Source organism: Benincasa hispida, chromosome 12, assembly GCF_027475165.1.
Source record: "Benincasa hispida cultivar pf3 chromosome 12, pf3_genome.v1.1, whole genome shotgun sequence".
Lineage (NCBI taxonomy): Eukaryota > Viridiplantae > Streptophyta > Magnoliopsida > Cucurbitales > Cucurbitaceae > Benincasa > Benincasa hispida.
The window spans coordinates 74,241,818-74,313,906 of record NC_143489.1 but is presented as its reverse complement, the minus strand read 5'-3'; the positions used below and the strand labels follow the sequence as shown (position 1 = coordinate 74,313,906).

At 35.8% G+C, this 72,089-nt stretch overlaps 3 protein-coding genes and 1 long non-coding RNA gene across 5 annotated transcripts; 2 read left to right on the top strand and 2 right to left on the bottom strand.

The window, feature by feature from the left end:
- Nucleotides 1–27,509: 27,509 nt before the first annotated feature.
- On the bottom strand, nucleotides 27,510–29,645 carry LOC120068553 (uncharacterized). Its single transcript, XM_090308674.1, has 3 exons — nucleotides 29,514–29,645; nucleotides 29,367–29,425; nucleotides 27,510–28,672 (listed from the first exon to the last, which is right to left on the bottom strand). The coding sequence occupies exons 1-3, from the start codon at nucleotides 29,643–29,645 to the stop codon at nucleotides 28,513–28,515; spliced, it is 351 nt and encodes a 116-aa protein (XP_090164800.1). The 3' UTR covers nucleotides 27,510–28,512.
- Nucleotides 29,646–30,333: 688 nt separating this feature from the next.
- Nucleotides 30,334–33,802, top strand: LOC120092466 (protein IQ-DOMAIN 18-like). Of its 2 annotated transcripts, none has more exons than XM_039050559.2 (5): nucleotides 30,334–30,609; nucleotides 30,697–30,966; nucleotides 31,412–31,657; nucleotides 31,782–31,925; nucleotides 32,798–33,802. In XM_039050559.2, exons 1-5 carry the CDS (start codon nucleotides 30,529–30,531, stop codon nucleotides 33,581–33,583), a joined length of 1,527 nt encoding a protein of 508 aa, XP_038906487.2. In that variant the 5' UTR covers nucleotides 30,334–30,528; the 3' UTR covers nucleotides 33,584–33,802. The 2 variants fall into 2 exon arrangements, with proteins under 2 accessions (XP_038906487.2, XP_038906486.2); XM_039050558.2 differs by having other exon boundaries at nucleotides 30,353–30,609; nucleotides 31,779–31,925.
- A 3,323-nt stretch (nucleotides 33,803–37,125) lies between these two features.
- Nucleotides 37,126–38,059, bottom strand: LOC120092795 (death domain associated protein). The gene has a single exon (XM_039051000.2). The coding sequence runs from the start codon at nucleotides 37,897–37,899 to the stop codon at nucleotides 37,405–37,407; it is 495 nt and encodes a 164-aa protein (XP_038906928.1). The 5' UTR covers nucleotides 37,900–38,059; the 3' UTR covers nucleotides 37,126–37,404.
- A 23,513-nt stretch (nucleotides 38,060–61,572) lies between these two features.
- On the top strand, nucleotides 61,573–63,328 carry LOC150032187 (uncharacterized). The gene is made up of 3 exons (XR_016525490.1): nucleotides 61,573–61,676; nucleotides 61,778–61,969; nucleotides 63,073–63,328. It is a non-coding gene; the product is annotated as an uncharacterized LOC150032187 (long non-coding RNA).
- The last annotated feature ends 8,761 nt before the right edge of the window (nucleotides 63,329–72,089 follow it).

Sequence of the window (72,089 nt, the reverse complement as noted above, 5' to 3'; positions counted from 1 at the left end):
CTTGAATAAACTCGGATCTTAGTTTATTGGATTAAGTTAATATAATCTAAATGTCAAATAAAATTACTTCTTATTTTATTAAATAAATAATTTGTATTTATAAATTACAAACTACAAGATCTACGAGATTTATGACACTAAATCCAACAGCTTATATATAAGCTCTCATCAACACTATTTCCATTTGCATCTTTAGTAAGCTTAGAGTGCGTGGGACCAGGAGTTCGTTTGACTTTGGTCTTTTTAAGCCCAAAATTCTTCACAATGCTTGTAACATACTTACTTTGTGAAATAAATATGCTCCCTTTTAGTTGTATGATTTGGAACCCCAAGAAGTAAGTCAGTTCACCTACCATACTCATTTCAAACTCTTTCTTCATTTGTTCCACAAAAAATCAACCATCTTCTGAAGCATCCCACCAAAAACTATATCATCAACAAAGATCTAAACAACAACAAAATCTTTGTTAGATTTTTTACAAAGAGAGTTTTATCAACTCCTCTGATAACTTGTAGAAATATAAGTTATTTATGTTGTTTTATTTAGATATTGCGGCCAAAAGAAAGGAAAGTTGCGTCAATTGTATAGAAATTACCTAAGAAATGCAAGAATTATAATTTATCGCCAATACACCCACTGACACCATTGCGATGGTAGAAAAGGATATTTTCATTCTGTTTTGCAGGAAATCAAGTCACCGCATGCGTTCATGGCTCAAGATAAAGAAAACAACGCATCTACATCGCATTGCGTCCATCATTCAGGAATGAATAGACGATCAATGTAATGACGGCGCATGCGACAATCGATCAAGAGCTTTGCAATCAACGCAACTTCAATCGCATGCAGTAATCAAAAACAACATCACATGCAGACAAACGATCGAAGATGAAAAAAGGGCAACGCAATTGCGGAGAATCCAGACACGTGTACAGCTGACCATTGTGCATTTCTGACAGGATTGATCGCGTAACAAAAAGAATATTCACTCCACCATTTTTGGAACTGCCTTAACAATACAGTGGGGTCCACAAGTCAGAAAGTCAAAGTTGAACCTACAAATAGCCTCTGAAATTCCATTGCAAAATATACTTGATACGGGCATATTTTGATATTTGTATATTGAGAGAGAGACTGTTCTGAAGAGTCTGATTGGAGAAGATCCGGGAATATTTAAGAGACAAGGCCGAGAGGTGAGTCTTAGAGAAAATCCTTTCTATCCCTGCCGTTGAAGCTCTGTACCAAGGTCACTTCTACCAGACGAGCAAGCCTGAGAGGGAAGCTCGTCTCTTCATCCATTCCATATGCCGGCAAGAAAGGCCACCGTCCAGATCTGTGTCAAGATGTTGGCACTCTTCTATATTTGTTTCTATCTCTTTATCATCAATTGTATTCATCTTCTTAATCTCTATCATTCACACCATGTATCAAACGCTAAATATTAGTATTGAATGTCATGATCATTTTCATCTCCATCTTTATGTTTATTTCCGTTCCTCCATGAATCGCTTTCTCCATGATGTTTTCTTAATCCCTTGGTAATTAGCATGAATCTAACAAGTAAATTAATCTATGTTAAAGAAATAAATATGTTTAGCTAAAGCATGCTAGACGGCATCTTCATCTGTGAGAGCAGAAGTGAAGATGCCCTTTACCTGTGAGAGCAGAAGTGAAGATGTCATTCCTCCTGTCGAGAAAAGGTTGGAAGAATGTGTTAACTAAAGCGAGAAGTACTTCCAGAGATGGAAGCAACCTTGCGCTCATTACGTTCATCTCTGTTTCACCACAGAGAAGTGGGAACACGGCTGATCACTGAGAGGTGTATGTCAAGGGAAAGCGGAACCGTAGTTATATCTTTAACGCAATTAATAACTTGCAATGTTTATACTAGTTATCTTTTCTCTTTCTGATTCATACATAAAGACTTGCCACCACATAACATGACCCTTTGTATAATCTTCACAGTTAGTCTCAAACTCAATATCATGTATCAGTATCCTATATCTTGTATCATAATAGCTTAGGTTTATTTTTATCGCACTTTATTTTATTATTGCAACTTTACTTTACCACACAATTTTACTTTACCGCAACTTTAAATACCTGTATAAACACAACTTTTATTAATTGAAAAACCCCCGGTCACATATATCACGAACGTAACGCATTAACTAAACAATCCCTGTGTTCGACCTCAGACCACTCTGAGAAACTTGCGGTGGAATTATACTTGGTTTCAACACAAGGAAACTTGTGACAACTCATAACATACTACAAGCATTTCATTAATAATGCATACATCTAGAAGTAGTATCGCATAAAGTCTGAATAAGCATAACACGGCATCCACATTCCATTTCCATCTTTCAAGTCATCAAGTTTATGGCAGCATGAGATTGTATGGTCCATCATTCATCACTCTCCATATGCTTATTTAGAATCATCGCAATTTTATGTCTGTCAAGTTTATGGCACTGTTGCTAGGGATTGGTAACGGTTATTGTTGAGTACGTTTGTGATATTTTGCAGGACAGATCTTTTTGTACTGGTTGTTTATCGCGGAGAGAAATTTGACGGTTTATGAGTACTGGAGTGATCCAGAAATTCTAAACTAACCCAGAGATCAAGTGTATTTTTTGTGCAGGAGCACATCAGAACCAGATTAAGCGCTGGAATTTCAAGACCTACGGTTGCGAAGAATGCAAGGTTTGAGAAATGTGGAACGCATTCTCCATACCTAGTGTGAATCCCGAAGGAAGTAGATCATATCTCTCCCCGTATACATTACGGGATGAGACCAGGAGGAGAACAATGTCCTTGATGGCATTGTGCAGGCAAGCTTGACCGCCTGCAGGGGATGTTATTGCGGTAATTCTGAAAAACTTCTTTCAATTAGCATCCCCATATCTATGTTTAATTGCTTTCTTTACAACTTTCATTTACTGGTTTCTAAATTGCGTTATTTACTGCTTATTAGAATTAGCCTTTAATGTTTTATGTATTTCCATGTCATTTTTTATTTCGTTAATTTGTATGCATTAGTAGTGTTGTTCTTAAAATTTTTTGTGAATGATTGAATAAAACAATGAATACCGCAAAGTCTTTTCGACTTGCGTTAGTGTTGAATTAAAAAAAAAAGGAAAAATAAAATTTGGTATGCAACGCGATGATGGGTGCATTTTGTGATAGCAAGATACACTTTGCGTCCATTCTACCCAAATGCATTGCATTGAGGGGTGTGTTGCGCTCGTATGTATTGTTAGCCTGTCCTTAGCGAAAATGCACTATGTTGAGGTAGTGTTGCGCTGGTAGCAATACCGTGCGCCCAGTCCTCTAAAAATGTGTTGAGTTAAGGGGTGTGTTGCAGGAATACATGCGTTGTTGCCCATCCTCAGCAAAAAAATGTATTTGCGTTAATGGAAGCGCGGTGTAATTTTTAATCGTGCACCTCTGAATCAAATTCAAAAGATAGCTGCAATTTATTATTTTTCTATGTTTAGCTAAATTCTTTGATTCTTTGTACAGGTAAAAGAAATTTTGTATTGCGATATTTGTAATTACTTGTATACTTAGTTAATTTTCAATACAACTGAGTAACAATTCTCTCTATATGCCTGTGCTTCTTCTTTATCATCCTTTGTCAACTTTGCGATATTCTTGATCTTTCCTTTTGCGTTATTCATTGCGCTGCCATGATGTATAATATGCATACCCTTAGGAGCATTTCCCACACCTTGTATTTTCTGACTAACACTTAGCTAATTCGTAGCAATAGCACTACTTTACCTTTTATCCTTCAAAATTCTGCCCAAGCCTTCTTTTTGAAATTTTGTCTAAGTATTTGTCTATTTTGTCCAAACAACACAATGAGGATCTTGCGCATCTTTAAATTTGGGGGTGGGGAAGGTCTGAGCAGATGAGATCAAGTGATGCGGTCATTAAGAAAAATGCGCTCATTATTTCCAAAAAAAAAATCATATAAACTCCAATGTCAGCGCAAGGGAAAACCTAAAAAACAATCCCAACCTGATAAAAGTTAGTTGTAAAAGAAGTCTACTCGTAGTTGAATGTTCGCATGACACCTGTGGGAGCAAGCCAAAACGAAGGTGGGTTTCCAAGAACAACGCAATATGAAAAGAGAAAGAAAAATGAGAAAGAAAAATAAAAGAAACAAGAGACAACTCCTCTGAAATTCATGATTTAAAATTGAGATTGGCACACAACCGTAGTTGGATGTTCGCATGATACCCGTGGGAACAAGCCAAAATGAAGGGTGTAACCATGATCAACAGTCTCTAATAAATGACGCACAGTTTGACCACAGCATCTAGACGCATCAAGTTGTTTTGACAAGAAGAGGTAAACATTCTTTTTAAACTAGAGAAGTATTTTTTAGCAGAAATTTGTGGTATAGAAGAATAAAGTAGGGTTTTGTTATAAATTTTCAAGGATAGAAAGAAATTGCGATGTTAAGTAATGTGTCTAGGTGGAGCATTCAGAGCAACCAATTGATGCAAAATTTAGGATAGGAATTGAGCGATATTTCCTTAGTAGAAGATATGCTTGAGGACAAGCATATATCTAAATTTGGGGGTGTGATAACTTGTAGAAATACAAGTTATTTATGCTGCTTTATTTAGATATTGCGGCCAAAAGAAAGGAAAGTTGAATCAATTATGTAGAAATTAGCTAAGAAATGCAAGAATTATAATTTATGGCCAATACACCCACTGACACCATTGTGATGGTAGAAAAGCATGTTTCCATTATGTTTTGCAAGAAATCAAGTCACCACATGCGTTCATGGCTCAAGATAAAGAGAACAACGCATCTACGTCGCATTGCGCCCATCATTTAGGAATGAATAGACGATCAACGCAATGACAACGCATGCGACAATCGATCAAGAGCTTTGTGATCAACACAACTTCAATCGCATGCAGTAATAAAAAACAACACCGCAGGTGGACAAACGATCGAAGATGCAAAAAAGCAACGCAATTGCGGAGGATCCAGACACGTGTACAGCTGACTGTTGTGTATTTCTGATGGGATTGATCGCATAACAGAAGAAATATTTACTCCACCATTTCCGGAACTGCCTTAACAATACAGTGGGGTCCATAAGTTAGAGAGTCAAAGCTGAGCTTATAAATAGCCTCTGAAATTCCATTGCAAAATATACTTGATACGGGCATATTTTGATATTTGTATATTAAGAGAGAGACTGGTCTGAAGAGCCTGATTGGAGAAGATCCGGGAAGATTTAAGAGACAAGGCAGAAAGGTGAGTCTCAGGGCAAATCCTTTCTATCCCCGCCGTTGAAGCTCTGTACCAAGGTCACTTCTATCGAACGAGCAAGCCTGAGAGGGAAGCTCTTCTCTTCATCCATTCCATATGCCGGCAAGCAAAACCACCATCCAGATCTGTGTCAAAACATTGGCACTCTTCTGTATTTGTTTCTATCTCTTTATCATCAATTCTATTCATCGTCTTAATCTCTATCATTCACACTATGTATCAGATGCTAAATATTAGTATTGAATGTCATGATCATTTTCATCTCCATTCTTTCTGTTTATTTTCGTTCCTCCATGAATCACTTTCTCCATGATGTTTTCTTAATCCCTTGGTAATTAGCATGAATCTAACAAGTAAATTAATATGTGCTAAAGAAATAAATATGTTTAGCTAAAGCATGCTGGACGGCATCTTCACCTGTGAAAGCAGAAGTGAAGATGCCATTCTTCCTATCGAGAGAAGGTTGGAAGAATGTGTTAACTAAAGCGAGAAGTACTTCCAGAGATGGAAGCAACCTTGCGTTCATTACGTTCATCTCTGTTTCACCATAGAGATGTGGGAACACGACCGATCACCGAGAGGTATATGCCAAGGGAAAGCGGAACCGTAGTTATATCTTTAACGCAATTAATAACTTGCGATGTTTATACTAGTTATCTTTTCTCTTTCTGATTCATACATAAAGAATTGCCACCGCATAACACGACCCTTTGTATAATCTTCACAGTCAGTGTCAAACTAAGTATCATGTATCAGTATCCTGTATTTTGTATCATAATAGCTTAGGTTTATTTTTATCGCACTTTATTTTATTATTGCAACTTTACTTTGCCGCACAATTTTACTTTACCACAACTTTAAATACTTGTATAAACACAACTTTTATTAATTGAAAAACCCCCGATCGCATATACCACGAACGTAAGGCATTAATTAAGCAATCCCTATGTTCGACCTCGGATCACTCCGAGAAACTTGCGGTGGAATTATACTTGGTTTCAACGTTTGTGACAATGCATAGCATACTACAAGCATTTCATTAATAACGCATACATCTAGAAGTAGTATCGCATAAAGTCTGAATAAGCATAACACAACATTCACATTCCATTTCCATCTTTCAAGTCATCAAGTTTATGGCAACATGAGCTTGTATGGTCCATCATTCATCATTGTCCATATGCTTATTTAGAATCATCGCAATTTTATGCCTGTCACTCCTCTACAATAACCATTCTCAACAAGAAACTGGGTCAACCATTTGTACCAGATTCTAGGGGCCTGCTTAAGGTTATAAAGAGCCTTTTTGAGCTTCTACACATGATTAAGATGAGAAGGATCAATAAAACCTTTAGGTTGGTCAACATACACTTCTTCAGTCAAGTATCCATTTAAGAAGGCACTTTTCACATCCATCTGAAACAATTTAAATTTCATGAAAAACAAGATACCCAAAAGTAATCTTATAGCTTCGAGTCAAGCTAGAGGAGCAAAAGTTTCATCAAAGTCTATTCCTTCAATCTGAGTATACCTTGAGCCACTAAGCGAGCTTTATTTCTGGTCACATTTCCACTTTCATCATATTTGTTTTTAAGGATCCATTTTTGTCCTTATAACATTCACATTATTTGGATGAGGAACAAGAGTCCAAACATCATTCGTCAAAAACTAATCGAGCTCCTTGTATAGCATTTACCCAACATTCATCAACAAGGGTTTTCTTAACATTTTCTTTGGTTCAATAGAGGGGATAAAGAAGATGTTACTTATAATCTCAAGGTAATTAACTTTGTCTTTTCTTCTGGTGGAGACACTTTCTTCTAAGCTTCTAATTATGTTAGAGACAAGATGATTTTTATGAACCCTGCTCGAGGGTTGCTTCTAACTAATTTCAAGCTCTTTAGTTACATCCTCATTATCCTCATTCTAGCTTTTAGTGCACTTGTCAGATAATTTATCCTGGACATTTGAGCTAACAACAGGCAACATAATTTTTTTTTTTTCTTCCTTAGAGACAGTATCAGAATTCTTCACAACATCATCAATTACAACATTTGTAGATTCCATTACACCGCGTATACATTTGTTGTAAACACGATAGGCCCTACTGTTTGTGGAACATCCCAAAAAAATGTTTTCTTCGAATTTAGAGTCTCATTTTCTCTAGATGTCTCTGTCCACTAAGATATAACACTTACTGTCGAATATATGAAAATATTTGACATTAGGTTTCTTTCCTCTCCATATTTCATAATCGTACTGAAGGAACCTGGACGCAGAGCAACATGGTTATGGATGTGACATGCAGTATTCAAAGCTTCAGCCCAATAGTGGAAAGGCAAATTTTTGGCATAGAGCATGACTCTGGCCATCTCTTGGAGAGTTCGATTCTTTCGTTTGATGACCCATTTTGCTGAGGTGTAATAGGGGCAGAATACTCATGATGAATACCAATAGAGGTGCAAAAGTCATGAAACTGAGAATTGTCAAATTCACAACGGATATCACTTATAATACGAATGACATTCAGGTCCTTTTCTCTTTGAACTTGAATACATAAAGCTTGAAAAGCAGTAAACGTTTCTAGTTTATCATGAAGGAAATGCACCCAAGTGTATCTTGAATCGTCATCAACACATATAAGAACATACCTTTTTCCTCCAAGACTTTCTGTTTGCATGGGGCCCATAAGGTCTAGATGAAGTAATTCCATAATGCAGTTAGAAATAGTATGAGGTACCTATTTATAAGACAAATGAATCTGTTAACCAGATTGATAGATACCACAAATTATTCCATTTGTGACTTGCAAAGAGGGAAGACCAACGATGGAATTTTTTTTCACAACTTTTTTTATTATAATTCATACTCATGTGACAGAAGCATCTACGCCACAAACTTGCCTCTTCTTGACAAGATAGGTTACAAACCTGAGAAGAAATATTGTGAGACAATAAGTAACAATTATCGAAGGAATGTGTACCTATCATGACAAGTGCTTTAACATCATCTATAGCAATGCATCTATCTTTAGTAAAACTAACATTCAGCCCTTTATCACACAATTGACTGATACTGATAAGATTAATAATAAGCCCTTCAACCAACATTACATCATTGAGAGAAGGAAGACTGGGAAAGATCAATTTATCCTTTCCAACAATTTTTCTAATAGCTCAATCCCCAAAGGTAACACGTCCAAAGCTCACAGGCTTTAAGTCAGAAATAAAGCTCTTTTCTCCTGTCATGTGTCAAGAGTTGCCACTGTCGAAGAACCAGTCTTCCTTTGCTGAAGACTTGAGGGAAGTTAAGATAACATTACATTTATATTGGACATCTTTTATTCTTCATACTTTTTTCATTTGAGAAGACCTATTTCTGGTAGGAGGAGATATGTGGGGCATGTTTAAAGACCTATACAGCGTTCCATACAGCTAAGAACATAAAGGTCTTTTATGACCCTTTTTTCCATAGTAGTGGCATATCCATGTTTGCTTGAACTGATGATGGTGTCATCTGTTTATGTCTCTTGAAGATTTCTCAGGTAAGCCATATGATACAGAGAGTTGAGCTCTTACAAACTCAATTTTCTGTTTCCTTTGAGTTTGGATCCCTGATTATTCTTGATTCCCTCTATCGAGAACCTTATCCCTCCATTGACACTAGTAGCTTTTCCTTTTGACAAAATTTTGTCTAAAGTGTCAAACCCTGAATTTAGCATTCTCACTGACTTGTACATGGAGTCTTTCTCTACCTTAAGAAGATTTAGTTCACGTTTTAAATCTGTAATTGTAGATATAAGTCTATGATTGTCTGCCATTAAAGATCCAATCCTCTCTTTTTGAACATCATGAACCTTCAAGTTATCTTGCCGCTTGTTGAACAATGTCTGAAAAGAAGGATCTGAAAACATAGGGTTATTCTTACTGATTTCACTTCCCGTGAACACATCGAATTCAGGATTCTCATAGGACGAAGTGTCGGGTGAGATGTTACAAACAAGCACCTTGACATCAAAATTAGAGTCGCTACTACTACGAGATTCTTCATCAGACCAGGTCATGATATAACTTCTATTATGCTTTTTAAGAAAATTTGGACATTCAGCTTGAAAATTACCATACTCTTCATATTATCTGCACTTGAAGGTCTTCTCCCTGTTTTGATAGCTGGTGAAACTAACTTTGTCAGCTTTCTTTCGAAAATTTTGAGGTTTAAACTGTTTAAGAGTGGAATTTCTTCCAGATCTAGAACTACGACCACTTTGATTTCCTATTTTCTTCTTTAATCGTTTGAGAACACAATTTAATTGTTTGGACATAAAAGATATAAACTCAACAAGAGACTCATCAGTCTCCTTATTAGAATCGTCATGCTCTTCTTCTACTGAAGATTGCAAAGCAATCTCCTTATTTTGCTTTTCTTGTTTTGCATCCAAAGATATCTTAAAAGTTAACAGAGAGCCAAATAATTCATCAACTTTCATAGTGGAGATGTCATGAGCTTTAATTGCTATAACTTTCATATCAAATTTCTTAGGTAAGGCTCGAAGTACTTTCTTGACCTACTTTTCTTCATAAATTTTGTCTCCCAACGCAAATGATTTATTGGCTATGTCAAGCAATCAAACATTGAATTTTGTGATTGATTCATCTTCCTGCATTTTAAGATTTTCAAATTTTGATGTCAACAGTTGCAATCTAGACAACTTGACTTTTGATGTTCCCTCATGAGCAACTGACAAGATTTCCCAAACTTCTTTAGCTGAGGTGCATATATTAATTAAATGGAATATATTGCGATCAACACCATTAAATACAACATTTAACGCAGGTGAGTTTCACAGAGAAGCTTCATCTTCAGCTTCAAACCACTGAATCTTTGGTTTCAAGTTTTCTTTGTCATCAGCACTCTTCATAGTTGGATGAGACCATCCTATGACTATTACCTTCCAAGTTTCACAGTCGATTGATTTTAAAAAGCTATCATCTTGTCTTTCCAGTAGGAGTAATTTGTTCCATCAAGAATAGAAGGATGCCACCTTCCTTAATGCCATCCAAGATCGAAGCACCTGAGATAAAGGTAACCCGCTCTGATACCAAATGATATTTTGGAAATTGGTCACTTACACTCAATACGCTTATCTCACAAGATGACTTGGCAATTTTAGAAACATCAATAAAACAACAAAGAATGAATCAAAATAAACACATCTAAATTGGTAATTCAGTTCGGTGATAAACCACCTACATCTGGGGGCAGTGTGTCCGGGAAAGATATTCCACTAATATATAAAATTCAAGTAATTACAACGTTGTACTTATCTATAAATAACAACAATTACAATGACATTTATACAACCCGACTTAGCTGATCACCTAGGTTCCCCTAGATGTGAGACTCCCTCTCTCTCGAATTTAGGCTCCCCTTAAGTATATGAATATTACTGTTAAAACACTTAGGTTCCCCCTAAGTGTGTGAGACTTCCTCTCACTCGATGATATTTTTCCTTTAACTTGTGAATTCCCTTCATATGAGAACTTTAGGCTTCTTTAAGTCTCGAGAACTCCCTTCTCAATGAATAACACCTTATGCTCCCCCTAAGACTTGAGATATCCTTCTCGATTAACAAAGTCTTAGGCTCCCCCTAAGATCAATCAACCTTCGTGAATTGAAACGAGAATAAGTGAAGGACACGCCGCCACAAATAATTCAAATAGCTCAAAGAACTTCTTCTTGAAAATAATGTAGTGTTGTAAGAATACTATAAAGGTTTGATGAAAGTCTAAAAATAATTGATGCGGAAACCCTAGCATAAGGACTTCTTGAGCTTAAATAGCACGGCAGAATGATAGAAAATATTCCCACAAAAAGCCGTCAACACATTAGAAAGGAAAATGTTCGAAATAAAATATTCTACAGAATACGAGTAATAAGGAAAGAAATATTCTGCAGATTTGGCAACTGAACGAGCAACTTCTGAGACAAGATCCATCAGAAACAAAAGAAGAGACAACTTCAGAAAGTCCAAGAAAAAAGTTTCAGAAAACTGAAACAAATATATTTAGCCAATATCATTAATACAACAATATTAAGAGATATAGTGGATGGACTATAAGAAGCTTTGGCTAATGGGACAAACAACTCATCAAGGAGCAAAGATAGAGGGTGTTATACACAATATTCAAACAAATTGAATAAGGAAAAAAATACATTGCTCTCTATTCTCTGCTCGATCTATCTTTTATGTTCTTTTTGTTCCTATTTTTATTGTAGTTGTTAGCAAAACTTAGATAAGGAAACTCACATGACCTTCATGTGTCATTGATGGTTAATTTGTATTTTGGAGAATAGGTCACTTGCAAAACAATTAGAATAGCATACCAATGTGGTGCTTACCACAAACATTCCAATGCTTAGGTTAGTTTCAGCATAACGATCATAACAAACAATTTAGGAAGAAGATAAACTTAACCTAATATGGAATTGTCATGATTTATGTGTAGTGGGATTAAACTTGGGGTTTTCTTCATCCTTTTAGAAAAAAAGATTTAGATTTCCTTTATTCTTTAAGGAATAGGACTCTCGAAGGTTGGATAAGATCACACGGAAATGCCAGATAGGTGTCTACTGAGAATAGGCTCCAAAGAACGAGGCAAGTTGGTCTTGATCTCAGTCTCTAAGATAGAGGTGGGGCAATTGAGCCCAATGGCTCAATTGCTTTTGCTCCTCTCTTCTTTGGTATCTATCTAAGGAAAAGGCACGAGTTGGTGTCGACCTCAACCTCTAAGGTGGATGCCAACCAATTGGGCCATTTGCTTCACCGGCATCTCTCTTGGTTTATTTTTGTTGCCATCGATGAAAAATGAGATGGAATGCTACGATGCCTCACTTCTGTGTGACCAGCCAAAAAATTTAAAATGTAGATATCTTAAATCTAAGATAATAGATATACTTTAAATAGAAATATTTAAAAGATTTTGTTTATCCTTGGGTTATAACATGAAATATTAGAGATTTTATACGGTAGTATTATTTTTTGAAATAAAATTTTGTCACATCCCTTATTTGGGGAGCTTGTAGATATTTTTAAGTCATACAAAACTAGAAAATTATGCAAAATTAAAAACAAGAGAAATCAAAATTCAACAAAATTATTGCATAATCTACCCAATTAAAATAAACATATTACTAACCGGTAAAGATGGAGAGAAGTTAAAAAAACTATATTAATCCAAAAGATATCAATTGAGTAATCGACTGTAAATATTAATTTCACAAACCTCCCATACAACTCTAACTGATGTATATATTATTCACACCCAAACGTAATCTCCTCCTTTTAATTTTTTTTTTAAAAAAATTATGTTGTATGGTTTGACGGTAAATAAGCAGATATACTAGAGGTATAAATGGACAAAAATATCTTCCCTTTCCTCCCTTGAAATCTTTTGGGCAATTTGCAACAACACTCTCAAATTGGAAATTTTTCATTATGGGATATTTTCTATAGGTACTCTTCATAATTTTCCTAAACTAAGTCTAAGGACCAAGGGGAAGGAGTGGGCTTAAGCCCTTTTAAAACAAAAGCCCAAGCATCCAAGTCAAAGTTTACCAAGTCTAAGTCAAACATTAGAGAAAGTCAACAAAGTTGAATTCACAACTATACAAAGAGAAAAATTACAAGATTTCTTTCCAAATAAAGCTTAATTTTTAAAAAAATGACGAATGGTGAGTGGCAAAAGACAATGGGGTGCGGCTTTGTGACATTAACTTGGTTTTGCTTGTTCTCTAAACGGTTCATATCACTTTAGATAACTAATTTAGAAGGATATCACCCTCGTCCCTTTGCAATTTGACGTTTCTTTGAGTCAATTGCATGTCAAAAACAGTAAAGTAGAATATAAATATCGAGTTATCATGTGTTAAGTGATCAACTCTTGTGGTCAAGAAGTTTATTCTCTGGTCCTAATTGATTTGAATTGAGTCAAAGATACCACTTTATTTGTGTTTAGGGAGGTCTATTTCTGCTCGAAAAGTTGTCAAAATTAATTCATTAGTGGTTGAGTTTGGAATTTTATTGTCTTTCCTATATATATGTGTTGAATGAGATTTAAATAATAGTTTAAATTATTTTTATTCACAATATTATATTATCCATCATATTACATGAAAATGAAAGGTTATTTACTGTACTCTGTGTTGAGTAATATGAAGTCCAAAACAAAGCCCAATATCATTAATGGCCCAATTTTCCATTCTAGAAGTGTAGTAAATCACAATACCGGCCGAAATATTTGCAAAAATAGAAATTATAATTGTAAAAATATCGCAGACACGACAACTTTATATTTAAATTTTTCTTAATTTCAACTTTACTCTTATATTCACATGTGATATCAGTCTATCAGATATTAAAGTTTATTAATAATAGATTATAATATTTATATCGTCATTTTACATAGAAATATCATTTTATCATTTATAGACTTCAATTAAGTTTCTAGTTGATTTGTCATGTAGATGTATAGAGATGTCCAACGAATAGGGTGGGTCTGGGATGACTTTTCCAGCCCCATCCCTATTCCTTATTTCATATTCCATTTCCAAGAAATTCTCCATTTAATTTAGTGGGATCAAGATAGGGATTTTCCTTGAAAAAAAGAATTCTATTTTTTTTTTCTTTTAAAAATTTTAATTAATGAATTTAAAAAAAGAGGTAAACGGATGAGAGCAGGTGTAAAGGCAGAGATAGAAAATGGATGCCCCATTCCTATCCATATTTAGTTTATGGATAATTTTTTCCACGATCCCTCTCCCATTATCTGCTTAAACTGGAAATCTACCCCTATAAGATGGGTTCTGTGGAAAAAATGAACATCTCTAAAATGTGTCACCAGTAAAAGTTTATCACTAAAAAGAATTTTATTATAAACTTCAATTTCTGATACTTGGTGATGACTTGCCAAGTAAATGCATCGATGATAAATTTCTATCTATGCTTTTAGTTGACTTACCCATGTCAGTGATAGGATGATATTTCCTTCAAATATCATAGATGAATATCATTCTATCAATGGTAGAATATAATATATGAACAAAATCTATCATTAATAGTTTAATATCACAAATTAACATCCGTTTATCACTGATATATTACGCTATGATACTTAGGACTACGAGTGATTATAGTTTGTTACCGATATAATTAACCTACATTATTTTTTCTATTTTGGTTTTTTTTTCAAGTAATTTGAAATCATGTTTAGATTTTCCATCATTATTTTTCATTGTGTACAATGGAATCGCAATAATTGTTATGAAAAAAATTGTTGCATTGTTGCACTACTGAACATCATTATTGTGTCTATTTTTTTTCTTATATTTAAGGTAATCTCTTGGGTGAATAACTATAATTTGAAGAAACTATGTACTTAAAAGGTTATAAGTCAGTAAGAACGAAAATATATCTTGTTTTGGACTAATTTGTAATAACATAAGATTTTTAGGGATAAAAATTTTATTCTTAGTAAGAACTGCCATATTTTGTCTTGCGCAAGAAAATTGGATTTTTGCTTCAATGTGGTTGCATTACTCAATAGGCAAAATCCAATGCGGTCGCCTTACCCTAGACTAGGTCAAACGAGATTTTTGCAACAATTAGAATGAACTTGCTTATCTCTAATGTCTAAGTTGCTAGTTCACTCTCAAACTACTTAGTAATTCAAGATTAGAGCATCAACTTCGACAATTACCCACTCGTTAGAAACCCATACATATTCCCTAATCCACCCATTAAAGGCATCCAAGTCTTGAGTCGACTTTCATACTCCCAATAAGTTATAATTGGAACCATAAAAATATAGGAACAATTACTTATACTTCTAAGAACTCTTGAAATCAAGGTGGAATAGAAGATTAACTTCCTTTGTAACACATGAAGTGTAGTGATAGCTAAAGTGAATATGCAAATGCACGTGTCAAGTGTAATGTAGTAAAATTGTCTTGAGAGATCGAGCATTGTCCTCTGGAGATCAAATGCCCAGATTAGGTTTATCTTTTCTAGAATCAAGTTTATTTTATTTAAGGATTGGAATCTAGATTATGTGATTTTTAGAACAAACAAAACAAAGGTAAACTAAAGACTAAAATCCAAGAGACAAAAGTGTTCAATAATGTTAATTTTCTTAATTACTTCATTAAGTCATGGAAAGGTTCTATAGAATATTGTGTCAATGATATGTTTAAGTCTAGAAACTATTTTTTAGATTATAATCTTCCAATAATAATCTTTTTTCATACAAACTTAATTTATTACTAAGTTCTTGAAACCAGATCCACAACATCCATAGAAAAATGGCAAACATGAACTTAAATCCATAAAAAAAGTTCACCTCGCTCATCATTATCAACAACATATTCTCATATCTATCAACAAACATACACAGTAAAGAAAGTGAAAAGAACAAGGAAGAATTACTGTTGAAGTGATTCCTCATCATTGAAGACCATCAATCAAGCCTTGATTCACACCTCAGGATTAAGACGACCTTGAATCAATATCCCCCACTCTCTCGACTATTTTGCAGCACAACTCATTTTAAAGCTCTTAGTTTTTCGTGTTTTGGAAGGTTGGAGATCCCTAGATTTTATAGAGAAAACTTTTTAAAAATATAAAATGAAAGCTTTTAAAAAATACATTGTTTCTAAAAATGAAAGCTTTTCATAAATACATTTTTCTAAAAATGAAAGCTTTTCAAAAATACATTCTTTTCTTAGAAGGAAAGCTTTCCAATAATACATTTTTTCTAATAAGGAAAGCTTCTAAAACAAAATTTGTTTTTCCTAAAAGGAAAGTTGACACCCTTTTTAGGCGATTTGATCTTGTTTCCTTCCATATACTTTGAAGATTTAGCATCTTCTCAACTTTATTAGGTAGCATTGGTCCATTTTTACTCTCTTTTAACTCCAAATCTTGTTTTCTTGCTAAATCTATAAAATCGCTAGCAAATGATATAAAATCTAATAATATAAAGTAAAAATAACTCCAGATAAGTGGCAAAAAAAATCACTTTTCAATAGCTCCCAAAGTGTGTTATCTCGTTCAGCTTAACTCAAGTTCGTTATGTGGTTTAATGTGTTTAATCAATGATTTTGTAGGTTTTAAGCACTAAAGAGATAGATTTGAACGTTGGGATGAAAACCAATGTAAAACAAAGTATTTAGAGCTCAAACGAAGCGTTTAGGTCAAAGAGGGATTGAAAATGACGAAATTACCCCTAGAGGCCTAGCGTCGCAACACTGTTCAAAGTAGTTGAGGAAAGGCATCAACATTGCAACCCTGTCCTGTGGTGCATTTTCATTTTTGACCAAGCACGATCCTGCGATAGGATTATAAAGAGAAGTTTTCTTCCATTAGGTCAAACTATCCATTCAATCCACACAATCTGACCTCTGAGCCTCATCCTCCTCCTTTGCTTTCTCTATTATTTACTATTTTGAATCTATTTTTATGTGTGGGGACTAATTTTGGCCATGAGGATCTCAATCTCAATGTTTAATGACTAAGGTAAGTAGTCTTTCTAGCTTAGGTTGAGAAAGAAACTCATTGAAGTTATGTTGTGAGCACTTTTATCTCAAGAATGCTAATGATTCTTGAATGTATTTGAATTTCTATAGGTCTTGGATTATATTTGGATTGATCTTCCTTGCATATTTTTATTGTTTTGCTAGTAATTGAATCACATTCCGTAACATCTAGTTGTGTGTTAATCTTTAGTAGCACAAATAAAAGCATGCTTATGTGTAAATTGATTTTCTATTTATGATGGCCCTTTTACAATATTGCATGATTGGTTAGTTCAAGAATAAAATCGATTAGACTACTTAAGCAATACTTAGTAACTAATCGTCTTAGCTTGTCCCTTCATCGTAATGCGAGTGTGAGATGTTTATGGAGCGCGTTCGTACTCAATTCATTGAGCACTTATTTAATCAAACATATTGATTAATGTCCTAGGGCACTTGTCACGGTACTATTGGACAAGTTGGCTAAGCACTTGCATGATTTTGATGATTACTTTTAACATCCAATGAACAATTAAACACATGAATTGATCCAAGTTAGACTTTTCTCTTTTCAATTCTTGCCTTTATTTTTTTTCATGCTATTTACAATTCATCTTGCAAACAAACAATCATAAACCCCCTACCTTTTTTACCTTAACAACTTTAGTAATTCATTAGAGAAAATTAAATATAGTGCATCTTGTGGATCAATCCAACCTACTAATACTATAGATTCGGTTAGGTTTAGAGTTTATAAATTTATTTGGTCATTGGAAATTATTCGATTTTCAAAATTAAAGGCTAGAGTTTAGTTTTTCAGATTAGCCCATTAGAATTAGATACCAGTTCACTTAGGTCTCATTTGGTAACCATTTGGTTTTTTGTTATTGTTTTTGAAAATTAAGTCTATTTCATCCACATTTCTACAATCATTTGCATTTTTTTTAAGTACAATGATTGAATTCTTAACCAAATTCCGAAAACAAGATCAACTTTTTGAAAACTATTTTTTTTAGTTCTCAGAATTTTGCTTGGTTTTTTAAACCGTTGATAAAGAATAGATAACAAACGAAGAAATTTAGAGATAGAAGTAGTGTTCATAGACTTAATTTTAAAAAATAAAACAAAAACAAAATAGTTACCAAACTAGGCCTTAGTAACTTGAGTCCAAATCGAAAATTTGTCTCCTATATCAAAACAACCTTTGGAAACTTTTTCCCAACAAATAAAAATATTCCTCCTGAACAAGCTCTAGTCCCTGAACGTTCTAACTCTATGTCAAACATTTACCACTGAACTAATAAACAAACCACCTCTCTACATCCTATGCAAACATAATCTAAAAGTGGAATTTTCATGCGGAAAACCTATAAATACCTCTCTTATCATGTTAATAATCTTGAAGTTCATGAGCCTAGATCAATAGACGAAGTTCTACAATCAGTTGAATGGAGAAAAGCTATGCAATCTGAAACGACGACACTTGAACACAATAAACTTGGAGTCTATTTCATGCACAGCCGGCACTAACCTTGTTGGATGTAGATGGGTCGTCAAAATCAAGACGAATACAAAGCAATGTTAGTGGCAAAAGAGTTTTACCAGAATCCGAATTATGTTAACTTATGCTGCAAACTATGATTGGAAAGTGAGACGATTAGATGTTAATAATGTCTTTCTAAATAGAAAAATAGAAGATTTTCTGTACACGTCACAATCCAAAGGTTTTGTCAGTAAAGAAAACCTCATTTTTTTGTGTAAACTGAATCGTGCCTTGTATGGATTAAAAGAAGCTCTAGAACTTGATTTGAAAGGTTGCAAAAGTACGGGTTAATTGGGAATTCAAGAACTCAAGGATGGATAGTTCACTGTTTTACTTCATTAAAGGAGAAATTTCACGTTTATATATAATAATGTATGTTGATGATATGATAGTCACGGGATATATGAACCAAAGGTAATTGTTGTCGTTAATCTGAAGGTTGAACTTTCTCTTAAAGATCTTGGTGGATTATCCTATTTTCTTGGCATTGAAGTTATATAACTTATTATTAGTGTATATCTTCACATTAAGAACTATAATTTTTTTTTTTTGGTTAATATTTTATGGATATTTATAAAAGATATCATAGATGTCAAGTACTAATCCTTAATTTTGATGTTGAATTCTCTGATTGAAAGATATATCAATAGATCAATGAATATATGTAAATATTTGAGCACAGCAGAAGTGACCTTCTCCTAGGGAAAAATCTAGTCCTGCGGTTATGGAAGGGGTCCATACCTCTCATGTGTGACATGTGTCACCATCATATTTTTTTTATATTAATTTTTTACAGAGATACTTTAAAACAACCATCGCTCTTTTTTCTTCCACTAACAACGTTCTTGTTTTTATATATGTCTAATTTTAATTTATTCCATTTTATCTGTCTCGTATTTGATTTCTAACTCTTTACAATCTCTTTTATTGTTTTCTTTTTCTTTTCTCACTCTAACTATTTTACTTCATTCATTCTTCCTGTTGAGGAGAGAATTTTGGCCTATCGGAATAAAACTAAATATTTTCTAAAAAAAAAATACGATAAGGTAAGATTTAATCTAGCTTGTTTGGGATTAGGAAAAGTCATATCGTAATCTTAGGAGGGTTAAATTTCATATCTTATTCCAATTAAGATAAACCATAAATCAAATCCCCTATAAATAGATCATTATGGCTCCATATTTGGGAACTTAAAACTTCTGACTAATTCTCTCTTCTTCAATCTCTTAATGACTTAGAATCAGAACTCTTTTTCTTTGTTTTGCAAGTCATCTCTTCCCAAATTACAAATCTAACTGATGATGGCACATGAGGATTAGGTGCATTCCCCCTGTCCCAAATTTTCCATCAACACAGTTTTATTTATTTCTCGAATGCATAAATATATTGGCTCACTTATCTCTACCAAACAAGTACAAATAACTCTTTAAGTATGTTATGTTTTGAAGTTTTTATTTTATTTTCTTATATACTTTTTAGATTTTTCATTTTGAGTGACATTATTGTTAAATTATAGGTTATACTTTTTGTTGGCAATCAATGGCTAGTTCAGAACTACATGTAATGAGTTTTTTCCTTCTAATTGAACATATAGATATAAATTACACGTTTTAGACAATGCAATTGAAGTAGAGGAAGAAGTATAGATAGAGAAAACAATTTTTGTACCTTTTAGGTTAGATGAGGAACATATACCAAAGATGGGAATGGTGTTTGCAAGTGAAGATGAATCATTCAAGTTTTATAATGAATATGCAAAAACAATTGGTTTTAGTGTTCGAAAAAATCAATATCGACGATTAGCATATAGAACTTTAAGGAATAGATCATTTGTTTGTTCGAAAAAAGGTCACAAAAAGTTGAATGATCCTTCCTACATTAAAAAAGTCAATCAATTAGAGACAAGGACAAGATGTTTGGCGAAAATAGAATTTACAATTGAAAGGGGAGAATGGATTATTTCTCAATTTTCTTTTGATCATAATCATGATCACCAAGATATGCTTAGATCCCGTTGACACAAAGATGAGATGCAAACAAATATAATTGAAACCATGGAAAATATTGGAATTAGACCTAGTAATATATTTTCTTATATGGTTGAGCGAGCTAGTGCTGCCCATAATGTAGGATTTTTTAGTTTCATCGTGACAAGTTTTTATGGGATAAAAGAAAAACTACATTTCAAGCTAGAGATACACAAAGTGTAATAAATCACTTCAAGAGAATGCAAACAAAGGATACATCTTTCTTTTAATACAATGCAAGTTGATTCTGAAAACCATCTAACAAACTTCTTTTGTGCAGTTGGTAGGTTAAGATGGACTATAGTTATTTTGGAGATTTTATTTTTGACACCACATACCGAACAAATAAGTGCAACATGATATGTGCACCTTTTACTAGAGTGAAACTATCATGGACAAAATATCCTGTTTGGTTGTGCATTTTTATTTGATGATACTATAAAATCATTTATTTGGTTATTTAAAGCGTTTCTACGGCAATGGAATGCCACCAATCTCAAACAATATTTAATGATAAATGTCAAGCAATGACTAGTGAAATTGAAAAGTTATTTCTTGAGAATCAACGTCGACTTTGTTTATGGCATATCGGTCAAAATGCTCCTAAGCACCTTGCTCATTATTCAAGAATACGTGATTTTAAAATATTATTCAATAGATGTCTTTACAATTGTGATAATAAGAAAGAGTTTAAAGACGTGTGGAATCAACTGCTAACCATTATTGATTTGTCTCAAAGTTCATGACTTAGAATTTTTTTTTGAGTTACGAAGGAAATGATGTCCAGCTTTCAGCAAGCAATATTTATCTGCAGGTATATTGTCAACACAAAGAAGTGAAAGCATGAATAGTGTTTTTCGAAGTATGACAAGTAAGTCCACATCACTCACATAATTTGTTATTCGTTATGAAAAAGTGCTCGAAATGATTCATCGAACTGAATTCATTAAAGATTTCAAATGTAATCAAACTATACCAAATAGGCCAAGTAAGTTTGGAGTCATGATCCAACAAGCACCCAAAGAGTACATCCATACTAATTTTCAATAATTTCAAGATGAGTTATTTAAATCATTATTGATAGGTATTGAAAGGATTAGTAACAATGAGAATCAATGAAATTATAAGTTGGTGAAATATGGAGACATGAAAGAGTACTTGGTGAATTTCATGTATTTTGATCAAATTGTCAAATGTAAGTGTAAGAAGTTTGAATCTATGCGCATCTAATGTTTGCACACTTTAAGAGTTTTAAATTTTCATAATATTTTTTCCATTCCTCCTCGACATATCTAAAAGAGATGGATAAAATATGCAAAAGATGGATTGAGGAGAAACAGTAATGATGGAGAAGGAATTAATAGAACAACCAAAAGAAACTTTAAAATGAGCCAAGTTATAGAACAACCAAAGGAAACTTTAAAACGAGCCAAGTTATGCAGAAAGTCAATGTTTTGCTAATAAAGGTGTATTGACAAATGTAACAGTTAAAATGGCTTAAGATAATTTGCATAAAGGCTTGAACAGTATTGAAAGATGTTGAGGGCAATGAAAATGGATGATTGGTTATGTAGTTAAAGAGGTTGAAATTGATAAAAAAAAATATCGATGAAGAAAAGACAATGAAGGTAGTACTCATAAATCCAAGTCATTTCATATTTTGGATCCTCCACATCGAAGAATGAAACAAGTAAGAAATGTTCGAATAAAAAGTCAAATTGAGAAGAAACACAAGAAAAGTACCAAAGTATTGAAGCTCAACCTACAAAAAAGGAATTGATTATGATTAGTTTGATCTTTCTTTTTATGTTTGTAACTTTATCTATTGTTTTAGTTTCTGAAGAAGCTTTGACTCAAATACCTCAGTTTTTGTTTATTTATAACTAACTTTATAAATGGTCAGCTGGTATACTCTATAAATACCACTGATTTTAAATTCAAAATAGAGAGTTATCATCATTTTTTCTTAGTTTTCTGAAAACAATAAAAATGTACACAATCTTCATCAGTAAAAAGAATTTAGATCTTCCCGTGGACGTAGGCAATCTTGTCAAACCATGTAAACACTGTGTTTTCATCTTCTTGCCTTATCTTTCTTGTTCATACGAGTGTTTTCTTTACTGCAAATTATGCGCTATTCAATTATCATTCAAATCGCATCGAGTAATCTAAATATCGAGTCAATCGTACATCGTTCATCGCTATCAAGTAGCTTCGAGTTCATCGTTTTCACCTTCGAGTCGCACCGAGTATTGTTCAAGAACCGTCAAGTACGATCGAATATTAGTTCTGTTGTCATCAAGTTCCATCGAGGATTTAACAAAGACTCGTTAGACGAAGAAGGGAATTCTCATCGAGGATCAAGTAAGAAGATATCGAGCACCGAGTTTCAAGTATCGAGGATTTAGCAGAATATTTCTAAGTCATTTCTTCATCTTTCCAGCATTGATCTTGAGTATCTGGGCTTTGAGAAGAATGGTCAGCCCAACAATTTCTTTATTATATGTTACAAAATTTGTATTGATTTCTATGATGTTTATCTAGTTAGATGGAGATTCTAAGAACACATATATCCCGATAAATTTTAATACTACATTTGAATGCTCAACTTATCCAACGCATCAGAATCAAAATATTTCATTTTTATAATGCTCGTTATCTAATGCTTCCATTTACTCAAACTGTTGTATAGTTCAAAAGTATTTTTATTTTTAGATAAAGCTATGTTATATTGTCATTTTCATTTTTCGTATTGTTAAATTAATTTATATTTGTTATTGATATTTGAATATTGGATATATACATATAGGTATTCTATCCGAATTGGATTCCCAACCAACACACTCCAAATTGCAACAAACACAATTCACTCAAGCAAACACAACTCTATTTCTAAATGAGAAACGCCAAGATGGTTAAAATCAAATGATTTTTTGATGTGTGAAGATATAATGTGAGAGTAGAACTTATACTATGATTTCAATTTTATTTATTGTCTTCTCTCAATATGAATTTGTTATTTGCACATTAAAGTCTTTTTTTAATACATTATTGAATTAATTTGTAAAAAAATTACTTAATTATTCAAATATAAAGTTACACATGGAAAATATCATAATGGATAACTATACCTATAAATATAACATAAATATAATAATTAAATTGATAAATCATTATTCTTGTTTAAAAAATAGTAAAAAAACAAATAAAACTAGGAATAGAGATGGGAGGTGAAACTAGTTTGAAAATAAAAGTTAAAAAATGAATATATGAGTTGTTAGATAAAAAATTGAATACATGTGTTGTTAGAGATGAATGAATAAAAAGAATAAATAAAATCATCTTTCTTTTTCTGCATTCAAATGAAAATAATGAAGAAATTAGTAATTAAGATAAAAATAAGGGAGTGAGCAAGGAAAAAAAAACAGAGAATGTGAAGAATTAGAAATCAAATATGAGAAGGATCAAATGAAACAAATTAAAATTAGGTATATATAAAAATATTATAAATTAAAGATGAAGTGAGAAAGTTATTAGTTAAAAAAAAAAGAGTGATCTTCTTTAAAAGTATTAAAGTCATGTAAAATTTGAATATAAAAAAAATATGACTATGACACATGTCATACATGGAGATGGGAGGTATAGACTCCTTCCATACTACGGTAGAACTAGATTTTTTTTTTCCTCGTACTATTTGTCCTTCATAATTTTGGGGTGTACAAAAGTAAATTCAACCGACACTTTGACTCATTGCCATGGTATCAAATTTTTATCAATATGTCAATATTTTTATCGATAATTCACATTTTTATGGAATTAAATTGACGATATTTTCACTATATTGTAAAAAGATTTCATGAAACATAAAAATTAAATAACAAATATCATTAATATGAACATAATATAAATAGTTATCATTTTAATTTATTTAAAGCTAAATCGATTATTTACAAATTTAAATATTCTTTCTAATTTATATATATATTTTAATAATTTTTCAAAGATATCCATTAATATTGACATTCAACATTTTTCATAAAATTGAAACCTCGATATTTTTATCAACATCGATATTTTAAATCTTGCTCGTTGCTATTTCTAAGTTTTATGTGATACTTATTATTTGAATTAAGACTCTTAACTTGATGGTGCAATAGCCTTTGAATGCATATTTATGTCTACTCATCTAATGCACCAACGACTCATTAAGAGCGCATTGGTTTAAATGAAATTGACAAGTGATTTTGGCATGAAAACTTATACTACTCTTAATGTGTGCCTCTTTCATGAACATTGTGAAATGATGCATTGAAAAAAAAAAAAAAAAATCTAGACGTCAAAAAACTTGTTCTGTTTGTAAGTTATCTCTCTTTCCTCTCTACCCTCACAATCTTTCTCACCCCATAATTATTACTTCATTGTTGACTGGACGTCGTCATTGTTTGTCATTCCTTCTTCCTCTTCCTTATTCTGTCCTTGTTGTTTGTTCTCACCATGGCGGAAAACAAAAGGAGATCTTTCTATTTTGTTGATTGATTTTTCCCTCGAAATTTGAAAAGAAAAATAACATTAACTTAATCAAATTGAAAGTTATATTTTATAAGTTATGTAAATTAGAGATGAAAATGATTGTATGGAGCCCTATCATCCCTTGTGAATAAAAAACATAAAAAGGGAAAAGGCAATAATAAAGAAAATAATGGAGTAGCTGGAATGCCACGTGGCAGTCAACATAAAAAGACATTGACTAACTTGAGTAGCGTAGCATGTGGGTGCGGAAACGACGTGGTCCCCCCGACTTTCCCTCACTGCCCAATTACTAAATTGCTTGCTCACTTTTCTGCTGCTACTACCACGTGACCCCACGTGTCTATTCTTTTCCACCTTTAGATAATAGATACCTTCCGCTTACCGAAGTAACCAATCAAAATTTTCTTTTTATTTTTTGGTTAAATTATACAAAAATACCTTTAAATTTTTGTGTTATTGTCAATATTCTCTCTCTATTATGTATTTTATTCTTGAGCATAATGAAATTGATTCTTTTTACTCACAGATATAGCTAACATATCATTAGTGAACCATATAAATATTATATCGTTATTTTTCCTTTTTTATTTGGAACAATTGTAAATATAGTAATCAGATTAACAGTATTAGCAGATATAATATAATATAAAAAAATTAAAAATATAGTAAAATTTAGATAGTTTATTAATGATAAATCATATCGTTAGCAGAAGTCTATCAGTTATAGATCATATCTCTAGTAGGAGTTTATCAGCGATAGAAGTCTATCGCGAATAGACTTTGCTATATTTGTAATTTTTTTTAAAATGTTGTTATACACTTGGTTATTATTTCTAAAAATACTACTCATTGCAATTACTCTTTTTGTTATTTATTTATTTTTTTTTTGTTTTTTTTTGTTTATGTCATAACAAAAATTAAGAATGGAAGTTGATGTGGAAATTGGTGTGTGAAAATTAAAGTGTATGTGATGCATTTTATAACTATACAAAAGATTAATACTATTGTTATTCTTATTTCATCTCAAAATATATAGTTAAATTCATTTTAATAGTTGATTTTTACATCTAAGCTGGTCAGGTCAACTTACATGAATGATGTCATAGATGATATTATGCATGCTTTCCAATTTTTAAACAATAATAACACTTTCATTTTTGAATGACTTCAACAAAAATAAATTTATCAAAGAGTGTTTAAAAAAAAAAAAAATTGTTACCCCTGAATTTAAAAATGATACATGAATGAATTAAGATCACATGATTTTTGTTTTCCATTTATTTCTAGAACTCTTTAGGCGGAACACTTGGTGGTATTTTGTAATTTGCATAGATGATTTATTTATTTTATCAAAGTGCTATAATAATGTATTGTATCATGAACACCTGAGGAAGTGTGTGAGTTTTGTATTCTTTTTATTTTTGAAAAAAAAGGTGGGGGTTTTTGGTTTGTCGATTATTTATGAAAGATCCCTCTGTGGGTTTCTCTCAAAGCTTCTGACAGCACCATTACCCTTTCCCCATGCCTGTTGCCTATTGCCTATTCACAAACCCAATGTACCAAAACCATAATAAAAACACAAAATTCACTCACTCTACCCAGTGGATTCAATGCCCAATTACTGACGTTATCTTAAATGTGTGCCTTGGTTCATGTGGACCCTCACTCTCTCACAAAAATAAAAATTATCAACAATATTCTTTCCCTTTTTCTTCTTTTAGATGTAAATAAAATACACCAACGTCGACATATCGATCAAAATTGATTGTGGATGAGGGATATTAATTTTTTCGAGTAATATCAAAGTCGTACTTCAAATTTATCCTTATTTTGAAATCTTTGGTAACAGAAAAATGTTGAAAAAAAGAACTTAACTACTTGTGCTCCTCAAAAGTAATTTTTGTCGTATCAAGTAGATAATTATATCATATTATTAGTTAAAGTGTGCTTCACTTGTTTGTTATTATTTATTAATGACTAAGGAGGCGATTGGGATAAAGAATTAATTATTATAATCTTAGATTATTATAGTTGGGTTATAATAGTTTGTATTTTGGGTATAGATTATTTTAGTTTGAGTTATAGTAGTATGTGTTTAAGGTGTAAACTATTTTAGTTTGAGAAGGAAATAGTAAACACTGTAGCAAAGAATAAAAAGTTGATGAATGTAAAATAGTAAAAAGTATAACAAATAGTAAATATTATAGCAAATTGGGGTTTTGAAATAATAATAATGGTAGTTAATTGAGGACTACAAAATAATATTTGCTGTAGCAAGAGATGTAATTATAGTCTTATGTTATATTTTGACCCAACCGCTGCCTAAGAAGTTTGTGCTGAGAATCCTCCCATCCCATATTATACCAAAAAACTATATCATATTATTGTGATTATATTTTTATGGGTCCATTGTAGTATTAGAATTAATTCATGGATCAAATTTTTTTTATTATTAATTTTTGCAAAGGTATAGAATTTCAAGAAAGAAAATGAAACCTTACAGCTTGAGTTCAAGGCACAAATAAACCATAATCAAGAAAACAACTCAATTCAACATATTCTAAGGGGAAGATTATAATGAATCTCTTCGATAGAAGTCTCACTCCATGTAAAATGATAGAAGAGCACATCAAACCGAACAACTTGAACAAATCACCTAGTGGGAGGTGCAAGATAGAAAAACGGACATGTAAGTTACGCTCTCGCCAAAGACGATAGATAACATCACATCAGGCTCACCTTATAAGAACATAGGCCCCCAATATCATAGCTAAAGTTGTAGTCAAAGAATAAATTGTCCTGAGACTCAATTCGGATGATGGGAATGTAATCCCCTTGACTCAGAAACCCCCCCCATGGAGTAGTCTTGTGGGATCGGGCTCCATCATAACCTCAGACATGCTTGCTTAAGATGGCCATCGAACGAGCAAATCCTACATGCTTGCACTTGCTGCAGATTTCCTACAACCATTTGTTTAATCAAAGAAGTTAACTCAGAAAGCTGATAGTGAAGGTCATTAACCTCGTCACTAGGTTGAGATGCTCCACTAGATTCTCTCCAACCTTGCTGATGATATCCTGTCATGCTTAGAACACTAACACAAAAAGAAAACAAATCAAAGCAAAAGAATACTTTAACTAAAAACCAATTAAGAAATATTAAGTGACTTTCTCGACAACGACGTCAATTTGGTTGGTGGAATTTGTCGCCTAATTTCAGACCAAATAATTTAATCATTCCTACCTAATTTTTCAGTATGGTAGCACAGATCGAACTCAGAGAACCGAAGAGTTTCCACACATTCAACATCATTTGATTTGTTTACATAAAGAAGATAGAAAGAACTCTAAAAATAATGCAAAAAATAGATAGAGAACAAAAAAAATGAAGAAAATGAGTGGTCATTCGCCTAAAATGGACACCCAGATAAAAAGATACGACTTAAAAACCAAAGAGCGGATTTTATATCCGCGCAATGATGCCGCAACACTACGGGACAACGTTGTGGTGCTACACCCTTTTTAGAATTCTATGAAGAGCATCATGGTGCAGCACCATAGGGCACTGTGACGCTCTTGCCTGGGGCAGATTTGTCATTTTCTCTCCCCTTTGAAGCTTGGATGTCCTTTTTAGCTCCTAATTGCTTCAATTTAACCCCAAACGGTCCATAATGCTCCATAATGTACGTATTACCTGAGATCCTACAAATATAAACATTTAATCACTTTAAATATCATGAATGGACAAGATTAAAGGCACTAAGATAACATATTTTGGGTGCTATCACTAAAATCCAACATTTTGAAGAACAAAGACTAAGGACAACAAAATACCAGCAAGATTCAACTTAAAAAATTAGGCCTATTCATACAACCCCCCTATTAACGTTGCCACCACATAATGAATTTGTCTCGAGAGGTCTGCCAATTCTCTTGAACTAGAAGGTTAAAACCAAGAACAAAAACAACAATAACAACAACAACAACAACAACAAAAACATAAAAACCTTAGCATGAATAGAACTATCTGCATCTAAAATAACCCCCGTATATACTGTTGAATAATAAAGCTTGGCTCCAACCACACATCAAACCAAAATATAAAAGCGATAAAAATTTCCAATGGAGAATTGAACCAACTTCCACAAAATAGTCCTCAACATCAACGATTGCCTTCTAAAAACTAGGGTAAAGAATTACTAGATGAACATACTACCTTTATCCTCAATTTTGCTAAATATAAGTATTTACTCAAGTGAATCACAAAGAACCATAATGAATCAAGATGATTTACATGAGTCTTGTTGCAACAATAGAAGAAGGAATATGTCAAACTCCTAGACCAACCTCCAAGAAAGAATAACCTCACAACTAGGAAGGTATGCAACCAAATTACCTTAGTCCCTCGCACACCATCCAACTTCCCCTTCCAAAGATGGATATGAAGTAAGCAATCTAACTCATGAACAACATACATTAGAAGGACAAAATATATTGGTCCAATGGACTCTCTAAAGAAAAGATCGAAAAAGTTATGACTAACCAGCCTTAGACAAGGTTGAGCCAAAGTGAATCCATTAATGCTAAAGTCCCTCGACTCACCAAAGAGCCAAGCTAGCACAAAAAATTGAGCTTTAATAAGATCTACAATAACTAAAAATGGTGCAATACCCATTCACAAAAGACAAAGTACTTTGGTCCCTATACTAAAAACCATCAAATCATCAACAAAACATGAATGAATAAGACGAATCCAATCACATCACTAATGGAAATGAAAGAAAAAAAAGAGAGAGAATTCAATGTACAAGACAACACTTTCACAACAATTACAATAAAATGAGGAGATAACGGACCTCTTGACTAAGCTCCCTTCGAAAGTATCCTTTTAGGGGAAATTTGAATTGAGGTTTTCTCAATGTCCAGAAGTTAAGGATGCCTGGAAATTATAGGTCTGAGAATAAAATTACTGAGAATCAATGATGACTATGTTTGGTTGTGCATGAGAAAACAATGTCTGAAAATAGTATGTGTGGGAATTAAAGATAACTAAGCTCCTGAAAGGAAAGAAAATGGTGGTAGGAAGGGGAAGAAGAAGTGAAAACCTAACAAAAGATGCCTAGAAAATGCATTTTTCAAGATATATAAACAAAGCCCACCATCAAACATGGACTTTGTAAGCTCATTCCCATTCCCACCATCTTTTTCCTTCCACCAAACAGTCCCTTAGAGAGATGTTATTGTGATCCATCTTTGTTAGAAAGTAGAATTATGTCTATAACTTTAGAGTGAATATTGGAAGGTAGTATGATGACGTACGTACCTACCAATTTGACCGAGTCCAGTGGTGATATTTAAAAGCCAAGAACAATAATATATAATAGATTCCTACATCAATTCCAACGTCTCTCTGTCTCTCTCATTAGCTACATCTCAAGTTCAGCAGCAGTACCATTTCTCTGCTCTGCCTTTAATAATGGCTTCCAAATCTTTCTTGTGAAAGATCTCTTTTTTCTTTTCTTAGTGTAAATGCAGTCGAAGCTCCCTAAAGAAATTCAATGGGGAAGAAAGGAGGTAGCTCATGGTTGACTGCCGTCAAAAGGGCTTTCAGATCTCCCACTAAAGATGATGACGAAAAGGTATAAACAAACAAACAAACAAACAAATCCTCCGATTTTCCATTTTCATTGTCTTTCTTCTTCATTCAACTTCCTTTGTTTCTGCAGAGGAGAGAGAAACGCCGATGGATTTTCAGAAAACCAACAAACCAGCCGCCGGAGCCACTCGCTGCCCACCAACCGCCGTCTAAACCACCGGCTCTGCCCACTGATTCTGTAGCTTTAGAAGATAAACATGCCCTTGCAGTGGCTGAAGCTGCCTTGGTTGCCGCCAGTGCGGCTGCACAAGCTGTCCACCTCACCCGGCCTGCCCGTCCTGGATTGGATCGCCATCGCCACGCCGCCATTGTGATTCAAACGGCCTTTAGAGGGTATCTGGTGAGTGAGCACCTTTAAAATAATTAAAATCAATTTTGTCGTATTTTATGTCAGAGGGGTTAAAATCAATCATGTTTTTAGAGTGATTTTAATCTTTTCAAAAATATTCTCAAACATGTCCTAAATTTGCATAACTCATCGATTTAAACTTTTTGGTTGAATGATGGTTTAACTTCATAATACCAAAGTAAGAGTTGTTTGAAATCTAGTAAAATCATGTGATATGTTTCTCAATTGATGTTGAGTCCACAATGAATTGTTAGAATTAATGCTATTTTCTCCCCCCCAACTTGTTGGGCATGCTAATTTCTATAAATTTCAACTGAATGACTGACAATTTGTGACTTTTGGAGAGGCGTAATACATGTTTTATTCACAAAGATATGTTCATGTTGGAATTAGAAAAATTACTCATTGATGAGCTAAAACTTTTGAGTTTCGAAAGGCAAGGAGGGCTCTACGGGCATTGAAGGGGTTGGTGAAGTTGCAGGCATTAGTGAGAGGACACAATGTGAGGAAGCAAGCAAAGACAACGCTGCAATGCATGAAAGCATTAGTGAGAGTGCAGGAAAAAGTGCTGGATCACCGGATGCGACTTTCCCTCGAGGGTAGCCGACGGTCGACGTTTAGTGACACCAACAGCGTCTACGAATCTCGCTATGCTCAAGATGTCTCTGAAAGGAAGACTATTGTAAGTTGAAAAACTACACAAACTTAGAAAGATTTTGAGCACTTATAAAGTCATTCTAAGCAGAGTTGAAATAAGGATGAAATTTTGAAGTTTAAGAACTTTGTTGTGTTTTTGATGGAAGAAGTGTGTATCAAGAGAAGGAAGTAGCATTACAGAGGATTGGGATGAACGTACTCACACAGTTGAAGAAGTAAAGGCAATGTTACAACAAAGAAGAGACGCTGCTTTGAATCGTGACAACATTTTATCCCATTCCTTTTCTCAACAGGTCCTTATGCCTTCTTTTATTTCTATTCAATCTTGGCTATGCATTATTTAGGTTCCGTTTGGTAATCATTTGATTTTTGAAAATTAAATTTATTTCTTCTCAATTTCTTACGATGGTTTGCATCTTTCTTAAGTAAAAAGTTAGAATTCTTAACCAAATTTCAAGAACAAAAACAAGTTTTTAAAAACTACTTTTTTAGTTTTCAAAATTTGGTTTAGTTTTTCAAAATTTGGCTTAGTTTTATAAAACATTAGTAATACATAGATGACGAACTAAGGTGTTTGGAGTGTTGAGTTATGAAGTCTGGAGTTAATATGTTGGAGTCAGGAAGTTTGTATTTGGGCTGCAGAGTTGTTTAGTTGGAGTTAGGAAGTGTGTGTTTAAGGTGCATGGTTGTTTAGTCTGAAGTTAAGGAACATTAGAGAGAAGGAAAGAGAAAGAGGGGAAGATGAAGTTTTTCGATAAATGTACAAACTTTAACAACTAACACTATTGAAGTTGGTAGAATTGAGTTTTTTAACTCCGACTTGTGAAGTCAGTGGGCCAAACACTCTCTAAAACGTTTAGAAGTTGAAGGAGTATTTCTAAGACTTAATTTTAAAAAAATAAAAACCAGCAACGAAATTCATACGGGGCGTTTGTGTCCTCATGACCACTTTGTTTAGACAAATGAACGAACTTCACAGTTTGAATAAGTCAGCAATCTAAACCTCATACTTGGATGCCTTACCCAAATAATTTCTAAACATGTTTGTATGTTGTTGTAACTATTCTTCCTATGATCATTAGTTTATGTTTGTGAACAATATTTATCTCTTAAATAATAAAGTTAAGTTAATTTTTCTTCTGATGACATGAATTTACAACACAAGATATGGAGAACTGGAAAGAGTCCATCGATAGGAAATCAAATGGAGCTTGAAGAAGGACAGAAATGGCTCGACCAATGGATGGCGAAGAAGCCATGGGAGAGCAGGGCAAGAGCTTCCACAGACCACAGACCACAGCCCCTTAAAACGCTCGAAATCGACACCTCTCGGCCCTACTCTTACTTATCTCCCAACAATCTCCACACGACGAATTACCAAACTCAATCATCACAAAGATCAAACTCGCTTTCCTCCTCCTCCCCACTCCACAGAGCCCATCACCACCAATTCTCCATCACCCCATCCCCGTCAAAATCTCGACCAGTCCAGCAAGTTCGGTCGGCAAGTCCTCGCTACAGCAAAGAAGATAGAAACCAATTCAGCCACCACATTACATCCCAAACGCCATGCTTGAGGTCAAAACATCAACATCAGAAAGGGGGTAGTGGTGGTGGGAGTTCAATGCCAAATTACATGGCAGCAACAGAGTCAGCCAAGGCACGAGTGCGGTCGCAAAGTGCGCCAAGGCAAAGGCCAGCAACACCCGAGCGGGAACGAATTGGGACTGCAAGGAAGCGGCTATCGTTTCCAGTACCACAAGATCCTTACGGTCGAATAGCGGGGTGTGGTGTTTATCAAAATAGCATGAAGAGCCCAAGTTTTAAAAGTGCTTGTGGAAGGTATAGTGGGTTGGAGGAACAGTCTAACTATTCTTCTTGCTATACAGAAAGCCATGGAGGAGAGGTTTCTCCATCTTCAACCACTGATCTCAGAAGATGGTTGAGATGATAAACATATGCACAAAGTTGAGCGATGAAATTTTAGAGAGGTTTTTGTACTTGATCATTTCAAAATGTAAACAGGCATCTATCTACTTTGTTTTTGGGGCAATCTAGATTTAGTTCTTGCATACATGAACATTGGTGTTCCCCAACAGCTTGTAAACATAAGATCCAAATTGAGCAGATGCATTAGCATTCAATTGAATAATTTCCTTTTTCCTTGATAGCCCCTACCAAATTTTGTAATAGAGCCATACTAAAACCCATCTCTTATATTATATCCATCTCATCTACAACCAAAATTAATCATCTATCGACCCATAAACTGAAACATGATAACTAGTTTTGTTCTAAATTTGTCGTTCATTCACCATGCCAAAGCTGTTTGTAGGAAAGATTATGAATATTAACAAGTTAAAAGATCATTTTTATTTCTCACAATTTTTTGCCTAAAGTATTCAAGAAGACTATTGGATGAAAATGTTACGTATCCAAGCCTAATGTGAGGTACTTGCACCCTCTCCATCCTTCCCTACTCCCTCTATTTATAACTAAACTGCATAACAACTTCCATAATTAATTACTAATATACCCTTATTAATCCTAACAAAAAAAAAAAAAAATCTTAGTCAAGAAGAAACTTCTTACGAAACTTAAATACAGATACGAGACAGAAATACAACAAGAAATGGACACGGGATATAACCTTTTTTAAATCTAGGACAAATATGGGAAGGTCACATATATTAAAATATATAATGTTTTTATACAAAAAGGAAATTTGTAGTCAATGAGTTTATGCAATTATATGCTTAAAAAATTAGTTTGATGGATTTCACTCCCAAAATTTATTATTTTTGTCATATATGTGTTTATTTAGTATACTTAACTAGTGCTCAATGCACGTCTAACAAAATGTTGGACTTACTTGTGACTTTGTACAATTAGTGTCTAATACATCTATTGCACTAACAAAGAATTCATATATATCCAACAACTATCTGACACATGTTGGATACAAACAAACTAGCCAAATTGAAGTTCTCATATTTTAAATGGATCATAAGATAAAGAAAATAAGTTTAAAAAGAAAAAAGAAATTATCCATATGCTTTATGCTTTCCAACTCATTTTGTAGCACGTCAATATTAATTCCATTTATTCCATTTTTCCTTCAACTTTAAAAATTAAAAAAAAGGCTAAATTATACCAAATAAGTTTCAATAATACTTACTTTTACCCGTGAACTTCAAATTTATTTCGAAATAACTCCTCCATTAAATATTAAATTAAAACGAAGATTGAAAAATGATGTGGTAGGAAATTGTAAAAAGTGGTACATGTGATATAGATTCAAGTTTCATTTTATATTATCGAATTTTGGTGTACATTTCAATTATGCTCTTTCGTTTCAGAATTATCATTCTAACCTTTAACTTCTGAAATGGTTTCAAAACAACTTCATTAGCTTTCCATTAAAATGAAGACGAAATAATGATTTGTGATTAGTTGAAAAATAAAAGTAATATGTGAGAATACATTAGCAATTAGAAAAAATTAGTTGAAGGATTTTAATCCCATTTTGATTTCAATTAAAGGGGAAAACAAGTTTAGGAGATAGAGTTAAAGGCGGCAAAAGAAGCCACATATTGTGAGAAAAGTCATGCAAACTTCAAAAATCAAATACTTGAAAAGGAACCAAGAAGTTAAGAGAGAGCATCATGAGATAAATATGTTTATGGTAGAAATATTGTAGAAGAGTAGGGTCAATTGAAAGTGTTTGTTGATGGAAGGTAAGAGGTAAAAAAAAAAAGATTGATAAATAAATGACAATGATTTCATCCTCAAGCTTAGTGCTTGTACTGTCAAACTCAAAGTCAGAGGTTCGATTCCCCCACCCTACATATCGCCTGAAAATAAAAATTATACTAAACTTTATTAAAACGTGATGGAGAATGAGGCCCGAATAGACATTTGAAAATCAAAGAGGAAGTAGAGAAGCAGCTAAAGACAGGATTTCTTGTAGTGACCTTCGCCTACCGTGAAAAGGAAAGTTCCCTCACGATAGGCCCTCCCAGCTCCTGAACGTCTTTCTATCAATCGAGAGAGGCTTCCCATTCTGACTTCTGTAGGTTTCTCGGTAATAGGGAGATCTGCAAGAACTCTTACCCATATTTTACCATTTCTTCAGAATTGTCCGCTCATACGCTGGGGTGCGAAAGCATGGGGAGCGAATGGGATTAGATACCCTGGTAGTCCATGCCGTAAACGATGAATGTTCGTTGATCGGTATTTTGCATAATTTAACTAAAAAATCAAAATACTTGGAAAAACTTTAAAAAATAGTTTTAGGGACCTGACAAAAAAAGTCAAATATATTTTTGTTAAGTTGCAATTTTTGTGAAGAGATTATGACAAATTGGTCAGAAAAGAAAATGAAAATTATTGGGAACAAGCAATCAAATTGCGAAGAGACCATTTTAAAATAGTGTTAATAAAAAAGTTAACGAGAGACTGCCACTAAAACATAATCACGTTATTGCAGGCATAAAATGGGTTCAAAGATTCGTTTAAATCGATAATCTTTTAAACAAACCTCTAAAATAACAGTTTCTCTTCGAGCGCACCAAGAAAGATTTAACAAATCTCCAAATCCAAGGAGTGCATGATCCGTTGCTATGAAGTTTTGGAACAGATTATAAAGTTGTTTTGGCCGTAATTCGAGGCTGAAGGATCACAATGTATCAAAAAGCTGATTTCATAAAAGAATATTATGAGATTTACAATAGCAAGCTCAGGCAGAGTAATACAAATCAATACAAGAAAACTCAAGATCATGTTCAGAAGACTCAATCTCAGATGCCATAAAATTTCTCAGAGATTCATTTTTTCAGTAACGGCGCCACCTGGTGTTTCTCGTTTTAGAAAAAATGTAACAAGGACTTTAGGACATGACCTTCACCAAATCCCCGTGGCCAATTTACCGAGACGAATGGGAACAGGGTTGAATCTTGATGTATTAGAAAAGTAATATCACTTGGCCACCTACAATACTTTATTGCGTATTTAAGTCTTTTGCATAGGACTCTACCTGCAATTCTTTTTTGTCCATTATAATTTACTATCATCTCTTAGATGAATGTAACATGCATATACAATGAAGTCCTAGGAAGCTTGGAAATCAAATAGCTCTCGAGTTGTGAACTTTCACTATTTGTTTGGTCTAAGGAGTTCGTAGGTCCACGACTAAAAAAAAACATTGAATTTTTACCTCATTAACTCCTTACACATTGTGGACTATAGAAGTTTACAACTCTTCAAATTTCACAACTCTACTCTTTACTCCAAGTACCCCTAAGATGTATAGAACTTAATTGGGAGAACTATGGTTCCTAGGATAAACCCTTGAAATTTCTGACCACCAAGCACAAAAAGAAAGAGTTATCAACCACCATAAACAAGTAGTTTCTTTCATCTAGTTCAACAGTGAGAACAAAGCTCAGAAGGGATCCCAAATGAAGGAGTGGCATAAAGAATATGAATAAAAGATTAAAGTTTTAAATCTAGTAGTAATGTATTCAAATTTTGGTAATGTCATTTCTTTGCTACAGTCATCATTTACTGAACGTTGTGCTAATATCTAAAATAGGGTGAGTATCAAAAGTATGAATACAAAGTTAAATATTATAGTAACCTAAGCCTTGAAATATTGGCCATTTTACTTGGAATTGAACCAAAGTAAGATACAGAGACTTAAAATCTACATAAACACAACATATGAATATACAAATCAATAACAATTCTAGTAATAAGAGAGTGAAAGAGTCGTCAAACCGGCTCAGAGAATTCCTGAAGGCGTTTTTCCAATTGGCTGAGCCTCAATCCCCAATCGCCCTTGATCTTCAGAGGCCTCACTCTATGGTTCATCTCAGAGTGGCTGCCTTCGGTGGTTGGCCCTTCTTTCTTCTTCCCTTTAACTTGTCGGGTTCTGTTCTTCTCCTTCACGGCAGCTGCCTTCTGCAGTGCCCTGAGAATATCGGACCCACTAATTTGGGCAGCCTCCGGTTGCGCTTCTTGTTTTGGGGTGGTTTTGTTTGGTTTGGGGTTTAGGGATTTGGGATTTGGGGAGTTCACGGCTGAGAGAATTTTGTGGCCAAAGCTTTTGATGCTGCTACTGTCGTTTGGTGTGGTGTTTCCGGCGTCGGTCTTGGGTGGCTGGGATTCTGCGTAGATGGCGGAGACCGGAGGCGTCGGTAGTGGCCTGGTTATAATCGGGAGGCGGTGGCAGGACGGAGTTGGTAAGGTGGACGAGGCAGCCCACATGGTTTGGATTTGGGGAATTCTGTTTGATGGGAAAATAATGACGCTTCAACGTGTACAAGCAATTTACCCATGGTTTAATAACGGAATTTCTTATGATATTTGGAAAAATACTTCTAGTATGTGCCATAGTGGAGGTGGTGGTGATCTTGGACAATGGACTGAACCAATAAGATCGTATTGTAGGGGATCATCTTCTAATATTTGAATAATTTTAGTATACTTGTTTATTTTTTATTTGTTAGCTATTTATTTCAAAAGAAAAACTATCAAAATTAGATAAAATACAACGAGTAAAATATAATCAAGTAAAATGATTTTAAAATTAAAAATCGATTTAAAATGATTTTAAAATTAAAAATCAAATTTTTTAAAACATAAATTCATTATGAAACTAAAACCAAACGACCAACAACCATAAATCATATCACCCTATTTCAAGAATAAGAAGAAGCACATAAGTAGGAAAGACATCTTTCCAGACCCTGAAAAACCTCAAAACGGATGTATAGATGTTAGACTGTGAGCAAAGAGCCTCTCTAACCACAAAAAAAAAAAAAAAAAAAAAAAAAAAAACAAAAAAAAAAAAAAAGAAAAAGAAAAAAGAAGATAAAAATAAAAACTAAAAAACCAACCTCAGAAAGGTCAAGGTTCAACAGTCTAAAAACCTCTAAAGAATTAGTTTAACATCCATCAAAGGATTTTGTTTATGTCACAAACAATCAATCTCTTTTAAACCTTCAACCACCTCTTTAGGTTCGAAAACTTTCACCCTTGACCAATATGCTTGTTGTTGGGATATATATCATAAAGCCTCGTAGTTAATAAGTTATTTGAAATAATAATTGATTATTTTATATAAGCAAGTATCCATTAAAGAAATATCCAAAATGTTATTTTATGATACTTGAACAGTATGTGGTAAACATACAGGTGGATCATGTTTAAGTAATAACCTAAATGATCTGTAATATATGGGTAAGGTTGTGTGTCTTATCTTGGTGACACTACATATTGGGATTAGTGTCCTAATTCTCCCAGTGGTCTCGTAGTTTGTAAACATTTTGTACACATTGTTATTAATAAAATAAATGTTATTTTATTTGCATTTACTCAAATTCAATAAACTAAGACCCGTGGTTATTTTATGTAACTTAAGCATGTATGTGAGACATACAAGTGGATCATGCCTTAAGTAATAACCTAAATAGTTTGTAGTATAAGGATAAAGGAGGGATACCTTATCCTTGTGACACTACGGATAAGGCCCCCTTTGTAGATATTTATAAATATTGTAAAGTGCTACATATGGCCTGATCCTGACCATTCATGTGGAGACATGCAAGCGGGGGTGTCTTATACAAAGAGTTTGTATAAGATCGGACCACGAGATGATTAGTCTCTTTATATAACGTCGTTGATAATTGAGACATACAGTTCACTAAAATGACCATAGTTAACATGATCTTAATCCTAAGTGTTTTAGGAACTCCTGCCTATGAGAGCGGTCCTTTGATTAGTACGGGTGAGAGTGGTCAGATTGCCAACTCAACAAGCCTACCGTTTTGGGGATTTGTCTGATTGGGGAGCTAGAAACTGTTGGGACTAACGTTCTAATTCTCCTGGAGTCTCATAGTTTGTAATATATATTGTTATGAATAAAATAAGAGTTATTTTATTTGGCATTTACTCATATCCAATAAACAAAGCTCCATGGTTATTGTATGTAAACTTAAGCATGTATATGAGATATACAAGTAGATCATGTCTTAAGTGATAACCTAAAAAGATCTGTAGTATAAGGATTAAGGAGGGATACTTGATCCTGGTGACACTATGGATACAGTTCGCTTTGTAGAGGTTTTCAAGTGTTGTAAACTATTATAGATGGTAGATCTGACCATCCATGTGGAGACATGCGAGCGGGGGTGTCCTATACAAAGAGTTTGTATAAGACCAGACCATGAGATGATTTGTCTCTATATATAACGCTATTGATACTTGAGACTTACATCTCACCCAAACGACCTTGACATGACCTCAATCCTGAGTATTTTGGGAAGTCCTATCTTTGAGGGCGGTCCTTTGATTAATATAGGAGGGGGTGGCTAGATTGCCAACTCAACATGCCTACCTTTTTGGGGATTTATCTGATTTGGGAGTTGGGAACTCAATTATACAAGATGGAATTCACTCCTTCCCCAAAGCAGAGGTAAGTATATAGATTACTCCCTAGGGCTGATTCTAGGTCTTGAACATAGTGACCACAGCTTCTTTTTGGAAGAGAGGACTCAGTCATAGTAGGACTATGACATATGTTCATTAGAGGGATAAGTGGTACTTAAGGAGATATATGTAACTATAGGGGCATAACGGTTATTGGCCCAGCTATACTTACGAACGATTTGTGAAGGGTTATCGCACTGTTGATTGATTGATATGGACACATAATATATTTGTAGTAAGGAGAGTTTAGTTGTCGGTCTTTAGTTGAGTACCTGGCAGTTAACGGATGGTGGATCCCATGACTAAAGAGTTTAGTCAGTTATTCACGTAGCGTTGGAGATTCGAGCTACAGGTCCATAAGGTCCCCTTGGTAGTTCAATGGATTCAAGTTTATAATCAGTTCTTGGTGTTGATTTGAAATGTTCAAATTGATCAGAGGAAATTCGATTATATATGATATGATCGGGGTGATGTATGAGATACGTCAAGTGGAGGATTAATGTAAATGAGATTTACATTAAGTACCATGAAATAGAAAAAGAACTATGGTTTATATGTTTCATGAGATGAAATATTAAAACTATACGTTATAAATATAATATGGTAAGTTGGTTATCATATATATTTATAATAATATTAATTATTGGATAATTATCTCTTTTTCTCTAATAACTAATTGAGTGGGAGGTTATTGGTGGTTTCATGGTAACCGTGAGATAAAAGAAAAAATATTTTACTAAATTTAGTAGTTGTCGAATTGAGATTTTCCATTCTTAGAAAGGAAACTCACGGAATTGCTATCAAGTGAATAGGATTCACTAAACGATAGCTGAAGAGAGACTAAACGATCGTGAATGACACTATACGATAGTTCACTTAGCTGGCCATTAGCTAAACGATTGATAACGGGCAGAAATGCACGTTATTACAGCGTTAAGTTATAAAACAATATAGGATTGCGATGGTAAAAATATACAAGATTGCATCCAAAAGCATTAAGTTAACAATATTGTGATCACATGCGTCCATCGCATTAAAACGGCTAACTTGTGTATTTTATGCAGGAAAATGCGTTGATGCAAGGTAGAAATGCGATCCAAAGAAATTAACATCCGAGAGCATTAAGACATTACGATCGCAAGGCTATGCGATCATTTGCGCTCGCGAAAATCTACTAAAAAAAGTGGCTGCATACCGGCGCATCAAGGTGGGCGCATCTGAGTGAAAGCTTAATAAATCACGATAGGACAGAAAGCTGATGACGGTCAATTTCGAATTAAGTTGACAAGCCGTTAACGACCTACTGTAGCAAGTACACTCAACTTTTCAATGACAAATATTCGGCGCATCAGATAGAGAATTAATGTCATCCCATCAGTGTAATCATAAGAGAGAAAAAGCTCTTCACCCTGAAGCTCTATAAATACCGGAGGCCATCTTCGTTGAAGGAGTTCACCCTAGTTCGTTCAGTTCACTCAGTTTACAGAATTTTCCCTATAGACAGAAGTAGCCTTGTTCATAGTTTTTCTTTTACTTAGAAGGCAGAAGCGAGTGAAGGGAGATTCAATGAGAGATCGTCCCGGTGAACTCGAAAGAGTGTCGGGAGCATCGAAATTAGAGAGAGGGCCAACTCTTGCAGAAGCAAGAACATTTTTTGGGCAGATTAGATATAATAGTGTAAAAGCCTTGGGAAGCAAGAAATTGCTACCAGACTCTCTACCCTTACTTTCCATTGTCATTTTGTACTCTGAACCTATTTATATAATGGAAATTGCACCTTTATATTTGTCCACTCTTTGTACATTACGCATGAGTAGCTTAATCTGTCGAATGGGTTGAGAAGCACTTAGCTAGCATAACCTGGGATCTTCATTCTATGCGATTATCTTATTTATGTATGCGTCATTTGTCTATTAGAGATACTCAGGAGGGTAGTCTAAAGATAGAATCTAGGCTTGAAAAAGTTAGATTAGAATCTAGGCTCGGGAGAGTCAGATTAGAACCGCATAATCAAGAGATAGAAGCTTAGGAATAAACTATGTTTGCTATTAACGCATCACATACACCCTAGAGATAGGCTATGATTGTATGCAGTCACCTTGTCCTTGTGTGCATCTTGCATCATCGCATAGGCAAGAAGTAGAGACTTAGAAATAAGCTCTATAGAAACTTTCGCATTCGTCGCACGCGTCCTAAATTAGGAGCCACCGCATTTGCATTGGAAAATGATTTGTTGTCGCATGAGTGTAGCATGATCGCATAGCTTGAACGCATTATCGGGAAACGCTAGCTAAAGACCTTCTCAACCCGTTTCACGACATACTCAGTGTATCTGTCGCATAATTACTCTTTTTTCAAATCCGCTGCATACTTTTTATACCTTAAACAACAAACCAACCAAACTAACCAAACCATTAATTTAATTGTTACCGCAAAGTGATCTAAAATTACCATCGCATACTATCTTCCTTAGTCCCTATGTTCGACCCTGGGCTTACTAGGCAACTCAGTAGGATTTATACTTGGGTCTTACTGGGAAAACTTGCATGCTCAATGCATATTCCACCATCGCATTCCACTCCACTATTTCATCACATAAAATAACACATCAACGATCACGGAGATTTTGCTAAATGATCGCAAAGCATTTGTTAAACGATTAGGCATTGTCTATATGATAGACCTTTGTCATCTCCCACTTACTCAATCATTTACATGATTGTTCTTCCTCCGGTCTCTTCCTCAAACCAAGTCCACACAGAGTCCACACTTCTGGATTCTCATACTAAGAATACCAAGGCAGCCATTGTGGTGGTGTCTGACTCAACTCGACTGAGTTGAGATTTTTGGAGGCCGTTCATTGCGTTCACGGTGTTCGTGTGTTGGTTGCTGATTGATCGTGCTGTGTTGTGGTCACTGTGTTCGAGCGTTCGTGTGTTGCAGTCTTGGAGATTGAACGAGCATTCATGATCAAGGGAGTTTAAAGATGAGTCTTGAAATGTATGTTTATTCTTTCCCTTGATCGTATTAAAAGGCATGCTGTAATTTCGTATGTTGCATGACCAGTTAGTTTTCGTTTGTGTACTGTAAATGTTTATGTTCAAATTCGAATTAAATTTGGAATGATTATTTCACTGCTCAGGAAATCCTCATGTCTGATTTTCTTCAATTGGTATCAGAGCCAGGTTGTTATGATATTCCAAATTTCACTTCTGTTTTGAACTTCTTTTATAGTCGTGGTGGGTCTTCTACATATGCGTTTAAGTGTTAAATGCATTTGTGGATGGCGTTGATGAATGTTTACGGGTTAATTGCCTCTGTTTAAAGCTTTCTTTCAATTACAAAGTGTTAATTTGTAAGGGCCCCTGTGTTTTTTAAACATAATTAACATGCAATCGAGTCTGTAATTCAAAGTGTTTGAGTTTGTCGAATCATTCGTGATAAAGTTTCGAAGCATGAAGATGCGGTTCTCAACGAAGAAGAAGACCAAGAGTTGGTCGTGTCGTAGCCTCAGTTAAACGATCGTTGGGATTTGGCTAAACGATCGTGTAGATTTTTCTATGTGATCGTGTAGTATTTACTTAATGATCGTTTAGCTAAAGCTAAATGAATGAGTAAAGCGTTTGTTCTATCGCGTAACATTGGTTGCCCGATTGCGTAGACGCTGGAGGTAAACGATCGAATGGGAGCATTTGATGCTCATTGTTTAATAAAAGGCGCACGCTAAACGATCGTGTAGTTAGCATGCCTCATCGCATAGTTACTGACTACACAATCACGTAGTATACGATACATAGGTGCTCGCTCAGCGATCGTTTAGACGATTGTGCTTCACTGTATCATTGTCATTTAGAAGATCGCTTAAGGTTTGCATTATGCGTTATGCGCTGCACGATCGCGTACCTCATGCTTCATCGCATAGTAAAACGATCGTTGCTAAATTATCGTTTAGCTCTGGAAACGTTGGTAAACGATTGAGTAAAGCATTTACTCTTTCATGTAGATGATCGCACGGGTTTTTGGTACACGATCAATGGAGACGCAGACTTCGACCAGATGGTTCAAGACCCGGTTTGCCTGTTTGAACCAAAGACTCTTTGTTTTTGTAATAATTAGTTTTTAGTTTTGTGGATTTGAGGCCAATTATCCCGGTTTATCAACTTTTTGCTTAATATACATGAGATGTATGTGGTTTATATGGCATAGTGTATGACATATAGATTTAAAACCCACCTTAGGTTGTGAAATTATTCATGCATCATGTATTATAAGTGTTATAATATGGCGTGATGAAATTACAAGAAAGCATGCGCATGCATCATGAAATATAAGAGTTATATTTGTGCATGCAGTAAGCATATTCATGCATCATCTATATATTATAAGCATTATAGTATAAGGGTGAATGGAAGCATGTTTTGCTTGGTTCGTTGCTTGTTAGTATACGAGTTATATAAAAAGTAGCAATGAATGAACAATGCATGGAGCATGACACTTAGGCTATTTATAAGCATTATGAATGCCTTTCATGCGTTTGCTTTGTGTTGTGAATGGTTTTGGTTGTTTATGTTATAAGCATTATAATATAAATTAGAACAAAAAACGATAAGAAAGAGTTGCATGCGAACTTAGGCGAACTCATGTTTTAAAAGGGTTTTAAAATTGGATTGAGATAGACCTAAGTTCAAGATTCTAATGGGATTAGCAACCTAGTTTAATCTTTTTAAATCGATTTAATAGGATTAAATTGATTGGTATAAAATATTAAATTTGTATTAAATCTATTTATAAGGGACCTTTTGCCTAAGGGGGGTTCTGTCTAGGCTGGGGTACTTAAGTTGACGGAAACAGAATACCTCTACCTGGGAACTTACCTGGAAAGGTGAATTAGATAGATTTTCTGCAAGCATGTGATAATTGGTCAAAGACTCCGTTAAAGAGTTTAATGGATGATGATCAAAAGTTGTTTAACTATCCAAGGTAAAAGTTACTCTTTAATGGATGAAGATCAAAAGTTGTTTAATTATCCAAGGTAAAAGTTACTCTTGGACAAACCTAAAAAGTCACTTAGTTAAAACTCTTAGCCGTGTTTTTTCTAAGTAAACTAAACCTTAGGTTATAAAATACTTAGTGGGAGGAAAAGATGTATCTGATATGTCAGTGATTACACTCACGTTTTTCCCTGAATGTTCACACTGTGAGATTCATGTTTGGCCTCGTGGTGCGCTGGGAGCATCCCTTTTTGGATGGTGTTTTCATGAGTCAATATCAAGGTGGATGGAGAGAGTGTTTATAGTAAGTGGGTGAAGGGTGTGTGTCAACACGTCCTACGATCTCTGTCACTGGTTTGCACCGTGAGATCATTTTGTACTCCCTTTTGGCGCCCTGGGAGCGTCCCCCTTCGGATGGGTTTTGTGTAGTTAGTCAATGTCAAGATGAACTCCAGAAATGGATAGAGTCACTTTAGTTTTTGCCCAAATCAGTTTTTTTTCCTTCGGATTGGCTGCTTAAGGCGAAACTCTAGGGCCTAAAATGGTGGGTCACACTTACGGAAATTGTTAAGTAAGTCAATGATTTCTTGACCAAATCAATGATGGCTAGTCATCATAATAGAAAGAGTTGTTCTGGTATAAATGGCTGATTGAGAATGTCTCAATTCAGAGGAGGGATAAATTGACCACTCTTCGGCGGCTTTTGTCCTAAACCTTTGGAGCATAATTACGAAACTAGATGTCACATAGGGTTCATGTTAGTTTTGCTAAACCTTATTGGATGTTGTATGTTTTTTCAACGGGTATTTGTTTAAAACCTAATGCGTAAAATTATGATGTGTTATGGTGTGAGTTTGCGATGATGTGTGTTGTGCGGTAATCATGCAAGTTTTCCTAATAAGGCCCAAGTATAAGCCTCTTTGTTTCCTGGTAAGTCTAGGGTCGAACATAGGGACTACTAAGTAAATATGCGACAGACTCTTTGATTCTATTGTGGTGGTAAATAAGTGAAGTGGATAGTGTTTTGATTGAGATTTTTCCTATGTGACGGAGTTGAACGCATAGTTGATGAAAGCGTAGAGTTACAATATGTATGCGATGAAGGAGTTAAGAAGGGGTTTAGTGAGAAGGGGTTTAGCTAACATTTCCTAAGATTGTGCACAAATTATGCGATCATGCTACACACAAATACCAGTACTACATTTCTCAATGTCGAATGTCATAATTTCTATTTCTAGGATGCATGCGATGCATGTGCGAAAATGTCGATAGAACTTATTTCTAAGTTTCTATTCTTGCTTATGCGATCTAATCCGGCTCTCTCAAGCCTAGCTTCTATCTTTAGACTACTCTCTCAAGTATGTCCAAATGATGAATGACGCACACATAAGACAAGGTGACCGCATACCATCAATCCTATTTCTAGGGCGCATGCGATGTGTAAATAGCAGATAGAACTTATGTCTAAGTTTCTACTCTTGCTTATGCGATATAATCTGACTCTCTCAAGCCTAGATTCTATCTTTTGACTACTTTCTCAAGTATGTCCAAAGGTGAATGATGCATACATAAGACAAGATGATCACATAAAATGTAAATCTTAAGTCATGCTAGCTAAGTACTTTTCAACCCATTCAGAAATTTAGCTACTCATGCATGGTATGGAGAGATTGAACATAGATTGAAATGAAGTTTCCATTTTCTGCAAATAAAGTGTTGAATACAAAATAACAAATGGATTTGAGAGATAACAAGCCCGGTAAGCAATATCTTGCTTCCCGTGGCCTTTTACACTACTATTTATCATTTCAACTCTGTTCTAAATGTGGATTCTTACTCTCGCAAGGGTTGGCCCTCTCTCCTTCGTATTGCTTTCCGACAGTCTCTCGATCTGTCCGGGAACAATTTCTCTCGCCTTGCCTTGTCTCCTTACTCTCTTCGTCCTCTATGTATATGTATAAATATGTACGTGAATGGACTCACTGACTAGCTCCTTCTCTAGTGGCCTTCAGTATTTATAGATTTCAAGTTGAAGCAGCTTTTCTTACAAATGATTGCAATGATGGGCGGCATTAATTTCCCTACTCTGTTGCACCGTTTAAAAGTCATCGAAAGTTCAATGTACTTGCTATAGTGTGGCTTTTAACGGCTTGTCAACTAAATTCAGAATCGACAGTTATCAGCTTTAAGTCCCATCATGATTTATTATGCTGTCGCCTTGAAGCAAGGTCTTTATGCGATCATCATTTGAGAAACTACTCACGGTCGCATGACTTACAATCGCAACTTCAAGCGCGCTGCCGCATTGTGACTTTGGATCGCAATTTCATGTGAGCCATCACATTGTACCTGCAAAAAATAGGTAAATTAACTGCTTTTATGTGATGAGTACTTGCGATCGCAATTCTTTTCAGTTTAGCGCTTTCGGACATGACATTGCCTATTTTACCATCACATTCTCTCATTGTTTTACTTATTTGAGCTGTAATAACTTTTATTTCTACCAGTTATCAAAACCTAATGTAGGTCAATGTGTTTTTTTTCAGCAACATGTTTGTTTTCTCATTTAATGCCTCTAATTTGACCGGTTACATATAGTGGAAATAGTCTTGTAAAACGTATTTCGTGGTAAACGACCTTGAGTTTGTCATGGTTGAGGAATGTCCTCAAGTCCCGACCCTTGATGCACTGTGAAGTGTTCATAATGCATATGAGTTATGGATGAAGGATAATTCATTGGCTTGACTTCACATATTGGCTAGCATACCTGATGCTTTGGCCAAAAGGGTTGAGAACATGGTCATTGCACGCGAGATCATGAACTCATTGCTAGAATTGTTTGAACATAAGTTCTTACTTTTCGAGTACAGAGGGATGGATGGCAATACCAGTAGTGTCAGTTCCCAAGTTAAACTCCAGGAAGAGGAAGCAAGTGTTGCTGACTCTATTGAAGTTCATCGACGAGAAGTGTTCTCTGACATTGAATTTGGAGCTTATTTAGGTTCTGATACTGATCCCACTACTCTCCAAAAGAGGAGGATGTCTAAAGACAGTAAATGTGATTTATTGGTCTTGGAGACTGATGGAATACGAGACATACGCAGTGGAATTGAGACCTAATTACACACTAATTGCTTCTAAATTAAAGGAAAATAGCATGCAATTGAAGGAAAAACAGTGAATTAAAAGTGTAGAGATGCTACCTTTGAAGCTCCCGAAAGCCGCTTCTCCTCGTTGAATCTCGACCCGAACTCTTTTGGACCACCACTAGAGTTAGCCTACTATCCTCTGGACTCAGAACCGAGTTGTGGGACTCGGTGGATGAAGAGAACCGAGAGAGAGAAAAGAGATGAAAATAAGGAATGGAATTTTGAGTAGGTTTGGGTGTTTCCTTTTTTTTCACAAAGTTATAATTTTCTAGCCCAAATATCAAAAAACTAATTTTCAAAATGGCAAAAGTCTTTTAACTAAATTGAAAAGCCCAATTTATAGAAAAAGCATGCAACAATTGCATGAAAAAACTTCACAAAAAACCCAACACCTACAATCCACTCACTTAGTGGGCTTAATGTCTCCACTATAAGCCAACACCTAGCCCACTATTTTGTTAGTGGAATTATCCAACAAAAGTTTGGATTTTCCCACTAACTATAATCAAAGGGCAAAATAGTAATTTGGTGAAAGTCAAACTTTGACAAAAAAGTCAACATTTTGACTTTTTATGATTTTATCCGTGTTGACTAATTTTGACCTCCCGAGCATGAATCTGCATTCATTTTTTCGAAATTCAAATCACATTTGAATATAAGGTCGGTCAAAGTTTGACTTTTCAAAGTCAAAAAACAACTCTTTGACTTTTTACAACTTTGACCATTTCCCTTATTTTCGAGCTTCCGAATATGAACATATTCATATTATTGATATTTAAATCACATTTAAATATTAAAGCTGTATTTCTAAGCTGAAAAACCCGACCACTATATCACATTTACTTGTCGGTTTCTTTCTCTCTCTCTACCTAATTCGAACAATTCAAATTATTCTACCATACTGTTCTAAGTTTATTCCATATGAGCTAGTAGGGGAACCTAATGGACCTATAGATCATGGGCTCCAACGGTTTGAGATTAGCTAGCTAAACTCTTTAGATGAAGCTAATCAACATTCATTAACTAACGGGTCATTCCACTAAAGTCCCGTAGTTGCACTCCCCTCACTATAGTCCATTTGATATAACCATAATTAGTAAGTTAATTCTTCACAGGTTGTTCGTAATCTTGGCTGGGTCATAAAAACCGTTTTACCCCCAAGACTACATCTTGTTCCTTAAGTTCCACTGATCCTCTAATGAATAATTGGTTTAAGGTCCAACCTATAAACCGAATCCCTCTCGAGCCAAGGAGAGGGTGGGGCCCCTTGTTCAAGACTTGGATTCAGTACTAAAGGGAACAACCTATCTACTGTCCCTATAACGGGTAGGAGTGAATTCCGTCTTGCACCCTATGTTCCCAACTATCCACCCGATCTTACCGCTGAAATGGGAGGCTTATTATGACAGCGATATTGAGCTGCCCTCACCTATGCAGATCTAAGGATAATTCTGAGTGAACAGGAGTTCATAGTTAGCTCAGGATTAAGATTAAGTTACCTAGGTCATCAATTAACAAAATAGTCAGTTTTATACATAAAACGGTATTTAAAACGTAAAAAGTGACTATTTCATGGTTCAGTCTTATGTAAACTCTTTACATAAGATGCCCCCATTCACATATCTCTATATGAATGATTCAGGATCATATCATTTGTACTAACTACAAAGTGGGCCGTATCCATAGTATCCCCAGAATAAGGTGCCCAACCTTATTCATATACTATAGACCATTTTGGCTATATATTTGAACTTGATCCACCTTTATGTCACTACATAAAGTTCAAACTACATTAAATAGTCTCAGGACCTTAGTTTATTGGATTCAAGATTACAATTTCAATAACAAATTTATCGAAAAACAAAACAGAATATATTTATTAATTTACAAACTACGAGTTTTAGGACATAAAATCCAACAGAGACGTGTTTGGTAGAGAATGATGATTATGCCTGGATCCTTGATTCAGGTGCTACTAATCACGTCAGTTCCTCTTACCAAAGATGTACTAAGGCCGTTAGTCATAAAAGTCTTATTTAATACCGAAATGTTTGTAAGACAACAACAACTAAAAGACCAAAGGTTTCTTCTAAGGAAAACGCCCATCTTTGGCATCTAAGGTTAGGTCACATCAACCTCAATAGGATTGAGCAATTGGTGAAATGTGGACTTCTAAAGAGTTTAGAAGAAAACTCCTTGCCGGTGTATGAATCATGCCTCGAAGGCAAGATGACCAAGCAACCTTTTATTGGAAAAGTTTATAGAGCCAAGGAAGCCTTGAAGCTTGTACATTCAGACCTCTGTGGTCCGATGAATGTTAAGGCTTGAGATGGGTATGAATATTTCATCTCTTTCATAGATGATTATTCAAGGTATGTGTATCTTTACCTTGTTAGGTAAGAAGTTCAAGGAGTATAAGGCTGAAGTTGAAAACTTGTTAGGTAAGAAGATAAAAACACTATGATCTGATCATGGTAGAGAGTATATGGACCTCCAATTCCAGAACTATATGATACAACATGGGATTGTGTCTCAACTCTCGGCCCCAGGTACACCTCAGTAGAATGGTGTATCAAAAAGGAGAAACGGAACCTTGTTGGACATGGTTCGATCTATGATGATTTATGTTCATCTTCCAGACTCGTTTTAGGATTTTGCAGTGGAGACTGCATGCTACGTTCTGAACAATGTTCCCTAAAAAAGTGTTTCTGAAACACCTTTTGAGTTGTGAAAAGGCTGTAAAGGTAGTTTACACCACTTTAGGATTTGAGGGTGTCTGATGTTCTTGTGATTAACCTAAAGAAGTTTGAACCGTGTTTGAAAGTTTTCCTCTTTGTAGGCTACCTAGGGAAACGAAAGGTGAATACTTCTATGATCCGAGTGAGAACAAAGTGTTTGTTTCTACAAATACTATCTTCTTGGAAGAAGACCACATCATGGATCATCACGACGTAAGCTTGTTTTACGAGAGATTTCTAGTGAGACTGAGACTACTGAGGGTTTAACAAAAGTTGTTGAACAAACTGACAGATAAACAAGAGTTGTTGAGGTCAGTACATCTAGTCAACTAGCTCAAGAGGACTGCCTCGACGTAGTGGGAGGGTTATGAACCCATCAGATCACTACATGGGTTTAACAGAAGCCCATAACGTCATTTCTAATGATGGGGTCGAGGATCCATTGTCTTTTAAGCAAGCAATGGAGGATGTTGACAAGGATGAGTGGATTAAGGCCATGAACCAGGAGATGAAGTCTATGTACTTCAGTCAAGTCTTGGAACTTGTGGATCAGCTTGATAGGGTCAGACCTATAGGGTGTTAGTGGATCTACAATTGAAAAAAGAAGTGTAGATGGAAATGTGCAAACCTTTAAGACTAGACTCGTGGCAAAGGGTTATACCCAGGTTAAGGGAGTGGACTATGAGGAAACTTTCTAATCTGTTGTTATGCTCAAGTCTATCAGGATACTTCTGTCCATAGCCACATTTTATGATTATGAGATATGCCAAATGAAGGTCAAGACTGCCTTTCTTAATGGTAATCTTGAGGAGACCATCTACATGGCTCAACCAGAGGGGTTCATAGTTCATGATAAAGAGTAAAGAGTTTGCAAGCTTAATAGGTCCATTTATGGGCTGAAACAAACATCTAGATCATAGAACATTAGATTTGGTAGTGCGGTCAAATAGTTTGGCTTGAAATGTTGATGAGCCTTTTGTTTACAAGAAGATCATTAACAGCTCAGTAGCTTTTCTAGTTCTGTATGTGGATGATATCCTACTAATTGAGAATGATGTAGGGTTTTTGACTGACATTAAAAAGTGGCTAGCTGCCCAATTCCAAATGAAAGATTTGGGTGAGGCACATTATGTTCTAGGGATCCAAATCATTCGAGATCGTAAGAACAAGAGATTAGCCTTGACTCAAGCATCGTACATCGATCAAATGTTGATCAGGTACATGATGCAGGATTTCAAGTGAGGTTTATTACCCTTCAGGCATGGAATCATTTTGTCTAAGGGTCAAAGTCCTAAGACACCTCAAGAGGTTGAGTAGATGAGATGGATTCCCTATGCTTCAGCTGTTGGAAGCTATAGTAAGCAATGTTTTGTACCATACCCGACATTTGCTATGCAGTAGGGATTGCTAGTCGTTATCAGTCCAATCCAAGATTTGATCATTGGATGGCGGTCAAGACGATCCTCAAGTATCTTCGAAAAATGAGCAACTACATGCTCATGTATGGAGATAAGGATCTAATCCTTACAGGATACACACACTCTTACTTTCAGACCGATAGAGATTCTTGTAAATCGACATCGAGGTTAGTGTTCATTCTAAATGGAGGGGTTCTAGTGTGGCGAAGCATCAAGCAAGGATGCATCACAGACTCCACTATAAAAGCCGAATACGTAGCTGCTTGTGAAGCAGCTAAGGAGGCTGTTTGGCTGAGGTAATTCCTTACAGATTTTGAAGTTGTTCCAAATATGAATTTATCGATCACTCTTTATTGTGATAACAGCGGGGCTGTGGAAAATTTAAAAAAACCTCAAAGTCATCATCTAGGCAAGCATATCGAATGGAAATACCACTTGATCAGGGAGATTGTGCATCACGGTGATGTAATAGTCACGAAGATTACATCGGAGCACAACATTCCTGATCCATTTACAAAGGCTCTCAAGCCTAAAGTGTTCGAGGGTCACCTGGAGAGTCTGGGTCTGCGGGACATGCGGCATCTTGTCTAGGGCAAGTGAAAGATGATACTGGGGTATAGAGTATGCCCTAGTTTATTGTGTATTGCACTTTTCTTTATCATGTATTGTACATTAGTCTCCCGAGGCAATAGAACACGTGGGAGATTGTTGGGATTGATAGTCCTAATTCTCCCAGAGTCTCATAGTTTGTAATCTATACACATTGTTATGAATAAAATAAGAGTTATTTTATTTGGCATTTACTCATATCTAATAAACAAAGCTCCATGGTTATTGTATGTAAACTTAAGCATGTATATGAGATATACAAGTGGATCATGCCTTAAGTGATAACCTAAAAAGGTTTGTAGTATAAGGATTAAGGAGGGATACCTGATCCTGGTGACACTACAAATACGACCCATTTTGTAGAGGTTTGCAAGTGTTGTAAACTACTACAGATGGTAGATCCTGACCATTCATGTGGAGACATGTGAGCGGGGTGTCCTATACAAAGAGTTTGTATATGACCATACCACGAGATGATTCGTCTTTATTTATAATGTCGTTGATACTTGAGACTTACATCTCACCTAAATGACCATAGGTGACATGACCTCAATCATTTTTCCAATTCTTGGTCATTGAGATTCATGGGTAATATCGATTACAAAAATGTTGTATTTTCCGGTACATCATTAATGATCATTTTTTAAATGGATTCATTTTGTTGGAAAATTCTGGTTATGACAAAAAATCCTTTGATAACACGGATTTCTATTTCTCAATGATATCCCACGATCAAGACAATTGGCTAGTATGGGTGAGAGTAGCCAGATTTCCAACTCAGATATCCCACGATCATGCCTACCTTTTTGAGAATTTGTCTAATTTGGGAGCTGGGAACTCATTATACAAAATGGAATTCACTCCTTTCCCGAAGTAGGGGTAAGTAGATAGATTGCTCCCTTAAGGGCTGATTTCGAGTCTTGAACATAGTGGCCACAACTTTTCTTTAGAAGAGAGGACTTAGTCATAGTAGGACTATGGCTTATGTTCATTAGAGGGATCAGTGGTACTTAAGAAGTTAGATGTAACTACAACGACATAATGGCTATTGGACCAGCTATACTTACGAGCGATCTGTGAAGGGTTATCGCACTATTGATTGGTTGATATGGACACATAATATATCTATTGTAAGGAGAGTTCAACTATCGATCTTTAGTGGATTGCCTGGCAGTTAACGAATGGTGGATCCCGTGACGAAAAAGTTTAGTTAGTTATTCACGTACCGTTGGAGCTTCGAGCTACAAGTCCATAAGGTCCCGTTGGTAGCTCAATAGATTCAAGTTGAGAATCAGTTCTTGGTATTGATTTGAAATGTTCAAATTGATAAGAGGAAATTCAATTATATATGATATGATTGGGGTGATGTATGAGATACGTCGAGTGGAGGATTAATGTAAATGAGATTTACATTAAGTACCATGAAATAGAAAAAGAACTATGGTTTATATATTTCGTGAGATGAAATATTAAAACTATAGGTTATAAATATAATATAATAAGTTGGTTATCATATATATATCTATAATAATATTAATTATTGGATTATCTCTTTTTTTCTAACAACCAATTGAGTGGGGGGTTATTGGTGGCTTCATGGCACCCGTAAGATAAAAGGAAAAATGTTTTCCAAAATTTAGTAGTTCTTTAATTGAGATTTTACATTCTAAAAAAGAAAACTCACGGAATCGTTGTCAAGTGAATAGAATTCACTTAACGATAGCTGAAGAAAGACTAAACGATTATGGAGTGACACTACACGATAGTTCACTCAACTGGCCATTAGCTAAACGATCGTGGAGCTTTTGCTAAACGATCGTAGAGCATTTGTTAAACGATTGGGCATCGTCTATACAATAGACCTTTGTTATCTCCCACTTGCTCAATCGTTTACACGATTGTTCTTCCTCCGGTCTCTTCCTCTAACCAAGTCCACACAGAGCCCACACTTCTGGATTAACACACCGAGAATACCAAGGTAGCCATCGTGGAGGTGTTTAACTCAACTCGACTGGGTCGAGGTTTTTGGAGGCTGTTCGTTGGTTTTCATATTGATTTACATTAAGTACCATAAAATAGAAAAAAAAACTATGGTTTATATGTTTCATATGATGAAATATTAAAACTATAGGTTATAAATATAGTATGATAAGTTGGTTTTCATATTTATTTATAATATATTAATTATATGATAATTAAATCTTTTTCTCTAATAACTGATTGAGTGAGAGGTTATTGGAAGTTTTATGGTAACAGTGAGATAAAAGAAAAATTGTTTTCCAAAATTAAGAGTTGAATTCCTTCGGAAAATTCTCATGGAAAAAGCTATCAAGTAAAAAGAGTTTTTACTAAGCGATAGCATTGACGAAGTCTACACGATCAATTAAGAGTTAACTATACGATAGTTACTCTTTTGATCGTTGCTACATGATCGAGTAGCAAAGTCTATGCTATAGGTTTCATTTATTAAACGATCGAGTACATCATCTATGCGATAGACAGTGTTCATATCTCCCACTTACTTGATCGTCTACTCGATCGCATACCTTCTATCTTCTTCAATCCAAGATCATACAGATCCCACAACTCCTGGATTCTCACACCGAGAATACCAAGGTAACACTTGTGGTGGTGTTCTACATTCGTTCGTGTATCGAGTTGGACTCGATTGGGTTCGAGGAGCATTCAGACGTTCGTGGAAGTTATATTCATTGAAGGATCTCATATCTAATAGTTCCATGAGCGCGTTCGGATCGCTCCGATCTCACAGTGACCAAAATACAATAATATACATTCAAACATAAGGTTATGCAAAGAAATCTTAATTAACGGCATGCTTTGAACAAGAAAATAACAAGGGAAAGAGTACCATACCAGTTGAAGACAATCTTCAATCTTCGGCACTCACAGCAGCGGAAAACTTCCATGCGATCTAGCAACGCCCAGCGCAAATGTCCATAGTAGCACGAACAACCGCAAACTCACGACTGCAACGGGGACGACACCACTACTAAAGAGCCCCGGGTATTCTCGGAGTGAAAACCCAAAGGGTGGTCTTTGATGAATTTGGTAGAGGAAGGAGGAAACATGAATCGTGTAGGCGATAAGCAAGTGGGAGGGAAAAAGACGCTATCGCATAACAGACTGCTTATCGTTTAGGAGAAGCTACACGATCGTGTAGGTTTTACTGAACGATCTTTTAGGAAAAGGTATACGATCGTTTAGCTAAATCGGCACACTATACGATCGTTTAGAGAAGCTATGTGATCGTGCAGTCGACAGTGTGCGATCGTTTAGGCGTGAGGTAGACGATCGTTTAGGTCGAAAGGACTATCGTATAGGCTCTTTTTTTATGTAAGCGATCGTTCTCTATTCTCCAATGCGCGCTTGCGAAATATTTTGGGCAATTTTATCAAAATGAAAACTATTTTCATTTTAACTCATCGGTTACAATAACCGACGTTGCCCCACTAACTCACGTCCGAACGTGAATTGTGGATTAAATATCATATAATTAACCAACTAATTAAGAAATATAATCATATTATATTTTTATCCTATAGTTTGATATCACATATCTACTATAGTATTTTCTCCTCTACTTGATATAAATCATATTTATATCTAATTTCCTCTAAAATAATGTATCTCATACATTTAGCCAATTATATCATATATAATTAACCACACTAATTATATCATATATAATTGAACTTTCTCTTGTCAATTTGAACATTTTAAATTAACCCAAACACTGGTTCTCGACTTTATCCAAGCTACCCAAGGGACCTAATGGACCTGTGGCTCGAAGCTCCAACGGTCCGTGAATAGCTGACTAAACTCTTTAGCTATGAGATCCACCATCCGTTAACTGTCAGGCATTCTACTAAAGACCAACAACTCAACCCTTCTTACCACAGATATATTTCTGTGTCCATCAGATATAACCAATCATGAGTACGATGACCTTTCACAGATGCTCGTAAGTACAACTGGGCCAAATTATCGTTTTGCCGGAAGATCGCTCAGGGCAATTCGAGAGAGAACCCGGAAGCGTAGAAAGTAGAGAGCGGGCCGACTCTCGCGAAAGCGTGATTATCTTTTGAACACGAGTAGAAAAGCCAGTGTAAAAGTCTGGGAAGCAAGAGATTGCTACCAAGCTCTTTATTCTCTTCTTGCATTGTTATTTTGTACTTCAACTTTATATTTATACAATGGAAGTTCTTATTCTACATCTGTTCACTCTCTTAGCACGCATGAGTAGCTAAACTTATCGAATGGGTTGAGAAGAACGAAGCTAACATGACCTAGGATCTTCATCGCATGCGATTATCTTGTTTTATGCTGTGCTTAACATCTCTTTAGAGCTACTCGAGAGAGAGTCTAAAAAAAGAATCTGAGACTTGAGAAAGCTAGGTTAGAATCTAGACTCGAGAGAGCAATATTAAATATGCATAAAAAAGAGATAGGGACTTAGAGATAAGCTCTATTTGTCAACTTGCATTGCATACATCCTAGAGATAGGTACGTATTATGTGGTCGCCTTATTTGTGTGTGTGTTATTTTGTCAGTGAATAAATCAGAATAGAGACTTATATGTAGGTCCTATAGACTTATCGAATATATCGCATGCGTTCTAGCATTAGAAGCCATAGCATTCGCATCGAGAGATGGTTTACTATTGTATGTGTGTTGCATGATCGCATAGTATGAATGCATCCCAGGAAGTGTTAGCCGAAACCCTTCTTAACCTATTCACTGCATACTCATCGCATCTTCCATTTTATCAACTCTTTTCGAACTCCGCCACATTTTTTATTTTTATCACCACAAACAACATTCCCGACAACTACTTGATTTATTTGGTTACCGCAAAGTCTTCTGAAAAATTACCACCGCATATTGTTTTTCCAAGTCCTTGAGTTCGACCCTGGACTTACCAGGAAACTCAGTGGAGTTTACACTTGGATTCCACTGAGAAAACTTGAGTACTTAATGCATTTTCATCATCGCATTTCATTCATAATTCCACAATCATAAAATAACGCATCAAGTTTTTGGCGCCATTGCCGGGGACTTCGGCAAATCAGTGTGCTAACGGTGATTTTTCTGATTTCTTTGTAGACTCTCAATCTCTGTCGAATTACGACCCGGAGATTGAGAGGACGTTCAGACGAAGATTAAGAGACCGCCAACAACAATAGCCAGATAAAGAAGGTATGGCGAAGCAGCCTGGAAACAGAGCACCAAACGAAAACAACTTCATGGTGAATCCAATCCTCCTAGCAAATGATTGTAATAGGCCCATTAGGGACTATGCATCGCCAAACCTCTATGATTTCTCTCCAGGAATCATGAGGCCTGCCCTCGATGGAAGCCGATTCGAAATGAAGCTGGTGATGCTACAGATGATCCAGACTACTGATAACGGGCAGAAATGCACGTTATCATAGTGCTAAGTTCTTAAACAATGTTAGATTGCGTTGATGAAATATGTTAACGTGCGTCCATTAAGCATCGTTTTCATAATATTGCGGTCACATGCGTTCATTGCATTAGAGCTGTTGTTTTTTGTATTTTTGTGCAGAATATGCGTTAACTGATGGAACACAAGACATACACAGCGGAATACGGATCTAATTACACTTTAATTGCTTTTAATTTAAAGGAAATTAGCATGCAAAAAAGAGGAAAAAACAGTAAATTAAAAGGGTAGGATACAACCTTTGAAGCTTCCGAAAAATGCTTTTCCTTATTGAATCTCGACCCGAACTCTTCTGGACCACCACTAGAGTTGACCTACTATCCTCTGGACTCAGAACCAGATTGTGGGACTTGATGGATGAAGAAAACCGAGAGAGAGAAAAGAGATGGAAAATAAGAATGAATTTGGATTTGGGTTTTTTATTTTTCCAGCCTAATTTTGAAAACAATTTTGGAAAAATGGCCAAAAGTTTTTCATCCATAATTGAAAACCCAATTTATAGAAAAAAGCCATGCAACAATTGCATGAAACAAATCCATAAAACCCAACACCTATAATTTGAACCCCGAATCCTAATTTCTCTACTTTATGTTCCTTACTAAGACTAGTGTGGTGAGTAGGTTGATGTGGAAATTAGTGTTAGGTAGAGAAAAGAGTGGAGATTTAAAGAAAAGAGAAAATTTGGAAGTTTAACTTTTGGGGAAAAATTTTGAAATTTGGCTAAGTATAGAAATTGGTGTGTTGAAGCGTTGGAAGGGTGGTGTTGATGCGTTGGAAGGGTTGTTGGTGAGGGCATGCAGCTGAAGAAGGAAAATAGAGATGACGCGTTGGAAGGCACAACGGTAGGCAAGGCATGCGTTGGAAGGCAGCCCATGCGTCGAGCAGCCTCGGCCAGTGCCCATGTAATGAGTCGAGTAGCCTTGGCCAGATGCCCCTGCCATGTGCTGAGCGGCCACGCCCATGCATTGAGCGCCCTGCCGAGCAGCCATGCCCATGTGTCGAGGTGCCCTGCCATGCAGCCAAGCGCGCAGCCCATGCGGCCAAGCACGCCCATGTGGCCGAGCGAGTGAGCGATGGCCAGCATACATCGCATGCCCATACATCGAAGCAGCATGCCCATGCGTCGAGCGGCTAGCCTGTGCAGCACGTCCATGCGTCGGTGGCCAGCACCATGCGCCCATGCCAAGCAAGTCGTGCGATGCTGCCTAGTGAGCCATGCGTCGAGGATGGGTGGTCACCCTATGCATTGGTGATGGTTAGCTCGTTGCGATGGCTTAATTGGATTGCGATGGCTAAGTTGAATTGTAATGGTAGTGAATTGGCTTGCTATGCGTTGATGTTAGGCTAGGCCTTGAGTATGGACTATGCGTTGAATATCCAAGAGTTGGACGCATACAAAGGATGAGATCACCTGGGAAACGTCATCAAACCATGTGTCTTCTTGGGAGGAAAGCCTTAAGCCTTAAGAATTTAAGGTGGTGGCATCAGATTGGAAGCTGATGCATTGGCTACACAGGAGGAAGACACTTAGGTTGCGCTGATCAAAATGATGTGTTGGTAGTGTGTGGGAGAAACACTTGGCCATGCAGCCAAGTAGGTGGTGTCAACTCTGGGGAAGGTCTGGACGCCTATAAATAGCGCCAAAAGACTTCATTTTTAGATAAAAATTCAGAAATACCGTAAAAAGGGTGGGAGAGTTGAGCAAACCTTATGTGAGAGCCAAAGTCCATACGTTGGTCATAGAATTTCAAAGAGGACGCATTGGATAGTGAAGTCTGGAAAGCAACAACAAATTGGGATGAGGAGTTCTCCCAATTTACTCGTGCGTTTGGAGTGATTACACAGCCATATGAAAGCTCTGAAAGTCTAGTTTTCAGGGTAGGGCTGCTAGAGGAAAAGCTCGAAGGGATCGGGCTGGAAACTGAGAAGAATACAGAAGGGTCAGGCTATAAGCTTGGGCCAGTCTTGAAGATTCTGTGTTTTCGGCTAAACTGCGAGAGGTTCTAAGCTCAAATTTTAGGGTAAACTTCCTGAGACATTTTAGAATATTTTTGTAGAAGGATGTATCTCAAAATAAGATTTAGAACTATGAGTAATCTAAGCTATAACTTGAATCTGGAATCTAGGGTTGAAAAGGGAGCCCGAGGTAGAAAAGGGAGCTACAAGAGTGAAAAGCTCCTAAGCAATCAAGGTGAGTGGCTAAAACGTTTTGACTAAAACATTTACTTAAAATGTTTGATCACAACGTGTTATAGAAAGCATGTTTCAAAGAAGATTATTCTCATGCCAACTAGTTTTACAAAGTGATTTCCAAGAAAACCATGAGTTATGTTTTAAACGCATGCATGTGTAAGAAATTGTTGAAAAGCGATTTATATGTGTTAAATATACTCAGCATGTAACACCCCAAATTTTCACTTTTTTATATAATTTTAGTAATTTTGTTATTTGAGGGCATTTTTGGAATTTTGGACTTCAGGTGTAATTACGGGAATTTAATTGTTGACGTTGAAATTATTCAATTTGAAAATTAATTGCCGGAATTAATTTCATTTTGGAAAGGAAAGGAATTTAATAATATAAAGTGGAACAAGGAAAAGAATAAAATATAGTTTATTTTATTTCCTTTTTAGTTTTATTATTATTATTATTTTTTTTTATTTTATAAAAAATAACCTAATTTCCCTTCTCCTTCTTCATCGCGTCTGCCCCCCCCCCCCCCCCCCCCCCTGAAAATTTCCCTTCCCGCTGCTGTCACCAATCGTCCAGCCGCTCGTCCAGACCATCGCCGTCTAGCTAACCATCCGATTGACACCTTAGATCTTGCGGCCGAAGCCTCTCCCTAGCGCGCCACCTCGAACCTCAAGCCGACCAACCCAGTCGCACGACCCACACTAGTCTAGTCACGCCGTTGTCTAGCTCCATTCCTCATGTAGTCGCTCGCTCGCTTGACGTTGTTGCCATTGGAGTTTCACCATCGATTGAAGCTCCTTCTCCTACAAGCCATTGAGCCCTCCGCCGCTCGTCTCTCCCTCTCTCTTTCAGATGTGACGACACCGCAAGCCCCTCAGACATTCACAGCCACGATTCTATTGCCACAACCGTTTGTGTGCCTCCCTCAGATCGTCGTAGGCCGCCTTTATTGTCAGAGTTAGTGGTTTTGGGTAAGTTTTGTTGTTCGGACTAAGGTTTGGATATTTTTTTCTTGGAATTATTAAATGTTCAACAAGTTCTTGGCCTAAAATCTCTTGTGTTTATTTTAAAGATGGAATTGGAATTTTCCGAAGGAATTTAGGTGCTGATCATTGGAACTAAAATCTATTTCGGTGGAGATTTTGGAGACTGGATTGTTTTAGAGCAAGTATTGACCAAGCTTTGTATTGAGGATCTAATTCAAAGTTTGTGAATGTTGGAAAGAAGTTCATTTGCTTGAATTAATTTTAGGCTCAATTTTGAGGTAAGTAATCTTACTACTTCAATTGGCTTTGTGTCTGACGATAAATTTATGATTTATTTTTGAGGATTTTAAGACTAGTTGCAAGGATACTTTTGACTATTCTAAGATTTAATGGATTGTTTAGAAAAGATATAGGAGCATGTGATAATATGTCTGAAGAATTTTAATGTATGAGTATGATTTAGAATTTTATGAGTTATATTAAAAGGATGATTGAGCATGACCCTTAAATGTAAGTTAAGTAGCACTCCTACCGGAAAGTCTTAAAGTTAAATGAGGATTCGACATTTGCTGATTCACATAGTTATGCGATTTATTGTGAGAATGTGTAGACCGTATTATATATTATGAAATCTCAAATACTTGATTGTTTACATAGTTTAGTGCATGAAAGGGATGTACTAGAGAAGATCCATTAACACTAGATTAATTATGTATGTTGAGGTTAATGAACATGACCTTGATGAGGAGATTTTAGAGGATTCATGATTAGGTGAATGTTATATGTAATAGGAAGTTAGATGCCATTTTTTTCCTTTCCAAACTATGTGACTGCTTGTAAGTAATGCACGTCCAAGGACTCAGTACATGAAAGAGATGTACTAGGGCTGGTGTGTATGAAAGTGATACATACCTAGAGGGTACTGGGGTGTACGAAAGAGGTACATACTTAGTAGGTTAGGTGTATACGAAAGAGGTGTATACTTAACTAGGTGTACGAAAGAGGTACACCTTCAGTGGGTTATGTGTATACGAAAGAGGTGTATACGTAACCATATGTAGGAAAGAGGTACACATTAAGTGGGTTATGTGTATACGAAAGAGGTGTATGCATAACCATGCGTATGTAAGAGACTGCGTTTCCTTTGGGATTCACCAGAGGTTGTGGGTCCTACGGGACTTACTAGAGGTAGTGGACATATTCAATTACCTTAGGATAGAAATAAGATTTTCACGTATATATGTGTTTCATGAGGACCAAAATAGTTTATATGTTCCACTACGGGTAGGCATCTAGAGGACATAGACGCCTAGCCTGACCCCAGTAGAGGGGTTACTTACTGAGTATTTCATACTCATTCTTTCTTATGTTGATGTTTCAGGTAAGGGTAGAGATGCACCAGCGATGGCGCAGCGGAATTCGTGATCGTGTCACTGAGACTAGTTTTTACGCTTCCACATCATGAGATTTAGAGTTCCTTTCATGTTTCTCTTAATGTTTAGTTTTGATGTTTGAAATTTAGTATTAAGAATTGTTTTTCATATGCACTTATTAACCTTTATGATTTATGGGTACCCTACTATTGTTTTTAACAATTGCATTTATTAAATGTCTTTTGAACTTCTCTCTTGTTTTAATTAGCATTTATTTCAAATAACTGAGCGTCGTTTTAAATTCTTTGCATGCATTCATTTTAGTAACGGCCTTACCTAAGTCCTAGGGGGTCGGGTCGTTACACAGCATGCGTTAGTACCTTTAAAGCCATGTTTTTATATGTGTTATACTTTACATGCTTTAAAGAGAGAAAGTTATTTATGACTAGTTTTACTTAAAACACGATACCGAAAGACATTTGAGAAGGTATCCGCCCAACTAGATACTGAAGAACTTTGAGAAGGTATCTATTGGTACTGAAGGACGTTTAAGAAGGTACCAAACCAACCAGATACTGAAGGATGTTTGAGAAGGTATCTAAACAGAAGTACCTAAGGTATCATGGTACTTAGTATGGCCACGAGCACGTAGGTAGAGTTAGAGATTGAGCAAAAGGGTTCTCTCTTGACCATTGGTGTTGGAATTGTTTTTACCCACAATAGGGTTATCCTCAACTGAGAAACAGTTTTACTATTTTATGATTAAAATAGCTTTATATGTTTCATGCTTGGAAAATATTTATACTGCAGTACAAGTACTGTAGAAGTTTATATTTCAGTTAAACTCTTTATTGAGATTTTGCATGAGAATCAATTATCTTTCTTGAGTCACTCATTGGGCGCAAGCTCACCCGTTTTCAAATGTTTTCCTTCCCCCCCCCCCCCCACAGGTGGTCAAATCCTCTAAAGATAGCTCTACATCTGGTCTGCCACTAAAGGATAAAGAGATTTGTAACCCGTCTGTTTAGGTGGTTACTGTTAATATTGTACACATGTTACTGTTGTTCATATAGGGACTAGGGTTTTGGGTTGGGGCTTATGAATCTAGTGTTGTAATGACTCTAAACATGTTATGTTTCTGAATTAATAAATTTTTGGCCTAAAGATATTCTGCTGTGTATAAATTATATTTTGGTATCAGAGTTATTCCGCAAAAGTTATTAGGCATTAACTGTCAGCCAAAGGGTTGATAACTGCTGTAGTCACGCCCTTTCTCAGGCTTAGAGGTTAGTCTGGGGCGGGGTGTGACATATAATCCACTATCTTAGGGGGCTTAATGTCTCCACTATAAGCCAACACCTAGCCCACTATTTTGTTAGTGGAATTATCCAACAAAATTTTTAATTTTCACACTAACTATAGTCAAAGGGCAAAATAGTCATTTTGTCAAAGTCAAACTTTGACCAAAAAGTCAACATTTTGACTTTTATGATTTTTTTTCGGTTGACTAATTTTGACCTCCCGAGCATGAATCCGGATTCATTTTCACAAAATTCAAATCGCATTTGAATATAAGGTCGGTCAAAGTTTGACGTTTCAAAGTCAAAAGTCAACTCTTTGACTTTTTACATCTTTGACCATTTCCATTATTTTCGAGCTTCCGAATATGAACGTGTTCATATTCTTGATATTTAAATCACATTTAAATATTAAAGCTATATCTCTAAACTGAAAATCGGCTACTATATCACATATACTTGTCGGTTTCTCTCTCTTCACCTAATTCGAACAATTCAAATCATTCTATCATACTGTTCTAAGTTTATTCATATGAGCTAGTAGGGGAACCTAATGGACCTATAGATCATAAGCTCCAACGATCCGAGATTAGCTGGCTAAACTCTTTAGACGGAGCTAATCAACATTCGTTAACTAACGGGTCATTCCACTATAGTCCTATAGTTGCACTCCCCTCACTATTGATATATTTGTATCCATTTGATATAACCATGATTAGTAAGCTAATCCTTCATAGGTTGTTCGTAATCTCGGTTGGGTCATAAAAATCGTTTTACCCCCAAGACTACATCTTGTTCCTTAAGTACCACTGATCCTCTAATGAATAATTGGTTTAAGGTCCAACCTATAAACTGAATCCCTCTCGGGCAAAGAAGAGGGTGGGGCCCCTTGTTCAAGACTTGGATTCAGTACTAAAGGGAACAACCTATCTACCGTCCCTATAACGGGTAGGAGTGGATTCCGTCTTGCACCCTATGTTTCCAACTATCCACCTGATCTTACCCCTGAAATGGGAGGCTTATTATGCAAGCGATATTGAGCTGCCCTCACTTATGCAGATCTAAGGATAATTCCGAGTGAACAAGAGTTCATAGTTTGCTCAGGATTAAGATTAAGTTACCTAGGTAATCAATTAACGAAATAGTCAGATTTATACATAAAACGACATTTGGAACGTAAAAAGTGACTATTTCATGGTTTAGTCTTATGCAAACTCATTGCATAGGATGCCCTGCCTCACATATCTCTATATGAACTATTCACAATCACATCGTTTGTACTAACTACAAAGTGGGCCGCATCCATAGTGTCCCCAGAATAAGGCGCCCAACCTTATTCATATACTATAAACCATTTTGGCTATATATTTGAACTTGATCCACATTTATGTCACTACATAAAGTTCAAACTACATTAAAGCCTCAGGACCTTAGTTTATTGGATTCAAGATTACAATTTCAATAACAACTTTATCGAAAAATAAAACAGAATATGTTTATTAATTTACAAACTACGAGTTTTAGGATATAAAATCCCACAAACTCCCACTTGGGCTAAAACTCCTAGTGGAGTATCACAATGTTGAATTCAAGTGAGAAGCATATGAGTACAATAAACATATGAATACAATAAACTAGGGCATATACTCAAAAGTTCTCCCACTTGTCCTAGTTTACAAACTTCGTAGACCTAGACTCTGTAGGTGACCTTCAAACACTTTAGCCGTGAGGGCCTTTGTAAAAGGATCAGCAATGTTTTGCTCAGAAGATATCTGGGTCACTATAACGTCTCCACGATGCATAATGTCCCAGATCATATGGTATTTGCGTTGTATATGCTTGCCGCGCTTGTGGCTTCTTGGTTCTCTTGAATTTGCAACTGCGCCACTATTATCACAATATAGGGTGATAGGTGATAACTTGTAGAAATACAAGTTATTTATACTGTTTTATTTAGATATTGCGGGTAAAAAGAAAGAAAAGTTGCGTCGATAGTATAGAAATTGGCTAAGAAATGCGAAAATAATAAAATGTCGTCAACACACTGACTAACATCATTGTGATGGTAGAATAGAATGTTTCAGTTTTGCAAGAAATCAGTCACCGTATGCGTTCATGGCTCAAAGATAAAATAAACAACGCATCTCGTCGCATTGCACCCATCAATAAAGAACAAAGAGATAATCAACGCAATGACGGCACATGCGAAAATCAATCAAGAGCTTTAGCAATCAATGAAATTTCAACTACATGTGGTAATAAAAAATAACACTGCATGCGGTGATGATCGAAGATGTAAATAGCAATGCATTTGCGGAAAATTCTGACAAATGTACAGGTTTAAGTTGTGCATTTCTGACAGATTGATTGCATAACAAAAGGAATATTCACTCTGCCATTTAAGAAACTACCATAACCATACAGTGGGGACCACACATTCAAAGAGCCAAGCCTTACCTATAAATAGCTTCTGCAAATTCACTGAAAAACATACATGAATACATAGAGACGTGCATATACTGATTCTGAGAGAGACTATTCTGAAGCGACTATCCATAGTAGATCTGAGCGAACCACGAGACAAGGCCGAGAGGTGAGTCTACGAGCAGAGAATCCTTCCAAATTCCCATAGCTGAAGCTCTGTGCGAAGGTCAATTCTACCGGGAAAGCAAGCCTAAGAGGGAAGCTTTCCTCTCCATTACTTCCACACACCGACAAGCATAACCTCCGTCCAGAATCTATGTCAAGATGTTGACACTCTTTCTATATTTGTTTCTAATCTCTATTTCATCATTTGTATTCCTCTTCCTTAATCTTTCATTCACACCATGTATCAGACGCTTAATCTTTGTATTAAATGTTATGATAATTACCATTGTCATCTCTCTGTCTATTTCCGTTCATCCATAATTCATTTTCTCCATGATGTTTTCCTAATTCCCTGGGTAAATGGCAAGAATTAAGTGAGTAAGTTAATTTGCGTTAAGGAAATAAGTAAGTTTAGTTAAAGCATGCTCGACAGCATCTTCACCTGTGAGAGCAGAAGTGAAGATGTTATTCCGCCTATTGAGAGAAGGTTGGAAGAATGCATTAACTAAAGCAAGAAGTATTTCCAGAGATGGAAACAACCTTGCATCATCACGTCATCCCTGTTTCACCATAGAGATATGGGAACGCGGCCAATCATAGAGAGGTGTACGCTAAGGGAAAGAAGAGCCTTAGTTGCATCTTTAATGCAATTGACAAACTTGCGATGTTTTTACTATTTACTCTTTCTCTTTCTGATTCATCCATAATGACTTGCCATCGCATATATCGATTCTTTGTACAACTTCACAGTCAGCCTCGACCTCAGTATCATGTATCATGTGTCTTGTATCTTGTATCATATTAAATTAGGATTTTATTTTATCAACGCAATTTTATTTCATCGCAATTTATATTCCTGTATAAACCTAATTCTTTATTCATTGTTAAATCGGTCGCATGTATCACAAAAGTAACGCATTAACGAAAACAATCCCTGTGTTTGACCTCGGATTATTCTAAAAACCTTGCATTGGAATTATACTTGGTTTCAGTGCAAGGAAACTTGTGACACGCATTACTCCATCACATACTATGAGCATATCATTAACAACGCATATATTTAGACGTAGCATCGCATAGAAATTCTCTTTATTGCAAGCACTTGAGCGCATATTTAGAACATCATTCCTCTCATCCACAAGCCATGCGTTAGAGTAGATAAAGAGATTAACTTAGCAGTAGTGTGCATAAGCGATAACGCAGTAACATTCCATTTCCATCGTTACAAGTTTATGGCGCCGTTGCCGGGGACATGGACTTGTTCATTCATTCACATTCATATTTGTCCACATGCTTAAAGACTAAATTATCGTTACAAGTTTATGGCACTGGCCGAGGATTGGTAACGGTTAGTGTTGAGTACTTTTGTGGTACAGATCTCTTTGTACTATCTGTTTAACTCGAAGAACAGGCTGACGGTTTATGAGTACTGAAACTGATCTAGAATTCGAAGCTGACCCAGAGATCGAGCGTAATTTTCGCACAAGGGCATGCCAGAATAGAGCAAGGCGAAGAAGAGTCAATATGGCAGAAAACAATAACGAGGCACCCGAAGGAAATCAAGAGGTTAATCGGCCAGCGTAAGATCCTGTTTTTCTCGCTGCTGACCGCAATATCCCTATGAAGAATTATGCGGTGTCCAATCTCTATGACTTCTGGCACAAAATTTCACGACCAGTGGTTAAGAAGAATGCACGTTTCGAGATAAAACCGGTCATGCTCCAAATGATACAAAACACGGGGCAATTTGGGGGTCTATAAGGTGAAGACCTACATGCCCATCTTACCAGCTTTGTCAAGATGTGCAGTACGTTCTCCATCCCTGGCGTCACCTCAGAAGGTATTAGACTTTACCTCTTCCTATATACATTCAAGGATGAGGCTAAGAGGTGGGCTCATTCATTGGAGCCAAACGAAATAACGTCCTGGGACCAGTTGGTGGAATGGTTCATGAAGAAGTTCTTCCCTCCAACAGTCAATGCAAGAAGACGAAAGGATGTGCTGAACTTCGAGCAAATGGATAATGAGACTCTGAGCACCACTTGGGTGCGGTTCAGAAGGTTGGTGAAGAATTGTCTGCATATCATAATACCCAATTGCATTCTGATGGAAACATTTTATAACGGCCTGAATAGATCAGCGCAAGCCGTTGCTGATGCCTCTGTAGCAGGAGGATTTATGGATAAAACCTACACAGAGGCCAAGGTCATCCTTGATCGCATATGGAGGAAGAGGCTCCGAGAGAAGAAGGGTATGGAGGAAGAGGCTCCGAGAGAAGAAGAAACAATAATGCCATTGTACCTATGGATACAATGACAACTTTGGCCGCACAGATGGCCGCGGTAACCTCTCTTCTCCAAACGGTCATTTAATCAAGGTGCCCTCTCTCAAAATTCAGCGCAACCTAATGCGCTGGCACAAGTGGCCGCAATAAATTGCGTCCAATGTGGAGGGGGTCATGCGGTAGAAATGTGTCCATCAAACCAGCAACAAGTGTTTGCTATCCAAAATAATCCCTACAGCAACATTTATAATCCCAGTTGGCGGAATCACCCTAACTTCGATTGGGGAGGAAATCACAATCAAGGGGGGCCGAGTAACCATCAGAATAGCAACTCCGGGAATCGAGGAAATCCTCCACCTTTTCATCAAAATTAGAACCAGAGTCATCAGAGACAACTGCAAAACCAACCGTCCTCCTCAACCACCTTTGGAAATTCATTGGAGTCCCTGCTCAAGCAATATATTGAGAAAAACGATGCTGTAATGCACTCGCAGGCGTCTTCAATCAGGAACTTGGAGATCGAAGTTGGGCAACTGGCAGCCGAACTTCGCAATAGAACACCTTGAATGCTGCCAAGTAATTTCGAAGCCCCAGGATCTTACGAGAAGGAACAATGTCCTTGATGACATCGTGCAGGCAAGCTTGACCGCCTGTAGACGTGTGGATTGCGGTAATCATGGAAAATTGTCTTTCAATCCATATTTCTAAATTCTATGTTTAATTGCTTTCTTAATTACTTCATTTATTGCTTTATGAATTTCGTCATTTATTGTTTCCTTAAACTAGCTTTTATTGCGTTATGAATTCACTTTTCATTTAATTTTATTGCGTCAATTTCAGTTTCAATTCCTTTACTTTTATGTATTAATTGCGCTATTCTTAATTTCAGTGAATGATTAATGATAACTTGCAGAAATACAAGTTATTTATACTGCTTTATTTAGATATTGCAGCAAAAAGAAAGAAAAGTTGCGTTGATAGTATAGAAATTGGCTAAGAAATTTGAGAATTATAAAATGTCGTCGATACACCCACTAACACCATTGTGATGGTAGAATAGAGTATTTTAATTTTTGTTTTGTTGGAAATCAATCATCGTATGCATTAATGGCTTAAAGATAAAAGAAACAACACATCTACGTCGCATTGCGCCCATCATTCAGGAATGAAGAAATGATCAACGCAATAACGGTGCATGCGACAATCGATCAAGAGCTTAGCGATCAACGCAATTTCAACCGCATGCGGTAATAAAAAATAACACCGCGTGCGGTGATCGATCGAAGATGTAAAGAGCAACGCATTTGCGGAGAATTCTGGCAAATGTACAGTTTTCAGTTGTGCATTTTTGACGGGTTGATTGCGTAACAGAAGGAATATTCACTCCGCCATTTCAGGAACTACCATAACCATAAATTGGGGACCACGAAGTCAAAGAGAGCCAAACTTCATGTATAAATAGCTTCTGCAAATTCATTGAAAGATATACTTGAATACATAGAGACGTGTATAAACTGATCTGAGAGAGAGACTTGTTTGAAGGGATTTCCAGAGTAGATCCGAGATAATCAAGAGCCAAGGCCGAGAGGCGAGTCTCCGGGCAAAGAATCCTTCCGATACTTGCCGTAGAAGCTTTGTACGAAGGTCATTTCTACCAGAAGAGCAAGCCTGAGAGGGAAGCTTTCCTCTCCATTTCCACCACACACCGGCAAGCAAAACCTCCGTCCAAGATCTGTGTCAAGACGTTGACACTTTTCTGAATTTTTTTCTAATCTCTATTTCATCACTTATATTCATCTTTTTAATATTTCATTCACATCATGTATCGAACACTTAATCTTAGTATTAAATGTTGTGATCATTTCCATTGTCATCTCTCTGTCTATTTCCACTCATCGATAATCCATTTTCTCCATGATGTTTTCCTAATTCCTTTGGTAAATAGCAAGAATTAAGCAAGTAAATTAATTTGTGTTAAGAAAATAATTAAGTTTAGTTAAAGCATGCTCGACGGCATCTTCACCTGTGAGAGCAGAAGTGAAGATGTTATTCCGCCTATCAAGAGAGGATTGGAAGAATGCGTTAACTAAAGCGAGAAGTACTTCCAGAGATGGAAGCAACCTTGCATTCATCACGTTCATCCCTGTTTCACCATAAAGATATGGGAATGCGGCCGATCACCGAGAGGTGTACGCCAAGGGAAAGTAGAACCTTAGTGCATCTTTAACGCAATTAAACAACTTGCAATGTTTTTACTATTTATTCTTTCTATTTCTAATTCATCCATAAAGACTTGCCATCGCATACCACGATCCTTTGTATAACTTCACAGTCAATCTCAAACTCAGTATCATGTATCATGTACCTTGTATCTTGTATCATATTAGTTTAGGATTTTATTTTTAACGCACTTTATTTTATCAACGCAACTTTATTTTCATCGCACTTTAGATTCTTATATAAACCAATTCTTTGTTAATTGTAAAAACCGGTCGCATGTATCATAACAGTAATGTATTAACGAAAACAATCCCTGTGTTCGACCTCGGATTATTCTGAGAAACTTGCGTTGGAATTATACTTGGTTTCAACGCAAGGAAACTTATGACACGCATTAGTCTATCGCATACTACAAGCCTATCATTAACAACACATATTTAGAAGTAGTGTGCATAAACGATAACAAAGCATAACATTCCATCTACATTCCATTTCTATGTCATCAAGTTTATGGCAACGTGAGCTTGCAAGATTCATTCATTCACATTCATGTTTATTCACATGCTGTAAGATCTCAATTCCTCGTGACAATTAATAAGAAGAAAATGAATACCACAAAGTCCTAGTGACTTGC

Bases quoted from the DNA above. Each gene is read 5' to 3' on its own strand.
- LOC120068553 (XM_090308674.1), bottom strand. From the start codon at position 29,645: ATGGGTATTGCACCATTTTTAGTTATTGTAGATCTTATTAAAGCTCAA. The intron at 29,426-29,513 runs GTTAGTCATAAC...TTCATGAGTTAG, and splicing joins CTCAACCTTGTCTAAGGCTG to ATTGCTTACTTCATATCCAT. The intron at 28,673-29,366 runs GTAATTTGGTTG...TTATATTTGTAG, and splicing joins ATGGTGTGCGAGGGACTAAG to GATCTCAGGTAATACGTACA.
- LOC120092795 (XM_039051000.2), bottom strand. From the start codon at position 37,899: ATGTGGGCTGCCTCGTCCACCTTACCAACTCCGTCCTGCCACCGCCTC.
- LOC120092466 (XM_039050558.2), top strand. From the start codon at position 30,529: ATGGGGAAGAAAGGAGGTAGCTCATGGTTGACTGCCGTCAAAAGGGCT. The intron at 30,610-30,696 runs GTATAAACAAAC...TTGTTTCTGCAG, and splicing joins CTAAAGATGATGACGAAAAG to AGGAGAGAGAAACGCCGATG. The intron at 30,967-31,411 runs GTGAGTGAGCAC...GAGTTTCGAAAG, and splicing joins CGGCCTTTAGAGGGTATCTG to GCAAGGAGGGCTCTACGGGC.